This window comes from Xenopus tropicalis, chromosome 1 (assembly GCF_000004195.4).
Source record: "Xenopus tropicalis strain Nigerian chromosome 1, UCB_Xtro_10.0, whole genome shotgun sequence".
Taxonomy (NCBI): domain Eukaryota; kingdom Metazoa; phylum Chordata; class Amphibia; order Anura; family Pipidae; genus Xenopus; species Xenopus tropicalis.
This window is the reverse complement of record NC_030677.2, coordinates 54,028,035-54,100,123: the sequence shown is the minus strand read 5'-3', so window position 1 is coordinate 54,100,123 and position 72,089 is coordinate 54,028,035. Positions and strand designations below refer to the sequence as shown.

Below are 72,089 nucleotides of genomic sequence, written 5' to 3'. Positions count from 1 at the left end.
GGTATAAAAATCTTGTTATCCAAGAAAAAAAAAACCGTCACGGGCTTGTAATTTATCAGAGAGTGCAGTGGTAGAGGAAGCCTTCTTGATCTTAGAAATGAGATCACTCTGTAATAAAAAAAAGTTCTGTGGACGTAAGATGGTATCGGATGATTCAATCTTCTCCTCCTCAGAAAACATACGGGACAAGGCGTCAGCTTTCTTATTTTGGGATCCGGGTCTGTAAGTAATATGAAAATTAAAACGAGAGAAAAACAAAGCCCACCTAGCTTGATGAGGCCGAAGGCGTTTGGCGGTACGTATGTATTCTAGATTTCTATGGTCGGAAAAAATAATAATTGGGTGGGCTGCTCCTTCAAGAAGATGACGCCATTCTTCAAAAGCTGCTTTAATAGCTAATAATTCTCTATCGGAGACATCATAATTACGCTCAGAAGGAGTAAGTTTTTTAGAAAAGAAGGCAACTGGATGGAGAAAATTATTGTCAACATTCCTTTGAGAAAGAATAGCCCCAACAGCAGTTTCAGAAACGTCCACTTCAAGCACGAAGGGCAAAGTTGGATTTGAGTGTTTTAAAATGGGGGCCGAGATAAACAACTTCTTTAGATGATCAAACGCTGATTGAGCCTGGGTTGTCCATGAGAAGGGTCTGGAAGTACAAGTCAAGTCAGTGATAGGTGCAATGATCTTGGAGAAATTCTGTATAAACTTTCTGTAGAAATTGGCGAATCCGACGAAACTTTGGACTGCTTTTCGGGAAGAAGGGACAGGCCAATCAAGAATTACGGATACCTTTTTCTGATCCATTCGAACCCCCTCCGTGGAAATTACAAACCCTAAAAATTCAATGGAAGATTTGTGAAATTCACATTTTTCTAATTTGGCAAATAAACGATGGAGACGTAAACGTTCGAAGACCTTTTGCATATGGACTCGGTGTTCAGCTTCAGATGTGGAGAAAATCAGTATATCATCCAAATAAACAATAAGAAATAAGTCTAAATAATCTCTGAAGATATCGTTAATGAAATGTTGAAAAGTTGCAGGTGCGTTGCACAGTCTGAAAGGCATCACTAAATATTCGAAATGACCGTAGCGAGAACGAAAAGCTGTTTTCCATTCATCACCCTTCCGTATCCGGACCAGGTTATAAGCTCCACGCAGATCCAACTTGGAAAAAATACGGGCTCCCCGAAGATTTTGGAATAATTCTGGAACCAGAGGAAGTGGATAGCGGTTTTTAACTGTAATTTGGTTAAGATGTCTATAGTCAATACAGGGTCGTAGGGAATGGTCCTTCTTCTCCACAAAGAAGATGCCAGCTCCGGCGGGTGATGTAGTGGGACGAATAAAACCTTTTTCTAGATTTTCATCGATATAGGTCTTTAAAACCTTAAGTTCAGGCTCAGATAGCGGGTAAATTCGTCCGAAAGGAATAGGTGTTCCCGGTAGAAGATCAATGGGGCAGTCGTAGACCCGATGAGGTGGAAGAATATCCGCCCCCTTGGCGTCAAAAACGTCAATAAAGTCTTGCAAATAATGTGGAATGGAACTTAGCTGGGAATCCTGTAAGGAGCAAAAGGCTGTGGGCAGAATCTTGGGGAGAAAGAAAGAACAATGAGTACTGCAATGTTCAGAGGAAAAGTTCATAGCACCAGTGCCCCAGTTTATTGTGGGATTATGTAACTTTAACCAGGGAAAACCAAGGATCAAATGAAATAAAGGAGCGGCAACCACATCAAAAGATAAAGTCTCTATATGCTTAGAGTCTAAAGTCACAGAAAGTGGGACGGTTTCAATCATCACTGGCCCAGACGAAATCTGCGAACCATCAGCTGTTCTCACAAAAAGAGGTTGTAGTTTCGGACGTGTAGGGATATTATATTTCTTTACAAAGGACGCATCCACGAAGCAGCTACAAGCTCCAGAGTCAATGACGACCCAATTCTTTAGGGCACCTTGGGACCACTGTAAGGAAATGGGTGTGATTAACAGAGGGATTTCCTTATGCATGGTAGAAGAGGAAAAGGGGGAAGGCTGTTTAGGTGGCTTACCCGTGGGTCGGGTAGGACAATCTTTCAGAAAATGTCCTGAGAGGCCACAGTAGAGGCACAGATTATGTTGTCGCCTTCGAGACCTTTCCTCAGGTGTAATGGCTGGTCTTATTAGGCCGATTTGCATGGGTTCAGGAGCCTCAGCAGGAGTTGAAGGTGTGACAGGCCGTGGAACAAAAGTAGCTTTAGGCAGAACCCAGGAGGGTGAAGGAAAAAAAGTCTTTTCAGCACGCCTCTCCCTCAGCCGTCGGTCAATCTGAATAACTAAGTCAATAAGACTTTCCAAAGTTTCGGGAACTCCCACACGGGCCAGCTCGTCTTTTAAAGCATTACTCAAACCTAAACGAAATTGATGTTTGAGGGCCTTATCGTTCCATTCAGTGTCGGTGGCGTAGGAGCGAAACTCAGAAACATAGTCCTCAACCGGACGCTTGCCTTGCTGAAGGGTACTAATCATGGCTTCTGCGGTTGCGGCCCTCTTAGGGTCATCGTAAAGCTGTGCCATGGTGCCAAAAAAAGCATTTGAGTCGTTCAGCAACGGGCTGCGAGACTCCAGTAACCGATGTGCCCAAGTCTTGGGCTCCCCAGAGAGCAGAGAGATCGCTACTCCCACTTTGGTTTGCTCGGAGGCGTACATCTGAGGTTTTAGGAGAAATAATAAACGACAGTCATTTAGAAATGCACGGAATTTCTTCCTATCCCCAGAAAATCGATCAGGCAGGGGCATCTTGGGTTCTGAAACCAACGGATAGGTGCGTGCGGGCTCTGGAGAAGCACGAGAAGGACTCGCAGGGACGGAATTTCAGCGCGTAATTGCTGATAGCCTCCTTGCAAATCTTGTACTGCTTGTGTGAGCGCCGTCAATTGTTGGGAAAGCATATCAAGAGAAGAAGAGGCTGTAGGATCATCAGGCTCCATGGCGAAGTGATACTATCAGGTATCATGGTAGTCTGACGATATTAGCCTCTCCTGCGCTTCCCACTGGACCCGAACACTGGATATGAGGACAGTAACTGGTCCAGCTGAAGAATAGCAGTAGTGCCGTACAAATGGGTACACAAGTTCAGTCACTAGAAAAACTGCTATAAGGCACTAAACTGAAGAGTAGTCGTAGCCGGGCCGAGGTCAAAACCAGAAATCAGAGTCCGAAACGTCGAGCCAAGGGATAATCGAAAGAGAAACCAGGGATAAGCCGAATCAGGAACAAGTAAAGCAATCAGAGAAACAGGAACGCTTGGTGAACAAATTGCAGGCAAAAAGATCACTTCGCACCGTTTGCAGGCCTCAGCGTCCTTAAATTAGCTTTGCGCATGCGCGCGTCAGTCGCGGCGCGCGCACGTCGAGGACCGCGGCGCGCACGCGGCGTCGGTCGCGGCACGCGCACGAAAGCGGCGTACGCATAGTCGCGCGCCCATGCGCGCACCTCTGCGGACGTGAGCGCGACGCTCCTCCGGTCGCGCATCTGACCCGGCGCATGGCCTGCGCCGTGACAGACGCGCCCCGGTGTGGCGCGCCGCAGCACGGAGGTGCTGACACCCTTATACTCTTGCTCCATGAGGCCATTAGAGAATAGTGTCAGGGTTATAGATCAAGGTGCTACACTACAATACACTGTTGTTTCACTATGTACAAATATCATTTTGAGTCTTTCAAATATTTAGAAAATGACTAGTATTGTGCAATGTACATGCTTAGTTACATGCTTAGTGACTAATTCTGTTTTGTGTATTTATGGAGTCAGAGTTTACTAGATATACTACCTGTTATCCAGAATGCTCAGGACCTGGTGTTTTCTGTGTAAGGGATCTTTCTTTAATTTGGATCTCCATACCTTAATCATAATAATTTAAACCCAAATAGATTGTTTTTTCCCAATAAGGGTTTATTATATCTTATGATCAAGTATAAAGTACTGTTTTATTATTACAAAGAAAAATGAAATCATTTTTTAAAATTTGAATTATTTAATTAAATTGGAGTCAGTGGGAGTCTATGGAAGATGGCCTTCCTGTAATTTGGAACTGTCTGGATAATAATGGATTTTCTGTTATCAGGTCCTATACCTGATAACTATGTAACTGTTGTCACTGCATAGTACTTACAACATACAGTAACTGAAATCAAGGGCAAAACATTTACATGGCACTCACTGAGCAGTTTACAGAACATTTCTTAAAATATCAAATACATCAATAAAGAATACAGTAATATAGTCCCAGGCTCATTGTTTGCACAATCAGATCAGTTATTTATTTAGGTATTTGGGTAGTGCAATGTGTTAAACTTGTAATTACCAGATATCTTCAGAGCTGTGCATTGGAGCCTAGCAGGAGCTGCTATATTTATGCCAGGAGATGTGACAGATATTCTTTATTATTTATTTTTTATTTATACTTGAGTTGTTTGATAGATGTCACTGCAATGACAGAAGACTTCAAATAATTCCGATTACATCCATAACCTGGAGTAAAACCTGACACATGACATTCACATTCAGGAATAACATCTAAGTAAACAACCAAAGTACTTGCAGTGCAGATGTTGGATGGCAGTCTGGGGTCATTCTAACTGGGACCAATGCCCAGCTCAGGAGACACTTATCCCAACAATCATGCAGGGAGGTGCCAGCCTATGAAAAATATGGTCCTCCAGGTACATGGAGGTAAATAGTAAGGACCACCATATGGGGATTAAGTGGTAAGAGCTGGAAATATAGATGAAATACATTGCATTACAACAAAGGGAATACAATCTATCGGAGTGATGACCACATCAATAAACCAAAGTGTTCCTTCATCCGACAAGAAAATCAAGGCTGTCTGATGAACATCTGCCCAATTTTTATTCAGATATTGGTCAGCTAGGCCTGTCAAAGGGCCCCATACACAAGCAGGTAAGCTGCAGAATCGCTCTGATCGCCTAAATCTGTCCATGTATGGCCACCTAAAGCAAGGAAATGTTTCCATCCCTGCATCCCCATTGCATCAGTGAAGTTACTTGGTGCAGACTACTCATGAGTCTTCTAACCCTGTAACACAAAATAGAAGGCATTTATTGCCTGAAATAAAGTCAAACTTCAATAAATGATGTGCTTTTATGGGTTCAGTCTCCGCCTTTGCAGTTTTACAGTGTTCCCAGCGTTATGTTGATGAGCTATGATAAAATGACTGTACAGCAAGCTGATTTTCCATTAATATGTCTCCATGCTTTCAGTTTAAATAAATTATCTTCTAACATTCTTATCTGCATCTTGTGATAATGGTGGGCCATGGCATATTTTCATTAATGACAGATTCTGTTTCAATTAATATACTTATTTAGTAATGGAGAATGTAACATCCATTCTTTTAATCAAATTTCAGGAATTGCATTCCATTTATATTTTAATATTATATTATATATTAAGTTATATATATATATATCATAGTGTTCGGTTGAAAACCCCAACAGACTGTTCTTCAACTTTGGTTTATTCTTCCGCCTCTTCTTCTTCTTCTTAGCGCCCCCCATTTTCTAAACGCTACTCCTCCTACAGTTTTAGGGGTAAAACACCCACACTTCTTCGCCCTATAGTAGAGCAGGTTGCTTGTGCTTTTGTGGCGCCGCTCCAAACACCCCAATTTTCCCATTTACTTTGAAAGGGAAGATTTTAAAACTGCTGCTACACTTACAGCTTTGAAGCTACACCCCCAAACTTGAGTAACATAATAATGGGGTCACTCCGAAGAAACAGCGACATTTGTTGGATGACCCCAAAGTGGGAGGGGCCACCAACAGCCAATCAGATTTTACCTATTGACTTTCAATGGGGAAATTCAACCTGCTGCCATTCTCAAAGTAATAACGCCAGGGTCCCCAAACTTTGCAGGGTTAGCCACCAGGTAACTGTGATTCAAGGTTAGAAAAAGTAGGCGGAGCCACCAACGGCCAATCAGATTTTACCTATTGACTTTCAATGGGGAAATTCAAGTCACTGGATGACACTGGGGCCAATCAAATTTCACCCATTGACTTTTATGGGGAAATTGAAACTGCTGCCAATCTTACAGCTTTGAGGCTACACTCCCCAAACTTGAATCACACAGTCATGGGGTCAGCCTGAATGAAAATATTATGATTGTTGAATGCCCAAAAGTGGGCGGAGCTGTGAACAGCTAATCAGATTTTACCTATTGACTTGGTCGAAATTCAACTTGCTGCCTTTCTCACAGTAATAACACCGGGATTCCCAAACTTTGCAGGGTTAGGCACCAGGTAACTGTGATTCAAGGTCAGAAAAAGTAGGCAGAGCCACCAACAGCCAATCAGTTAGTAGTGTATTTTAGTTTATTTTAATTAGAACCAGCGACTGACTATCTGGGAATGGAACATAAACTATGCATATCATGCATTGGACCATGGTCCTAAATCTTCTATGCCTACTGCATACTTTATTAGCAAAATGCTCAGTTATGAACAATCAGGAGAGAAAAAAGCAAAAAAAAACTTTTTATTTTTTTTAAAGTCACTACGGATAGATAGAATCTAATAAAGCAACTTCTTTACACTAAATCCATTTAGTGTTGTACTATATATTTGACTCTTCATTTTAACATTGTCCTTCATGTAAAGTCACAGATAACTGAGTGTTTCTACTTTTGTACATACATTGTTTCTTAAAAAAACCTTTTGTAACAGCGAGCTGGTGGCTGTCTTTGCTACAGTGTAAAACTGCTTGAAGGCATTTCTAGGAAAAAGATCAATAATCTGCCAAGCAGCTAAACATTGCCTGTTAGGCTATAAAAGTTCTGAAAGTCCTTTGTTTAATGTATTCTCTAGGGCATCTAATGTACAAGGTTTGAAAAACACAATTCTAATTGTGAGTATGATAACTCAAGAGCTAAACATGTGTCAGTAGGAAGTCCCAGAATGTTTCTTTTAGTAGGGCATAGATGGACATATTCACGGTAACTTTGTAGGAGGCCTTCAGGTGGTAGCTTGCCAGCAGATTACATGAGTGCAGTCAATAGGCCTTGTGCCTATTGTTTAAATACCATCAGTATGTCATGGCAACAACAGGCATATTTATTATGGAGCTAAAGCATTATTATGCTATGGCATGAAGGTATGCATCCACTACAGCATAAATACTTAATGTAACTAGATGCCAGGCCTTGCTCTTCTTCTTTTTGTTCCCTTTTCAAAGTATCTAACTTGTATGAACCAAACAGGGAGTACAGGCATGGGACCTGTTATCCAGAATGCTCAGGACCTGAGGTATTTCTGTAATTTGGATCTCCATACCTCAAATCTACTACAAAATCATTTAAACATCAAATAAACCCAAAGAGATTGTTTTTGCTCCAATAAGGATTCATTATATCTTAGTTGGGATCAAGTACAAGTTACAGTATTAATATTTCAGACAAAACGGAAATAATATTAAAAAACTTTAGTTATTTCATTCAAATGGGAGACGGCCTTTCTGATATTCAGAACTTCCTGAATAATGGGTTTCGGATAATTTCCCTCTTTAACTCAAGAAACAACAAAAAACATAGATTTATTGTGACTAAAACAATAGGAAAAAAGTATGTTCAGCACAAGCCATATTCTTTGCATTCATGAAAAACCTTAATCTTAGGAATAATATTTACCATATATCTCTTTGGAGCTTTTCATTCATCCAAGGCATGACTTGACATACAGGTAGACGTTGAAAGCAAGTCAATAATCAATAATATTGTTTATTATTTCCTGAAGCTTTTGACTAATGCTAACAGTGTCATGGTAGGAAGGAAGAGGAAAGCATTGGGATAATAAAGTTATGTGGGAGAAAACTACAGTACATAAAAGCCCATGGACTTAAATATGGGTGTGTGATCTGTTCGGGATAATTGTTTCTGGCCTTTAGGGGCCATTTAAATGAAGGTTTTTTTTAAGGAGCCCTCCGTGCAATAGTCCCTGCAGAAAGTCCATCAAGTTCAACCTTTCCAAGTAAACCCAGTTTTGCTAATAAATGCTGTGTTTCTCAAATATTTGTGTATCGGCCTTTGAGCCATAGTTTCAAGACTATCTAGGACAGCAATTAAATATTAACCCACAAATCTGACCTTAACTGACCTTCAAGCTGGGTTATCAATGTATCTAATGGATATCATCAACTGGTTGCTATGGCCCACTTGTAAGTTTGCCCTTAACAGCAAATGTAAAAAGCTAAAATCTTTGGGAGTAACATGTTGTTAGGCAAGCTCAGTGATTCTAGTTTCATACCTTGTACCCTAAATTATTCGTGCTGCTCATTTTCAAACAACACACCAGCGCTGGGTAATTCTTGCGCATTGGTACTGCCGTTACCTTGCTTCTTCCAGACAGACCCTTTGGCAATTCTGGAGGGTCATTTTACCTTTCCTTACCCTTTAATTTTTGTAGTCAACTACATATAACATATTTGTGCATTTCACCAAATAATCCCGGAAATAATATAGATGTCAAGAAACAATACTGGCTGCACCAGAAGCAAAGGGCTACTATAAAACATAATAAACATTGCCCTATATGATTTAATTTCAGTTCCTAAGCTAAAAAAAGAAACAAAATCCTGAAATGTCATATTTTATTAAACAAATAAGTAAAAACCCAAATCACTATTATTAACTGACATTCAAAAGGGATGTCATAAAAAAAGAAATCTCATTGTATGGATTTGCTTGTCACAATATATCAACAAAACAGTTTGAAATATATAAATAGAAATGGAACTTTTATGTACTATACTTTCTTATTAACATCCCCAATGTATTACCATTCGAGAACTATAATATTTTCCTGATTGATTCTAAAATAAATAGGTTTGGTAGGAGATATTTTTTGAAATGTTGAAATGATATATGGGCAGGGTAAACAGAAAGGGCAAACAGACATTCCTGAAGCCAGTCTGGCAGAAAATGTTAAGAAGTTTGCACACAAGGTCCAGTGAGTAATAAAAACTCAATGGCTCCTTTACTCAAAGTGGGGTCCTGTGTCTTTGCCTTTTAATTTACTTTCTTCATCTTTATATGTGTTTTTATTTATTAGCTGTTGCATTATCTTCTTTCTTCTATATTCTAGCCTGCAACTAGAAATGCTATCTGGTTTTTGGGGGCAGTGAGCCAGGAATCATGCTTTCAGTATACAGTGTGACCCCCTTGTGCAGCAATAACTGCAACAAAACATTTGCGGTAAATGCCTACACATCTCGTAGGAAATTTAGCCCATTCCTCCATACAGAACAACTTCAGCTCTTGGATGTTGGTGGGTTTCCTCACATAAACTGCTCACTTTCAGGTCTTTCACAACATTTCAATTAGATTAAGGTCAGGACTTTGCCATTCAAAAACATTCACGTTATTCTTCTTTAACCATTCTTTGGTAGAACAACTTGATATATTCTCCAGTATAGAATTCCATAGATGATGGTAAGCAGTCCAGGCCCGGATGCAGTAAAACAGGTCCAAACCAGAACACTGCCACCGCCATGTTTCACAGATCGGATAAGGTTCTTAGTCTGCTTTTCTTTCTCTAAATATAACGCTCCTTATTTAAGCCAAAAAGTCCTATTTTGGCTTCATCCATCCACAAAATACTCTTCCAGTATCTCTCTGGTTTGTCCACATGCAAACAGCAAACTGTAGATGGGCAGCGATATGTTTGGGGGAGAACAGTGGCTTTCATTTGTTACCCTGTCATACACATCATTTCTGTTCAGGATTCTCCTGATGGTGGACTCCCTATTTGGACTCCCTATTTGACTCCCTATTTTGGTTAGAGCATGGGGTATATGGCACTCCCCTTTCCCAGGATGGGCCTTTGCAAGGTGGCAAGTATTTTTAATGGAAGGTGTTGTATAACTACACCTCTCACTGCCAAGTGTAAATGTGTAAAATAAATTGAGGACGCCAGGAGCTCTTGCAAAAAAAGTACTGACGGTTTACTTGTCCCAGACAAATGATGATGTTATTGTGCAGAGTTCAGATGATATACTCACAGCACAGGTGTTAAAGCAAGACAGTCTCAATAGAAGATAAAGTAGAACAGTACTGCACCACTGTGGAAAATTTAGGCAAGGTAGTCTTTTATCCTTAGGATGACCTTATTGGACCGGAACCCAATCTGCCAGCGGTGGTTCAGGGAAAAGAAACAAGCCTGACATCTGTAGCTTAACTGTGGCCCCTACAATAAGGCTGCAGATCCTGTAGAGGAGCCTAATCCTGTAACCTCCTAGTTGGAGCCAGAAACTGCCCTTACTAAATAAGTCTGACTGTCTCATGTTTCTAAATGTGCTATAACAGGAGATTTCCTATTCTTGCTCCCTGACTTCTCTAGGGGTATTGGTTCCCTAAGGATTTACTTGCTTTTGCATGTGCAGATATGTTATTGGATCATTATTTTTTCAATAAATACACAACCAAATATAATAATTTTTGTTTCACTAGGTTTTCTTCATCGATTTTTCAGACTTCAACTTTGGACTTTGAAAATCAAGTGATGTTTTTGGTCACATTCATATAAAAATACAGACGATTTTAAAAGGTTCATACACTTTCAAGAACCACTGTATATAAAACAAGATACAAAAGAATAAAATGCCTTTTTTCAAAAGTTATTCAAGTAGAAAAAAGTCCAAATAGTTACTTGCAAAACATAGGCGACTAGTATTTTGTTCACAGGAAGTAATAAGGAGTGCCATGTGATGGGTGCTTCAGACAAATCACTGACACATTAAATCAAATAAATTTCATATAAACGTTCTTTTAGAAGAAAATAGGCCCCTTCTTTTTTTCATGCAAAATGTAATCAAACCCAATTAGGCCCTTTAGTTTAGTTTCTTAACAGGTTTAGTATCTACTAGGGATGCACTGAATCCTGGATTTGGTTCGGGATTCGGTTTCGGCCGAATCCACGGTCGCGGGTGAACTGCATCTAAATCCTAATTAGCATAAATTAACATATGCTAATTAGCATTTGGAAAGGGTTAAATGGTAGGGGGAAATTCAGATTCGGTTCCGGATTCGGCAGAATCCGTCAGGGTGGGTTCAGGGGTTCGGCTGAACCCAAAAAAGTGGGTTTGGTATATCCCTAGTATCTACACCATCTTTGCAAAACAGTATAATATGTTTTGGAAACTATTGCACAGAGATTCTTGCCTTTTTTTTCAACTCAAATAAATAGGATTTATTAATATGCTGGCTGATTTTTCAGTTTTCAGTATGTGTATAATAGTTTTTAGGCTATAGAAATTGAACTGCCATATTTTATATTTAGAGGCTGCAGTACTTGCAGACTGTAGACTGCAATTTCAGGGTGACAGGTGCCCTTTATTAGTCCCAAATCCAATGCTGATGTAATGGATAAATCATTTATCATGTGAGTCTTGGCATAATCCCTGATTCCCTCTCCCAGCTGTTTAATCTCATGGTTTATTAAGTGGTAGAGTTCTGCCTATGAGGATCCAGACAGAAGCTCATATCTAGCTGGCAATAGAATGAATCTTTCTGTTTGTTGATCCGTGGCTTTTATTTGTTGCAGAAGAGACACGTTTTTCGCAGAAAGTGACAGGTTCTTTAAGAAGATAGGCAGGAGGCTTGTTTGATTAGTGGCTATAAATAAATATATTATGTGTAAAATGAGTACTGTAGGGGGCACATTTACTAATCCACGAATTCGAATCCCGAACGGCAAAAATTCGGATTGGAAACGAAGATTTCTGAACTCTTTAGTTGCCGTCGCACCTTTTTCGTATTTTTCACGACTTTTCGTCGCAAATTTTTCGTATTGAACGATCGTAAACGCCGGGAAAACCTTTCTGACTTTGATCCTTCAGTGCATGTCTGCATGGGCTCGATCAGTGCACTTGCACACAAAAGAACGTTCGTTGTGCAACTAACGTTCTTTCGTTCAATGCGAAAATTTCGGTAGGTTGGCGAAAAGTGACAGCGACGAAAAAGTCGCAAAAATACCGATCATTACGAAAAAAACGCATTCGGACGCATTTGTGGATTAGTAAATGTGCCCCCATGTGTCTACTATTTTAAATCTCATTAAAGCACTCTAGTTAGAGACACCAATACTATGTGGCTGTGCCACTCATAATATGAGGCCATTGGCAGCCCCCAAACCTTCTCTTTATGTGCAGGTGTTTGATGTCACACAAATGGGCCTAATCTGTAATCTGGGACACGTGGGGGATATATGTGGGGTAAAAACCTTAACTAACAAGGTATTTTTGCCTGAAATCCTACGTGAGTTCCTTAACTCATGTGGAGTTTTCTTTATGAGTGCTGGAGCCGAAAGGTTCGAGCAATAGTGATAAGTAGTGATGAGCCTTTTGCCTCACTGAAAATATTTGCAAAGTGGAAAAAAAGGGGTAATGGATTGAAGCCAATGGGCATTTTTTAGAGGCAACTTTTTCTTTTGCCGTTTTTTTGTGTGTCCCAGAATGGAAAAGTCCCAGTATCTCTATTAGCTTGAACCTCTGGTAGGTAAAACAATTTTTTGCCCATAGGCAAAATAAAAGAATACTGAAAAAGATATGCCATTATAAGCCTGGTGAGAGTAAACACTCCATGTCAATATTGTATACCAAAAAATCTAATTTGTATTGATCTAGCCCAGGCACCTAAAGGGACAGTGCGCCCCATTGTTCAACTTGAGTCCAATGAATAGGGCTTGTGCTAAACATACTTTGTACCTGTTATTTTAAATATGAACAAAACTATGATTTTTTGTATTTCTTAAGCTACTGGGAATCTTGCAAGGAACAAACCTGGAATAGCTTCAGTTTTCCTGTTTGCCATGTTTAGCTAAAGAAAAATGACAAACCATAGATTTTTCATGATTAAAACAACTGGCAAAAGGTATGTTCAGCCCAAACCCTATTCATTAATAACTTTAATAACTCTAATAGTGAATAACTCATGTATAACTCATGTTGAACAAGGGGATATACTGCTCCTTTAAGTATCAAGGGAAAAAAAAATCTTGAAATAATATTTAATTTCAGTATTCAGTCTTGTTAATGTAAATTCACAAAACATCTCGTATCATTTTTTAGTGAGGCATAATTATAGTCCTATGGGAGATGCAGTTCTTTAAAATCCAATTAGAGAATGACTGAGTTGACCTAAGAAGTAAAAGGCAGAAATACACGATTTCCTTTCCTGGACGTGTTCTTGGTAATAATCTCTTCTCTTTATACAGTTTCTACAATTAGACTGGAATACTAATAACTATAATAATCCACTTAGTTTTGTATATTATACCCTTTTGTTCTGTACACAATAGGAAGCAGAAACATTGAAATTTTCATGATGAACCTAAACACATATTGATTCATACAGGCCACTGCACTATTAAACTTCCACAATTGAATACTTTAAAAAATAAAACTAAATAATGCTCGTAGTTACAAATCTCCAGACAAATCATTTGAAATGCGCTATTAATTATTACATGCTCCATTTAATAAACATTTTAAGCGTAGTGTCTAAATCTTTATGAGGCTAGGTATTAAAATATGAAGAATGCAGGGTTAATGTCACAATATTTGTTAATGTGCATTTGATGTAGTGTTACAGTATAATGGAACATTCAGCTTTTTGCTGCCCCTTAGGGTTCTGTAATGTACATGTTAAGCTCTCTCTCTCTCTCACTCACTCTCTTTAGCTCTCCATAAACATTTTAAAACATATTAAAATTAAAAACCCTGGTACTGCACCAAAACCTTGATACTAATAATGGTAGTAAATGCCATGAGCATTCATGCACTGCTGTTTGCATTTTACCTGTAAAAAGGTGCAAGCTCCACCAGGTCATTATATTGCCGCACACTGGATCATAATTTAATTTTAAATTAAATATGTTATTTCCCAACGTAGCCATAATGCCAGTGTAAAGGTCTGAAGATAGGTGCCCTTTATTTAGGCAGTCCCCTAAGCTTTTTTCCAGTTAAATAAGCCCTAAGGAGGGGAAGCTGTTTCCCTGTCCTGGAATAAAGAATTGTCCTTGCAGTTCAGTAAAAGACCAGGGGATGCCAGTGTTTTATTCTATAAAAGGGGAAGCCTCTTTTTTTGAGTTACACCATACTGGTGGGTGCAGGTTAGGGTCTTGGCAAAGATAGGTTCAGTAGGTGAAGGTAGTTTGTGGGTAATTTGGTATTTCTTCTCTCCAGAAGTGAGAGATAGGATCAAGTTAGCTAGTGAGCAGCCTATAGCTCCCCACCACCTAGAATTAGAAGGATTAAAGTTTATAGAATAAACCACCCATAGAGTAGGAATTTAAGCATACAGACTTAGGGACTACTGTAACTCACCTAGGTTCCACTTTAAGGTCCAAAAACTCGGGGTCAGACACTTATGAGTTGACTAAATCCACTGTTCAATGATTGATCCCTGATGGATAAAGCACTGGCTGTGTCCTGTGTATGTGTGCGACTGCTAAATATTTGTACTGTACAACTCTATCCTCCTGGAGGTTGTGCTACACTCTATAAAGAGTTTACCAGTTATTTTAAGAAACTCTGGTACCCAATTTATTTGATCAACCTGAGGGTTATAGTTCTGTGATACCCTTCCTCCAGTAAGGGAGAGCCCACTCCAAGAGATTAAAGGGCAGATTTATGCTCGATCATTTCAGCTTCTAGGTGGTAAACGTTTTCTTATTTAAGAAAGCACACTCTGGGAAAAATACCTCAACTAACAAGTTTTTTCCCAAATCCCTACATGAGTTCCTTAACTCCCCTCGGTTTCCTTTATACTTGCTTGAGCCAAAAGTTCCTAAACTCAGGTGGGGTTTTACCGAAAAGCTTGAGCAAATCATAAATCCCAAAAGTCGCAGGCTTATTGAGTTGTGAGGTAAACACACACTTTTAGATATGTTTGAAGGCACAGATGTAGAAGCCATTGGTTTGTAAATATGGGAACCTTATCAGAAAATGTATTATGCTGATAAATGCCCCATGTGTGTAATCACTATTCAGTCTTTTTATCATATCAAAAGGGTCAATTAGCTGGGTAGGCGGGAATCATATATTTTCAGGTTTCTGGTGATAAAGGTGTTAATGACTTCTTTGCAGTCTATAAGAAAAGGCTAATTATGGAGATGTACATCTGTACAGGAGAAGGTCTGTCACAGCTCTGACAGCTTGTATAGAATAATAGGCTAATTACTAATGTGCAAGTTTGAGCAAAGGTTCTAATCTCTGCCATGCAAACCTTTATAAATGAGCTGCAGAGTAACTAATATATGTGTTCCACAAAGAAAGGTAAAGTAATCATTTGTAGGTCTTTACCAATAATAGTAAAGTCATTTCCAGAAGTATCTTAATCCTTATTATGTTGTAAGGTGTTTGTTATTTTATCCACTATGTACATGTGTGCATAAATATACAGGTCCTTTTCAAAAAATTAGCATATTGTGATAAAGTTCATTATTTTCTGTAATGTACTGATAAACATTAGACTTTCATATATTTTAGATTCATTACACACAACTGAAGTAGTTCAAGCCTTTTCTTGTTTTAATATTGATGATTGTGGCATACAGCTCATGAAAACCCAAAATTCCTATCTCAAAAAATTAGCATATCATGAAAAGGTTCTCTAAACGAGCTATTAACCTAATCATCTGAATCAACAAATTAACTCTAAAAACCTGCAAAAGATTCCTGAGGCTTTTAAAAACTCCCAGCCTGGTTCATTACTCAAAACCGCAATCATGGGTAAGACTGCCGACCTGACTGCTGCCCAGAAGGCCATCATTGACACCCTCAAGCAAGAGGGTAAGACACAGAAAGAAATTTCTGAACAAATAGGCTGTTCCCAGAGTGCTGTATCAAGGCACCTCAGTGGGAAGTCTGTGGGAAGGAAAAAGTGTGGCAGAAAACGCTGCACAACGAGAAGAGGTGACTGGGCCCTGAGGAAGATTGTGGAGAAGGACCGATTCCTGACCTTGGGGGACCTGCGGAAGCAGTGGACTGAGTCTGGAGTAGAAACATCCAGAGCCACCGTGTACAGGCGCGTGCAGGAAATGGGCTACAGGTGCTGCATTCCCCAGGTCAAGCCACTTTTGAACCAGAAACAGCGGCAGAAGCGCCTGACCTGGGCTACAGAGAAGCAGCACTGGACTGTTGCTCAGTGGTCCAAAGTATGTCATTCGGAAATCAAGGTGCCAGAGTCTGGAGGAAGACTGGGGAGAGGGAAATGCCAAAATGCCTGAAGTCCAGTGTCAAGTACCCACAGTCAGTGATGGTCTGGGGTGCCATGTCAGCTGCTGGTGTTGGTCCACTGTGTTTTATCAAGGGCAGGGTCAATGCAGCTAGCTATCATCTGCTGAAAAGCTTTATGGAGATGAAGATTTCATTTTTCAGCATGACCTGGCACCTGCTCACAGTGCCAAAACCCCTGGTAAATGGTTTACTGACCATGGTATTACTGTGCTCAATTGGCCTGCCAACTCTCCTGACCTGAACCCCATAGAGAATCTGTGGGATATTGTGAAGAGAAAGTTGAGAGACACAAGACCCAACACTCTGGATGAGCTTAAGGCCGCTATTGAAGCATCCTGGGCCTCCATAACACCTGAGCAGTGCCACAGGCTGATTGCCTCCATGCCACGCCACATTGAAGCAGTCATTTCTGCAAAAGGATTCCCGACCAAGTATTGAGTGCATAACTGAACATAATTATTTGAAGGTTGACTTTTTTTGTATTAAAAACACTTTTCTTTTATTGGGCGGATGAAATATGCTAATTTTTTGAGATAGGAATTTTGGGTTTTCATGAGCTGTATGCCACAATCATCAATATTAAAACAAGAAAAGGCTTGAACTACTTCAGTTGTGTGTAATAAATCTAAAATATATGAAAGTCTAATGTTTATCAGTACATTACAGAAAATAATGAACTTTATCACAATATGCTAATTTTTTGAAAAGGACCTGTATACCTGTATAGTCACACAGATGCTCGCATGTGATAGATAAGAATGTCAGGGTACAGAAGAATAGAGATCCGCAATCATTGGACTTAAAATAAAAGTTTATTTCCATTGCTATGGAGCACATTCTCACACTTTGCTGATGTGATGTGATGTGATGTGGCAGGAAACCCTTTAATCTGCAAATATTACTATGTTTCTGACCTTTTTATAGGCACTGCTATATGTGTGTTTTCCTAATTACACACGTACATGTGGTACATATTCCAGCAAACTCATTATTAGTGTTGGCTTACACATTCCCCCTTTTATTCTCACTTATAATGAAACACAAATCTGGCTTGGCCTAGTGTTCTTCAAGATTACTGAACATATTCACATTACATCAGAGTGACTGTATTTCTAGTGACTTTCAAGTAAACTCATCAAACCTATTATACGCACATGGCCATTGGCTCATATTGTGGTTTACTAGTTACAAGGCTAAAAAAATCTTTTAGTTTTTAGTTTCACACATTGAATGCATTCTGTACCCATTTAACTTACAGTATATGTGGATATTAGTTATTTGGGCACAGAATGCATTCAATGTGTGATGAGTTTTACATACATTGAACTTGCTGCAAACGAGACTGAGCAAGTCACATGACAAATTACATCACTAGGCACTATTTATAAGGATGCCAAGGAAGTGATGTCACACATATCATGCACACTTCCAGAAGTGATGTCAAAATCGTGTCTGAAGCTGAAAAATTGTACCTGCAAATGCGGAAATGAATCAAATGACATCAACAAGTGCTTACTACCCATGGGCGCCAAAAAATTCACTGCAAGAATTTGTGAAACTTCAGAAAAATGGTGAGAACGCTGCTGGGGGAAGGGGGGATGGGAGAACGGGGGGGGGGGGGGGGAGCCACCAAATCACCAAATTCAGGGGGTTGACAGCTCTGATGTTGTCAGTTAAAATCAGTGCTCAGTACCTAGTGATGTAATTTCTATAACATGACTCTTAGAGGCATTATAATAAATACTATACCCACTATATGTGGATATAAGAAGTCCATGACCAGCACTCAGCCTTCGGGCTTGTGTCTATGTATGGTCTTGTAACACCTTGGTGACTTATAATATCAGGGGCAGGCCAAGCCATCAGCCAACAGGCCTCCTGCTGCCACCCCCCTGCTTGCGTCTGCGTGCATGCACAATAACATTGTTGCGGCGTGCAAGGTGAGGCAATGGACCACAAGAGACCGCAGAGTAAGGGAAGGCAGAAGAGGTACCTACCTAGCGCCCCCCATTGTTGAGCCCTAGGCAGGTGTCTCTACTGCCTGCCCCTAATTCAGCCCCATATAATATCCCTATATTTTGAAACTAGGGGTTACATTACACCCTATATATCTGTGCATATATATCTCTATATAGATATATATACATATTTCTTTTTAAAACTTTCTTGCTAACAGCCTTCTGTTAAAGCATGAAAAGGATAGATGGATTGCACTGTCCTTGTGGCTTATATGGCTCAAAGCACTTTACAGGCATTTAAAAGCACAAGAAACAGGAGCACCAGTAGATTAATTGCCTTTTCCAGCAGTGGCATGATAACAAAGCAGGGGCAGAGCACTTACCCCTTTAGGCAGACCATAAATATGACCATAGTAGAAAGTTTCAGTGAATAATACTGAATCAAACTAAATCGTATGGTCCAATGGGAACGTCATAAAATATTATGAATGTTGGAATTCATTTTAGATTAAAAAAAGGCTTCTGTTGCTGTGTAATCTTAAAAAAATGCTTGTTTGCAGCATAGCTAGGAATACATATATTTTGTAATGCTATTTACAGTTCTCAACTCTCCATTTTATATTTAATGGCTGAAAATGTGCAGCATAATGCTGTATAAAAACTGAGAATGAGCCTTTGCATGTTATTACTTTATCTTCCAAAAATGCACAATCTGCAGAGCTATAAAAAAACTGCCAACGGCTCCAAATACGGTAACCCGATCAACTGTGTAAAGCAGTTTTGCCTTTGTGAACTTGACAGAACAATTCATTAAAAAGCATACTGTATTTACCCAGCCCTCCGGCCGACTGACTTCATCACTTACCTGCCAGGAAAGATTCTCAGCAAAAAGGTACGATAACAAAACCTGGACCACAATATGGGGACTCATGTACGTCCGCAGATGCAGTGATGTGAGAAACTTGTGATTTTCCCTGCAATGAGTTGCACGTAACACCACTTTCATTAGAGATTCTTCATCTTCATCAAAGCGCACTCCTTGCACCTCTGTATAGTTGTATTTGACACTGGTCAGTCCTTCCTGCCTTCTGTTCAGAGCTGGGGTGCTGCTGCACCTACTGACGCAGGGGAACCCTAAAAGCTACAGCCCCAACTTAACCAGGGGGTTCCCTTTGTGCAATAGGTGCAGCACACTTATGCCTAAAGAATTGGGCAAAGATGTCAGACAGAATTTTCGGCACACAAGCACCGAAAATTATGTGAGACAGACTTCCACGCAACTGTGTCCAATTTGAAACAAAATGCGTGAGAAATTGTGCTAATTTTGCTGAATGGGATGCAATAGTGCCAGTCACAGTGCAACTGCATCAAGCGCAACTCCTGCTTGCAGATGCAATGATGTTTGCACTCAGGGAAAACACTGCATTGTGGGAAAAAAACATGGCGAGTGTGCTTGAAATTACACTTTACTCACTGTGACTGCAGACATAAATGAGCCCTAATATTTTGCATAACAAAAACCTTCTATCTCTTCTATCACATTGATAAAATGTTCGTACCTTTTCGTCAATTTATCATAATATGCTGAAAGATATGCAGCTACATTTACAATGTTTTCTAAAAATTATGTTGAAAATGAATATTTACAATTTAATTTTCTTCTCAAACAGGAGTAGAGGTATAGCATCTCTTTTCTGATACCTTGGTATCCTAAAAGCTTGTCCTTGATGGAAACTAAGCTGCATGAATCCATAGCAAAACAATCCTATTAACAAGTTTGGGTAGATATCCTGCCCCCAAAGATGCCCCAGTAGCTCCCCATCTTCTTTTCTGCTGATTCCCTGCACATGCTCTGTGCTGCTGTCACTTACTGAGCTTAGGGACCCACTCACAATATACTGTATATACAGAACTGCTAGCAGAAGAGAATCTTTAGGTTGGTGCATTAAGTTCTGTATATAAAGTTTTTAAATCCATTTTCATTTTTAGGGTTTATTTCTCTTTTATTGTTTACATCTTTTTTAGTAGACTTAAGATCCAAGTTAGAAATAGACTCGTTATCTAGAAAACCACAGGCCGTACGTATTGGTCCTATGCCCGTACAGGTATGGGACCTGTTAACCTAAATGCTCAGGACTTGGGGTTTTCCGGATAAGGGGTCTCCAATATGCCTCCAATATGGATTCATGCAGCTTAGTTACAATTAAGTGCAAGCTACTGTGTTATTATAAAAAAGGAAATATATTATAAAAAGGAAATCATTTGAAAATATTAGAATTGTTTGAAATTGTTTGAGGTTATGAAAGATGGCCTTTCCGTATTTCAGAGTCCTCTGGATAATGGGTTTCAGGATAATGGGGCTCATAATCGTATAACAATTTTTAATTTCTCTTCTTACTGTATATGCTTTGAAATCTTTCCTGAATTACTGTATACTGAATAAGGGACATTCTGACAAACACAGTGAACAGGCAGTTTCCCAAACTGAACATAACTCTTTTTGCATTATAATCTAAATTTTATGCTAGAAATTTAGCTTTTTATTTATTTGTGATACGCTTATCTAGTATGTAGGATGGGTTCAGCTGTTAGCACCTATCTGCGAGTATAAATGCAAAGTAACAAAAACTGACTTTATTAGTCTGTAAAGTTTATATCAAATGTAGAATTCACAGGTTGAACATTCACCCCTATGCTTGAATCAGAGCTCTTCTACCCTGGCCACAGTGTCGGCTTGGGTGCAGGCATATGGAGCATTTTGACTATGCATTTGCGCTGAAATACTGATTTCCGGAGCACTGATTCGATTGTAGTGGCAGATTTGCAGTCCTGTGTCTGCCACATGTGGCATAAGCCTAAAAGAAGGGTGTTTTTGGGCTGAGTAGTTATGGTGGTCTCTAGATTTCACTAGGATGTGACGTGGCAGAAATAGTTGAATTAATTTTAAATGGGGACACTCCACCCAAAAACAACTTAAGATTTTTGAAAAGTTAACATAATTTCAATCAACTTTGTAGTTTCATCAATTGAAAAAAATGACTGTAACAAGTTTTGGTTCAGAAGCCAGAGTTCCCCTTTAATCTGGAAATGTCAAGTAAACCTATTGAGCTATACTTACAGAGCACATTATCACTGTACCCCTCAGGCTGTATTGCTATTTGCTACTTTATTGCCAGTAAACATATAAATAATGTATGGAATGATAGATATGGGTTATAGTAATTAGATCCTAAATATGTTATGATAATAATACAGAATAATGTATAAGCTATGGTTAATTAGCTCCCTTATACACTAATAATGTCATCATCTGAGGTTTAGACTGGCAATTTTATTGCGATATTATGACAAATGTGAATGCGCTAATGGACTTTAATGAGAATATGATCATGATGCTATTAATTAGGATTTCTAAGGCATGGGCCTCTGACATTGCATCATGAGTAGGGCGCATTACTTATATTCATCATTTCTTGCTTTGAAAGGGAGTAAAAGCAAAGGCCACAATTATTTCATACAAAGATAGAAAAGGAAATTTAAAGAAAATTCAATCTGTTAATTACAGTATATAAATAAGGAAAAGAGACCAACCTACAACCTATCGTGGGGCTCATTTATCTACATAGGTGCTAAATTGCACAAGAGTTGTTGCCAATAGCAACCAGCAATTAGACATGAGTATTGGGGATCTTACATGGGCATTTTAAAATTTTTTTTTTTAGAAAAGCATGTTAAATGTGTAAAAATGCATACAGTGCGCTTATTTGCCTGTTTTAAATGCACATATGTTCATTTCTGTCAGTTCCAAATGCAACTCCTCTATTCTATTGTCTCCTGAACGCGTCAAAAGTGTTGCGTCTAAAAAAACAAGAAAAAAAATGAATAGAATAAAGCAAAAAAGAGCAACTCTGAACACTCATAAGTACACCCAGACAGAATATAAAGGAATCAGTTAGCTGGTGCGTTTAGGTGCACTCAAACCCGCGTCTCAAATGTGCTTCAAATGCACAAAACGGGTCTGTGTGTAATAAGCTGTAGAAAATAAAAGCACAGACTTGATTGGCTTCTATGGGAAACTTTACTGGTCCAGTTCAGGACTGGTTTGATGCAATAGTAAATACATGCATATTAATGTAATTTGTACTTGTAACTACAAATTATGTAGCCATTTACTGACACCCTGGACTTAGTGCACTTAGTGGCACAAAAGCATGCACCCTTAGGCAAATAGCTTCTACCTATCCCTAGTATGGGCTCTCTTGCCCCCACTGCCGCTTGGCCCACCTTTGCAGTGAGCAAGAAGCAAGGTGCAAGTTGCAACACGATAGGCACAAGGGAACACTGGTGTGATGCCTACAAAGATTTACAATAAGATGTACTTTGACTGCTTTTAGTAAATGAGGCTCTTTGCCATGTTTTCATGTCTTAATGGCAAAGGGAAACAGACCAACCTTTGCATGTTACAAAAAGTGGAATTTTGTGTAGTTATTTTCAGGACTGTATATTTACAAAAAATTGCCATGTATCATTTTAAAAGCTTCTGAATTGTACAGTTTGGGCTCTGAAGATTTATAGCTTTGGCATATAACAGACATCACCCCAACAAATTCTAACAGAAATTTAACATGAATGATATTAACATCAGTTTGATAGGGATTATGGAGATCTGGATGCATCCAACCCTGTTCCCAGACTTTTAAAGGACATGTAAAGCCTACATTTGCCTACAATGTATATCAGTTGGGCACATCTCCCCCACCCAAATGGCATCATATATACTGCATATATCCCCTCCTTTTGCCATCACCATCACATTTTCCTAAAGCAAATAGCAGCTTTCACCCGGTGGCCATTTTTCCTGATACATTTTTCAGTTACATTTAAATCTGCAAACAGCGCACACAGACCCTTATTCAGCATTCATTAGACCAAGAATTCAGGCCTCACACAGGCAGAACTGTCTCTGATAAAAGTTCTGCTTTGTTTGAGCTAAGCTCAGGAGAGGAGGTTAGGAGAAAAAAATTGAAGCAGACAGCTAGAGCTGAGTTTCTATAAAAACCAGCAATGCCATCTCTTCATTGGCTGCTAGACTGGGGGGCGTGTTTAGTAATCTGAGCTTAGAACAACTCAGCATGTTCACAAGCCAGAAGTCAAAGCAAATTCCCGAGGGTGGGGGGAGTGGGTTACAGGAGGAGAAGGAAATCTAAGTGATTAAGGAGATGCTGCAGCCTTACTATTAACCTCTGGACAACCAGAGAGCCAGGTATTGAAAGATTTCAAAGAGGCTGTTCACGGATTACATTTTTGTGTGTGGGGTTTACATGTCCTTTAAATAAATCAAAGACATTCATGGAAAAGAGTTAATTCAAATTTTAAAATAAAAAAAAAAAAAGAGAGAGAAATGTTTTAGTACATCTGCTCCTATGTGTTACACTATATTAATCATATGGTAAGTGTTGCTTCCACTAAACACACCAAGGCAATTTAGCCAAACTATGCAGAAAGTGAGGAGATGAGGAATCACTGTATGAAAAAAAGAAGTGCGTTTCGCTCGGCAGCTTTTATTGGTGTCATGCTTTTATTCTGACTAGTGGTGCAGTTTGCAGCTCTGTACAATTGTGCTAAGCAAGCTAGAGCCTTGCAGGATCAGATTTTTAAACCTCCCATGATAGCAGTTTTGGTCTGATTAAATTGTCTTCTGACCTGTAGAATATGATCTAAGAGGATTGCTCATTGATGGGGCTGCTGATAAAGGAGCACAAAGCTAAACTGTTTGCTACCTTCATACAACAGAGCAAGAAGCAGCCAAAGGGAAAATACCTTACTGCAGCATGGTTATCCCTCTATGCAGCTGTAAAGACTCCCTGCAGACAATGTGCACACTATCTCTATTTCTTTGAAGGTGTTAATGGTTTTGTTGGCCTTTCAAGTAAACACAGTGCACAGGAATTGTATTAAAAATACTGTAAATATGATCCCTTATTGCATCTAGATTGTCTACAGGGCAGGGACCTCCAAGTTGACCCTTACAATCAAACATTAATATAGCAAGGTGGGTTTGAATAAATCTCTCAATAGCTATAAAGGCCTCTCTGACTGCTTTACTGAGTTGCACTGAATAAATACTGCAGTTGTGGACTCACTGTGCATGACTCTACTCTTTTGTAAAGACACAACTTCTGGTACACAGGCCATTGCTGCAAATCCAGCATCCGGTGCACAGCCCAACACTAAGGAGGCAATGAAGCCTCTGCCTACCTTAATAGGCCACAAGGCACAGGTACATGCACCTTGCCGCTGTAGGCACTTCCACTTGCTCATCATTCATGAGGGGTATGCACATAGTGGTGGTCCAAAGAGTTTTGTCAGATAATACCAGTAGCCACAAAACCATGTCAAGGTTACTTGTGGGTAATAAAACATGTTAATATGCACAGTCTATGCCTTTGTAATAAATATATAGAGTGTATGGCCTTTGAAGATATACACTTTAATACTGTCTTTTATCCAGAGACTTTACATTTTTAATCAAAAATTTAAATTGGTAATGAAATAAACTCCCTTAATTGGAGTCTGCAGTACTGCAAACAGAATTCCCTAGATCTTATGAAATCCCAGGGAGACTTCTAGAAAATCCAGCTAGAAGGGCTAAAATGACTGCATTACATTACTTTACAATCAGTGCAACTTTGCAACCTGCATTTAATTTTGTCGCTGATTTTTAAAATGATTTGATTACCTTAATATATCTTGGAAAACCACAATATAAGTGCCTTAAAGATGCTTTTAAAGACACAGCTAAAAGAGTTTAGATACTGCTTTTAACTTCAATAGTGGATTCATTTGAATTTCTGAATTCAGTGAGTGTGTGTTTGAAATTAGCGAAGGTCTCTGTGCTCCAAAATGGAGTCCTGCCCTGATGAATAATACACTGCTTGTGTTTGGCCGCAATGTATTCATGTTGGGTATTTTTCCTTAATATTTCAGCCAAGTGTATCTGCTACGCTGTGGATCATATTCTGTTCTGTGCCTACAGAATTTTAGTGGCATATCAGCACTTAGGGCCAGAAAAAGAGAAGAATGGCGTTTATTTGTGGATATCGGCTTGTGAGCGCCCTGTGGGTTTATTGAAGGGCGGATTCCATTTTAGCCTATAGAACTTCATTTCAAACATATTTATGCCAGTATTAAGGTTTTTACAAACCCTTGGCCATAAAATCCCCACATTTCATGTTTACTCTTTAACTTGCTCATCCCTTAAAGTTGCATCCCTATTAAAACCAAACATGGTCTCTACGTAAGGAATATCAGATACTGTAGCTGTGCTTGGAAAAACAATGCCCTCTGTTCCAAACAAATAAGCACCACATTTACAAAAGTATGTTTAATAATTTGTGGCTCACTTTCATGTTAAAGTCAGAGAAACTTGCTCATATAAAAAAAATCAATAAAACAATTAGTGGTTAATTCTATAAATAAGTGTCACACCAGAAACCATGAAATATGCCTTTCGTTAGAAATAGTTATCACAATTCTGGCAAATTAATAGTGTATGAGAACCTGCAGAAAGCACTTCATGTTGGCCAACTGTTTGCTCTTGTGAAGTTATGGAATACCCGCTGAATATTTATGATGCAAACGTACACATAAAGAAAGGCATAAAGAAAATAAATTGCACAGTATGCTGAAGTGCAGTTAAACCTTTAGAAATATGCTTCAATGCCTTTTTCTGTAGAAATGCAGGTGTTTAGGCTAAGAGGACAAATAAAATGCAGTTTTTAAATAGTACTCAGCTATTTCAAAGAGACAAAATAGTATTCAAGCAGTAGCAAAAGCACAGTTTTTAGGAGATATCTCTGCAAGAAATGCTATAGAGTTATTGCACCCTAAAAGAAAATTTGGGTGACATGATGTTGAATTAATTTAAGATCACATTTTATAAAAGTCTTGCGTGTAACTCCAAAAGGAACAAGCACAACATGCATGATAATTTCATGTTAGGAAAGGCTGATCTAACAATATATGATATAAAAGAGTTCACATTTTTTATCATCTACTTGAGGGAATGGTTTTGCCGGGAGGACTCCAAGGAGGTGGGGGGTCCTCTTCTAATAGAATCCGAAGCCGTCTGTGTTTATTTTCAATCCTTTCTCTTCTTTCCTTTCTCTCCTATGAAATCATCAATATAACATATAACGTTACATAGACTAATGTGGTTCGGAAACAGAAATAGTTAGCAGATGGCCCATGTGCAGAAATGTAAGGGATCCATCTACAGTGGTACCTTCCTACTGTTAGCTGTCTTCCATCCTTCCTCCTGCACCCATGCTACATAGGGAGCCTCCAAGACACAGGGATCATTAACAGTGATTTTTTAGTTTTGGTAATATATTTTTTTTATCATATAGCATCCCCAGGACTGTCCTGCCAAGACTAGACAGAAAGTGGCGCATTGCTATGCTACTACTCTCTACACCTAAACTAATTAGTTGAATTAAATAAAAATTTAATTAAAACATAGAGAATGTGTCCTTAGTGTGGCTCTTAATTAACATATTAACATATATAGGTATTTTGTCCCCCCACCATCAGAAATGCCAGAAAACATTTATGGTGTACCTTATACACAAGGTTTACTTATAAGCTCAGAAATTATTTCAAAGTTTTATATCTTTTTTGGTTGCCCTCTTGTTAGTTGGAATATACCACACATGCTTTTGAGTATACGGAGCTCTGAGAAGCAGCTTTGGGGGCAAAGCCATACACTGTCAAAAGGTTTCTCATGCTTCCAGATTGGTACAATTTACTCTTATTTAAGAACTTTAACTGAAAGATCCAAGGTTTCAATTATCAACCTTAATGTGTTTTTTCTCACTACTCAAGATGTTCTTCTACAAACTCTGTTGTCTGTAATTATAATTCAATTCAGATATTAAAACAAAAGGTGTTAAACAAGAATGTAATGATCTACATTACAACTTATTCTTAAGCAGGTCCTTACCAGCCATTCTTCATACATTTCCAGTGCTTTCTTTTCTTGTTCCAGTTTTTCAGATTGTTTTTGTTCCTCCTTTAGTTTTTCAAACTTTTTTTCTTTTCGTTTTTCTTTCAATACGTGCATCTTTTGATCGTTCCTTGGTAAATATAAAGAGCAATTATGATTTTGCATTGTTAATTGCTTTACTTTGAAATTATTTAAAAAAAAAAGTCCTACACAAGTTTCTACACAAAAGTCATATCAGCCTTGGCACATGGAATGCCATTACGTTACGAGCTGGCAATAACAAGTTTACAACGTTTAATTGGAAAAATTAGTGTACAGTTTATTTAGCCTTAGGTTGCTGTACATAAGCTCAAAGGCACAAGGGCATAGTCTATTTTACAAGTTGCCTTTACAGAGATAGCTGGGAATCCACAAAATTGGATCCAATACAAAACTGGCATTAAATTGGAGTAAGTTTGCCTACACCGACAAATCATACAATGACAAATTCACAAACATCTTAATTCTAAATGTTGAAGTGAAACAATTATACCAATTTAACTCCTCGTTTCTCAATCTGACTTAAGCAAAACAGCATTAATTGCTTAAAAATCTTCAAATCTTTTTTCTAAAAGATTTTTGTAATTCTAGATGTTTTTTTATACTAATAAAAGTGGTGCCTAGCATAGCAGTTTAAAGTAATCTGAAATTCTTTTTTATGATACTGTTACTCTTTTAAAGAACATGTAAAATCTATTTCACTGTGGGTGCCAAAATATTAGGCACCCCCAGTGCTAATATATCCCACAGGCCGGTGCTCCTGTTTTGTCGTTCATTGGCATCTTGTCGTTCGTCTTGTCACCAAATCGTTCTTTAAAAAATCACGGGCGACAAATCTCCCCGTGTGCCAGAGCCCTTAGCAGAAAACTGCACCGGTCTGTGCTACTCTCCCATTTTACTTGCCTTCCTACTGGCGTCACCAGTATAAACCCGGCAATATCTATTCTACTGTGCATGGGCCAAACGCCAAAGGAACAAATATCTGAGGTAAGGAGACAATGCCCTGGAGCACTGGCCCAAGGAAAACCGTAACAATCTATTTCACCCCCTCCCCCCAGTGAAACACACTTTACATGTCTAATTCTAATTCCAATTTCAATTTATTCTAATTTTGTAAATTCCCCCAACATTCTCCATATACACCTAAAGAAGACAGTGATCTTTTAATGACCACTGTGGTTGCAAAAACATTGGTTTATTTTATGCCAGCACATAGCTACATTTGCTAATGCAGAACAATTTATCTTTGCACATGATAAGCTATGCACTATATACAACTGTGGAAGATAAGCATCACTTCTAAATGGATTTTCTTTAGGGCGCATGTTTTCCTCTTTTCCAGCAGTATAAAACTGATAAGACTTCATGTTTATGTGCATTTGTTTTATTCAATTTAAATCAGACTTTTTTTAAACAGTTACATTAGTCCCACACAGTCCAGGAAGCAGGAGCTGCATGTAAATTGAATCCCATATCTGACTGTCTGTATAAAAGTGTGTTTCCCTTTAAAAATCATTTGGGAAACAATATAGTCAACTAAATAATATACAACCCATCCGAAAGACTGGTGACACATTCTAAAACCAAGCCATAGATCCATATCCTAACCTATTTGTGAAGGATAGCAGGAGAGATAGAACAATGGGGTGCATTGCTGAGGTTATTCATTTATAAGAAGACAAAACCAGATATACCATGAATTGACGGCGGCTATATTATTTTTCTTCTTTTCCGAAATTTCTTTCTGTTCTTTATTTTTCTTTTCTTTGTCAGTCTGCTTTTCCGTCAGTGATTTTTCTTTCAACCGAACATCCTTATGTTCCTTCCATTTTTCAAACGCCTAAAGCATAAAGAAACGGATGTTAAATGAATAAAGATAACTGAAATTGCAATAATGCACAAAGGGAGCTATTTGCATTTTTTTTATATAACAGGATATCATAAATTACTGATCGTGATACTATCAAACATAGATGCTATGTTGAGTATTGTGGCTTTTGAAAAATCTCTCTCTGACACTTATTACAGTGTCCTAAAGAACAGATAATATATATACACACTAAGACACTAAGTTTGCCCAGGAGCAATAACCTATAGCAACCAATAAGAGTTAGTGCTTTTTATTGCACAACCCAATTAGACTTATAATCGCCTATAGAACAGATAGCTTTTTTGGTTTAACCCAATTCCATCAGAGAACTTCAGTGCAGCATGCAGAACCATGAATCGGTAACACAAAGGGGTCATTTGCAATCACATGTACAGTGTGAAAAGTGCACTTTAGAGTGCAATTACTATATATATACAAGTACAGGTGTATAAATAAAAACATATATACACATCATTGATATGCTGAGCTTAGCTTTCAGCACAGTGGTAAAATCAGTAAGGGAACTGAGGAATATGCAGAGCAGTACCTCATTGAGAAGCCCTTGCTTATTTGCTGAAACCTGAAGCTGCTGACAGAACGGCAGAAAAGTAAAGAGCACTGAGTGTGTTTACTTTAATTCTTTTGAGAACTTTTCATTACCATCAACACTACTGAGGCAAAAAACAATTGGAGGCAAGGCTTACAGACAAAGGCTGTTTTTTTTTTGTTTTTGAGGTGAAAGATGATTTCTATCATTCTGTCTCGAACAGAAATAAAACATGACTGTATCTAAGAAACAACTTTAAAAGGCTAGTATGCTTACAGTCTTTCAGATGAATAATACACAAATTATTTCCCACTCAAAAACACTTTCAAAGAAAAGATGAAAAGCATAAGCCAACTTTGCCGTCATATTTCTTATTTCAAAATAAACAGAGACTGGCTAATCAGCTGACAGTTAAACATACATCAAAGTAATACTATTGGGACACTGTTACGGAAACAAAGCTTATATATCTCTAACGCGAGAATATGGCTAGTGTCAGTGGTGGTATACAGAATGTGGTGAGCGTACTGACACCACACAATATTAAGGTACCAATGATGCTTGTACCTCATCATAATTAGATCCCTGCATGCAGTTTTTTGGGGTGCATTAAATCGTTAGGCCTAAATAGTTGACACAATCAGCTGAAGGTATGCTCTACTGAGGATATGCCTGTACTTTCACCTGCATTTGTAGGTATAATTCTTATACAACTTATTGCTTAATTTTTATTGTTGAGAACCACGTGTCTCATTATAAGAGAAGCTTAAAGGAAGAGTAACACCAGTAATTAACATATAGGGGCCCATTTATTTAAGTACAACAGGTCCGATTACAAAAAAAATCGTATTTTTTCTAAAGCTTAGAACTTTTGCGAATTTTGTACAATATTTTTGTTAAATTACGCAACTTTTTTTGTACTTTGCGACAATTTGTGCGACAAAATCATATTTGTCGCAACGAGTACAAATTTATACAAATCGTACTTTTAAAAATCCGAAATTTGGACTTTGATTAATCTCCCTCATAATGTACTATTGCTCTGCACTGGTAAAAGTTGTGTGTTTGCTACACAAACCCTACTACAGGGTATATAAATACCCTGCTGTATGGCCATGGGGGCAGCCATTTAACCTGGAAAAAAGGAGAAAAGGCACAGGATACATAGCAGATAACAGATAAAACACTGTTGTATGCTACAGGACTTATCTTTTATCTGCTATCTTACCTGTACTTTTTCTCCTTTTTTCCAGCTTGAATGGCTGCCCCCATGGCTACACAGCAGGGTCTTTATATAAACTATAGTAGTGTTTCTAAAGCCCACATTGTTCCTGAGGTATCTATATAGGTTAACAATTATAGGTATATAGGTTATCCTTGATTCTGCCCTGTCCTTCACTCCTCATATCCAATCACTTATCAAATCATGTCACTTTCACCTAAGAAATATCTCCAAAATACGATCATTTATCACCCATGATGCTGCCAAAATTCTTATTCACTCTCTTATAATATCTCGCCCGGACTACTGTAACTCCCTATTAATTGGCCTTCCCCTCCAAAGACTGTCCCCTCTCCAGTCCATAATGAATACTGCTGCCAGGCACATACACCTCTCCAACCGCTCCTCCTCTGCCATGCCACTCTGCCAATCCCTGCACTGGCTTCCCCTACCATCCAGGATAAAATTCAAACTCCTGACTCTTACATTCAAAGCAGTTCATAGCTCTGCCCCACCCTACATCTCTGAACTTATCTCTAGGTACCATCCAACCCGCTTGTTATGCTCCTCTACTGACCTGCTCCTCAACTCCTCTCTCATTCCCTCCTCACACGCTCGCATTCAAGACTTTGCAAGGGCTGCCCCCCTTCTCTGGAATTCGCTCCCACAAACTATCAGACTTTCTCCCAATCTCTCTGCCTTCAAGAGATCTCTAAAAACACATTTATTTAGAGAGGCTTACCCTAATCTAGTTTAGCAACACCCTGTGCCACACCTCTCACAACTCTGGTCATGCCCATTCCCACACCTTGTGTCTCAACCCTTTCTCCTTGTAGATTGTAAGCTCTTTTGGGCAGGGCCCTCTTCACCTCTTGTATCGGTTATTGATTGCTTTATATGTTACTCTGTATGTCCAATGTATGAAACTCACTTATTGTACAGCGCTGCGGAATATGTTGGCGCTTTATAAATAAATGTTAATAATAAATGTTAATAAAACAGACCAGCTGTACCAGTGCAGGGCAACAGTACATTATATTTTAATTACTTTAAAACACTCCTGTTTTGGAGTTACTGTTCCTTTAACTACAATTGTTCCACAACCTGCTTAATGTGAATTACTCAGTATTCTGCAAATGACTTCAATCTAGTAAGTTTACTTTAAGAGATGAACTTGGTAGTGTGGCAAGGGTGTTGGTTGATAAGAGTTCACTAGAACTATATCTTTGTATTGTGGTTTTTCTCTTGCAGTCCCTTTTAGATTCTGTTACTGTTAAGATATGGTAGATACCTTCCCCCTATTGTGTAAATAGCTTTCTCATGGATCAGTCCTAAATGTGTGAAATACAATATGTGTTTTTCAAAGCCATCATGTGTTCAGAAAGCAGAACAAGGCGACTCAATATGACAGTTCAGTGTATTAGATGACACACAGAGCAATCACAGCAAATAACATTATGCTTCAGATGCTTTTTAGCTAATCAGTTTTGGATTGCCCCCTACTTACATGCCATCAATGCAATCATGTCCTGACAATCTTTTAACTTGAATGGTAAAAAAATAGATATTAGGTCATAGGCTGAAACCTTTGCAATAAAGTATTACGAAACTAATTTTCAAAGCTTTAAATGGAATGCAACTCATTGATGATAATGTTAGGTAACTGCTTGTATTAAGGGGCAGATTTACTAAACCCCATAATTTCTAATTTTTTTTATTTTCAAATTCAACTAAACTCGTTTTCCCGAATGTCAAATATTTACTAAAAAAAGTCGAAAGGAAAGGTCGCTGCAAGAAAAGTCATAAAAAACGTGACTTTTTGGAATTATCGTCATAGAAATTGTCACTGTGACCATTTGAAAAAGATACCCTAAAGTGAAATCTCTAAAGTTACGAGACAAAAGAAAAGGGAAGAGACCTCTGCCATTGACTTCAACATGAACTCGGTAAGTTTAATGCGAATTAAACGCATAGTAAATCTCGGAAAAGTTGCAGCGTTTCTTCTCTGACTTTTTTTACTAAAAATTCGATTCGAGTTAAAAAAAAATCAATAGTTAGTTAATTGGGCTCCTTATTGTAGGACTTTATATATACATATATTTATGTAGGTTATGCCATATGGTAAGAAGCTGAAGCCGCAGCAAGATTGGGATGCAAGCAACAGAAATGCTAAAGAACAAGACCTAAAATATTTTTCTTATTTTCTATGGCTATTAACTCTAAAAAGAATTCTGGAATAAATATTTATAGTTGAACTATTATTTTCGATCCCTATAACCAGGAATAGTTATGTATGTGAGAAGATTTGTTTATCTTTACAACCATGTAAGCAATTAACAACTAGCCTCCAATTTCACCCTAGTTTTACTATTAGAGGATACCAATAACACTGAAATATATCATTACCTACTGTAAGAAGCTTGGTTTTATGGATTTTCAAAAAATACACAAAAAAAACTACAGCAAAAAAGCTAATTTCAGTTTCTGTATTAACAGCCTTGAATGTCCTTTTGACTTAGGGACAGGTTACCTTACATACTAACAATATTAATTTATGACGTCTCATCAACATTTATTCATTACACTTCATCAGCAAATACCAAAAGAATTACTTACTTTTACGCTTCAAATATTTCTGTGAATTATGCGTTAGTATTATTTCTATTCGATAATTACCTCAATGCGATGGAAATAACGCTGTGCAATAATCAGGATTTTTGCGCATGCGATATGAATAGTAACACATGTGAAATGACTTTGATGAATCGGTGAGTTTTATGAATTCTTATGGGAGGGGGGAGCAGGAAAGGGAAGAGAGGAGAGAACTGCAGACTCTGGCCCCAGGAATGAAGGATTTTTCTGAAAGGAAGTCAGATACCCTAAGAACATGTTTACAAAAAAGGAGACAAGAAATCCTGTGTTTCTTCTGATAGAGGACTGCAGCATTACTGTAAGTGCTTATGGCTGTATTTACATAGACCTTTCTGATAAAGCTTACTTAGCTTTTACCTTTCCTTCTCCTTTAACCAACAGACAATTTATATTATGCTAAGTGACCTATTAAATAATCTTACCAAACTGTAATATATATCAGTAAATATTGCCATTTTACATCATTTCCCTTTGCCACCATTTAATGATGGGCTGTGTGCTCACCTGACAGGAAATAATGCAGCTCTAATTGTAACAGGAAGTAGTATGGAAACAAAAGGAAGAACTCTGTCCATTAATTGGTTGATGTAGCCTTGCATGTATGTGTGCCTTGGCTTGTTTGTGTGCACTGTGAATCCTATGATCCCAGGAGGCGGCCCTTCCTAAAATGGCAATTTTCTATTTTGGAGTACCCAATAGCACATACTTCTTAAAAATGATATTTTTATGAAAATTATTCATTTAGATGAAGCAGGGTTTTACATATTTTTATAGAGGCCTATGTTGTTTGGGGTATAGTTTTCCTTTAAATTACATTTCGGAGATTTACAAGTCTTTTTACGGTCTTCCCATTTATTCTTAGATTCTCTCTCAGTTAAGTAGAGCAGCCTGTGACTGTTGACTGTAGGCATGACACTGCATGATTGCAAGGGTTTAGAGAATCATTAATCTCTGGAACTAATTGCAGACTTAAGGCCTAATTAGTGAATTAGACCTTTCAAAAAAATAAAACTAATAGGTCAACTGAAAGGGTGGCCAAAGGAAGGCATATGCAATATTTTATTTTTTTTATCTACTAAATAATGCAAATAAGAGTAAGTGTGCACTAAAATTTGCATAACTATGTTGTTTTTGTTTGTACCAGTCACAATAACTTCTTTTCATGTAGAAAATAAACATCTAAGTTAAAAAGGGAAGCCCAAATTTAAACACATCACACACATTTCAAAATGTACCTGTTTTGATTCGCGTTTTTTTTGTGCAATATCTTGAATTTCTTTCAACTTCTTTTCCTCTTCCTCTTTTAGTTTCATAACATGTTTTCGAATATCCTGTGATTTCTCAGATTTCCATGCCTCAAATGCTGCTTTTGCTTCCTCCTTCTTGGCAATTTCCTGCATGTGAGATATTTGCTTGGTGGTATCATAAAAGGCCATAATCAATTTCAAGTATATACTACTCACATTATGAGTGATCACTAAATGATCATATTTTACTCTCACCAGCTAAGGTAAGGCAGCTCTTCAAGTACTGTTTATCAATCAAGTATAAACTATGAATAGCTAATATTATACATAATATTGCATGATAACATATACAGGAATAAAATCATAGCCAAGGAAACAGTTTTTTCCATGCATTTCCATGTTTTTAAAAGAATGTCTTGGACACATACAACCAGTTAGGGTAAGACTTGGGACAAGAGCTTAATTTCCGCTCTAGATGTTTCTTAAAGCCCAGTCTGAAAGCCAATTAGAGTGAGATTTTAGAGGACCACTTATTTGCTGTCCTAGATATTCAGGGAACTCCAGCCCGAAGGTCAATTGCATGAAAATTTGAGATGACTTTTTTGCTATCGGAAAATATCAGATCACAATTATAACAATATTTCATATTTCTATATTTAGGTTATATGTAAAAAGGGAAACCAGGCAATGTATATCTGTAAATGAAACAATATACTGAAAAATGTCTGAAAACGTGCTCATATACAGGATAATGACTTAGTAAGTATTAGTTTGGTAATTGGCCACCCCATAGGCACTGACACCAAAGATATTACTCTCTTACGAAGGAAAAAACTATACAGCTCATTTGAAATAAAAAAACACCATAGGGTAAATAAATCTACTCTTTATCATTTGGCCACTTAAATAGGATTGTAGGTTTAATTAACTATTATTGGGCTGCAAGACTTGCCCAACTAACTACTCCCAGAACTCCTTGGATGGGTCCTCCCTTTAATGTGCTTCACCTAACAATATTTTAAAACACAATATTAAAAATCCCATTATAACATTTATACCTATGGTCAACCACAAAATCTAACACCCATAAACACCCAAACCAAAACAACTATATTTAAACCCAGACTCTAAAAGGAAGGCCTCCAATCTCCTGAAATGCAAAGGTGGATCTCCCACAACTTTAACACTATTTATGGCCTTTTAACTCCTCAAGGTCTGTAAACCTTAGTATTTTTACAGGGAGCCTATAAAATGTCAAAAGAATAGCATATACACACAACTACTGGTGGAACCCTTGAAGACCCATTGCTCATTTACCATCCTCTTGGTCTTAAGATTAGACCACACTACAGAAAATTTCCCCAAAAGAGTCAAACTACTACTTCATTGGTATATTACTCCATCAAAAAAAAAAACCATCATCCCATCATCAATTTCAACATGATTTTGTTGTTCTAGTAAAGAAGATCAAAGTAAATTTTGCTGGTAATGTGCAATAGTAAATGTTTTCTGAGAAGAGGTCTTCTATTTCACAAATTTTTTGCAGACTTGCTAATGTATTAGCGAAGCGAAATGGGACAGATTTGCTCATACTGTAACCTGGGATACCCTATGTCAAAAATAATACATATGAATTCTTAGCAGCTGCACACTGGGTTGTAGCCCTGAATTGGTTTCATCTCTATCAAAAAACAATATTTTTTCAAAATTCAACTATATACAAAGTATATATGATGGCATTATTTCATAATAAACTAAAAAAACATAATGAAGGATCATAAAGTTTCTGAATAAATAGATATACCAGAGGACCAGCAATGACTGCCAGGTATATCTAACATGCTCATAGAACCTACTTCCACAAAATAAAATATATAAAAATTGTGGCATCAATTTTACTTTATCTTTAACATACTGATTACATTTAAATTCCAAAAAGTTTAAAATACATGCAAAGATGTCTAACATGCAAAAGCTAATTTAATTTCTGTAAATAACTAATGGATTATCATCATTTGTTTGTTATTTATAATGATTAACAAAAAAAATCAAAGCTGTGACACAAAAAAAGTTTATACAGCATGTTAGGCTGGAAAGAAGACCTAACAAAATGCCCAGCAAAATTTTCCTTATTCACACACCTTCTTTCAAATATAAAAAAATATTTTGCATTTATAGCAGATTTTAAAAAAACAAAAAAACAAAACCAAATTAAAAAACTACACAACTCCTAAAAAAAAAGATATAACTGAGAAGTTCTTGTCAGACTTGCTAATTAGTTAGTGGCAGTAAAATATGGAACTGTCAGGCGCTAGAAGAGTTTACAGGGGAAAAAAATGTTGTTATAGAAGATAGATTAACCCCATATGTAATAAAAGCATTTACCCAGGTGCATAGCATAGGTGCATACCCATAGCATCCAATAAGAACTTTGCTTTGAAACAAGTGGCCAGTAAATGTTACCTGCTAATTAGTTGCTATGGGTTACTGCACCTGGGCAAACTTAGTTAGACTTGAGTGTCTGGGGCCCACTGGGGCAGCCACCTTGGGGGTCCCCACCCCAGTTTTGAATTTGTCAGCAAGGTTGAAGGGCCTACATTCCTGGCCTGGTTTGGCAGGGCCCACAAGGTGTCCTGTAGGTGCAATCCAACAGTGCCTTTAATTACATAACTCTTTTATTAAGTACAGAATGAAAAATGTCTCATAAATACACGTAGTCATAATTTTACATTTGACAATAATAAAGAATCTGACAGAGATACAAAAATTCATAATCTAGACTCCAGTAACTTTCTGCAACTTTTACTTGGATTGTAGTTTCACTAAATGACTGTAGTACAGTAACAAGACAGCATATGCTACACTGCAATCCACTGGCAAAAAAAGCTGAAACAACATACAATGACCTTACCTTTTGGTGCTTTTCCCTTTCTACTTCTACTTCAGACTTCTTCATTTTATGAAGCTCATGAAGAAACGTTTTTTTCTTTTGTAGCCAATTCTGAAATAAACACAGATATTATTGAACAAATGTTTTTATATTTTATTATGGCATATTTTGAGAGTCAACTCTTTCTATACAGGGCCATATGTAACTCCTGCATTGATCAGTATTTGAATGTTTAATGTATGCACCCCTTCTGTTGAACAACACCATAGAATATGCTATCTCTTTAAAAATATTTTACACTATTAATGAATACTGTTTGCAAAACTGCCATAGAGCCAGCACCTGCCAGCACTTCTGGTACAGGGTATCCAGCATTCTTTTAAAAGTACTGTGATCATAAGGGACGGTCTGTGTAAAGACCAGAGTCTGGTCCTAGCTTCAGGGCAGGGTGCAACAAGTGAAAAACATTTCGGCTTGTGCATGTTTTATGCAATATGCACAATGCCTCTCACATATGAATGATACCCCCATATCTTTAGTGTGTAAGCTGTCATCAAGTTTTTGTCTGAATTTTCTTGCTAAATCAATCCAGTAACATTTCTATTTATTTAAAAACATATATTTTTAGGTTTTTTGCTACAAACATAATGAACAAAGATTTAATAACTAAGAAATCAAAATAAATCACCAGATTAAAATTAATCCAATGCTGGAATATACTTTACAAAACGTCCATTTTTCATGCAGGAATACACACAAATAAAAAGACATTGATGGCGCTTACCTGATAAACAGTAGCTCGTAATGCATCTGCAGCTTCAATGTCACCTCCACCTTCCTTAACTGACTTATCCAACACAGTAAGGGTTCCTAGGTAGCGGGAGTTAGCAGATTTTGGGGACTTGGATGCATTAAACTTTGTAGAGTTCATAAGAGTTTGAAGAGAATTTAATGACCTGTTGCAAATTTACAAAAGCAATAAGAAAAAGTATCTTTGTTTGGTATAATAATCTACCTCCTAAAGGAAACTTATCCCAAATGCCATATTTGAAATACTGAATTAACTGCACTAGCAGTTAGTAGTAGTAATGATCCAGCTCTTTACACTTATCACAGGAACCCCTAATCTTGGATTATTTTAGAAGTGTCAGTGACGCTCACATGCTCAGTGGGCTCTGGGCATCTGTTGAGAAACTAATCTTAGGGGTCCTCACAAATTATCAAGCAGAAAATTAAGTTGGTCTGTCAAAGAAGCTGATGTACAGGGCTATTAAATTCTGTTGCTAATTACACTGGTTTTAGAGATGCCATTTACTAATAATTTGTAGTTATATTTACTAATCAGGATTATATTGTGACATTTATATTCCATATACACAGTATATTTTAAGTTGGTCCCTAAGCTCAGTAAGTGACAGCAGCACAGAGCATGTGCAGTGAATCAGCAGAAAAGAAGGTGGGGCATCTTTGGAGACACAGGTCCCTGCTAAAGGGCTGGGGTTGCTTTGGGCTGGTACAGAAGCCCAAACATTATGTGCAGCATTTCTAGCCTAGTTCTTTAGTATGCTTTAGTTCATTAATTAGTTGATGTGAATATAAAGTACTGAGACAAAATTGCCTGCGGAGTGGGTGACTTGCAGACTGAGTGGAGAATGAGGTATTCAAATGACAGGCAAAACATGTGGGGGCACCACTACTTGCCCTGACTGATAGAATGTCGACTTGTTATTATGCTCACATGAACTGATAATCGTCCCTGAATCCTTTATGAGTATTCAAATGCACCTCAGCAATCAAAGTGAATAATAATCCTTGGATTTATTAAGATTATATAAGTGTACTGGAGCAAAGCTTATTTGGTCAATCTAATAAGACTGCAGTAGTGTGTACTGATTTATATTTCTCCATTGACTAACATTGTGCTGTATATCAGACAGCATTTTTTTCAATAACCTGACAGGTTTTGCCTACGTGTTTTTAAGCAGCAGGGAGGTTTTTAACCATTTGGTGGATGTAATTATTATATTAGTTTTAACATTCATATATTGTAGCTATTTACTTCCTGAAAAGCAGGAATAAAAGATTTTAGCTATACAAAAAAATTAAAAATCATGGCATTTATAAAAGGGCTATAAAATAATATATTTATGATGCTTTTAATCCACAATCTGTTGTAAATAACCCAGTGAAGAGTTCTAGAAGCAACCCTCAGACATACAAGGCAACACAATTAAATGTTAATATTTAATGTTATGAGAGAAAAGTGACTACTTTCATACATATTTATGTAAAATCACTTTTAATAATAATAGACTATGGCATGGTAGAAGGTAAATTATTTCTACACTTTATATTACATAGTAAATAATATAAGAGAAAAAAAGAGATAGGGAAAAATATTCTTAAAGTCATTTTTCATCAAGATAACATCTGACTATTTTTAAGTAATACAAAAGGAAATAAATGTTCAGAATTATGCCCCACATAATATATAGTTGGTAATAAATCAACACTGCTCAGATTCACTGAGAACTAGGAATGCATATGATTACATTTAACTCATCCAATAGTTGGTCTGTTTTATAACCCTAGTGTTATTCACTTTAGGAAAAGTGGCTTAATGTTTAACAAATTAACAACTATCGACATACTGTGTGCAAGATATATATATATATATATATATATATATATATATATAGTCTTGCAAAGAATCGGCACTCACCAGTATCGGGCACAGGCTGGGTGCTGACAAAAATAATACATCAAACTCAACAGTAGAAAGCACTCACAGCTACAGCATCAATCAGGTCAGTGATTTATTTCAGCATACCATCTACGCGTTTCGATCACCACAGGATCGTCATCAGGATGATAGACAGGAAGTGAAGTGTCAGGTTAAAAACCCGAGTTTTTAACCTGACACTTCACTTCCTGTCTATCATCCTGATGACGATCCTGTGGTGATCGAAACGCGTAGATGGTATGCTGAAATAAATCACTGACCTGATTGATGCTGTAGCTGTGAGTGCTTTCTACTGTTGAGTTTGATATATATATATATATATATAAGGACAGAAATGTTTATCTAATAAATAAGTATATTTTGTTGTTAAAATTCCTGGTGTGCATCAGCATTTTGTATTACAATTCTGAACTGCACCCAGGTTGTAGCCTAGATGAGTGCATGCCTAAGCCTTTAAATACATGTACACAGTATATATATATATATATATATATATATATATATATAGAAGTATATATAATTCTATTTAAAGTATATATACTTATATATATACTTCTATTTAAATCGTTACAGCTCGTGTCACGAAAAAAACACCCTACTGTGTCATTCATTTAAATTATGTAACTGTTGCTGAATAATTCATTGGTATCTATTAACTACTAAGATAGTAAAGAGGAAGAGGACAACCAGTAACAAGCAGGACAGACAGAACAATAAATATAAACAGAATATAAACATTCTGGTCAAAACTGGCTTGATGGTAATCGATCATTAAAAAATCTATTTTTTGCCATTTAAAAGGATTTATATATCACTAAATTCCGTATTATTGCACAGCAAAAGGGTATTGGTCAAAAAATTAAAGAGCTGTTTATTTCAACAACATATCATGTGGCACGGCCTGGCTTGTTTTTTTGGATCCTTCTGGATTCTGGAGAATAGATTCCATACCCCCCAATAAAACTCACCCAAAAAAGAATCCACTAAGAAAACACTTTTTTTCTAGCATACAGGGGCTTCTTTGTAAATTTAAGGGGCAGATTTATCAAAGTGGGGACCACAGAAATAAATAGAGAGTAAAGGAATTACACTGTGGCGAGCTCAAATTTCACAATTTGCCCCATGGAAACAGATTTACTAAAACTATAATGTCTGCTTATTTATTTAAAAATTTGAATCTAAAATACATGATCAAACAAAACCATGAAAAAAACTTGAATGTACTAAATTAGTATTCTAATTATCATTTTCAGTGGGTCTGCAAACTCTCCAGAAAATTTTAAGTTCCTTTTGACTGTCATGTGAATGTGTAAGCTTTTAGATGCCAAAGTTTTACATTTGAGTCTTTTGAATTTTTTTCACTTAAAGAGATACTGGTATCTATAGGCTTCATAGGCGAGTAAGCGGGGGGAGGAGAGGAACTTGTCAGAGCAGAAGGATGTGTCAGGGCGGGAGGCTGGGTAAGTTTGCTACTCTGTCCCAGGCCCCTCTGAAGATTTTTTTGCAGGGGGGCCTGGGGCAGAATGGTTACGCCACTGAAAAATATCAAATAAACAAGATTTTGGCATAATGCAAAGCTTGACTTACTAATAGTGTCCACCAAATGGCACCTGCCTGCTTGCTGTGATTGAGCAATTTCAAAAATATAAAAAGATTTATACGATTTATACAGTGTTATTGAAGTTTATTTTGCTCAACTAACATTATAGAAGTAAATTTGGGATTAACACATTAAAACTCCTATGAGATTTTTAGAAGTGTAATTATCCGTGGGTGAAAGCTAGAGTTCACTATTTGATACAATTCTTTCCAGTTTGCAATTTACTTTCCAGTTTGCAATTTCAGCAATCTGATTGCCAGGGCCCAAATTACCCTAGCAACCATGCACTTATTATAATGAAAGACTGGAATACAAATAGGCATGGGCCTGAACAGAAAGATTAGTAATAAAAAGTATCAGTAACAATAAATATGTAGCCTTACAGAGCATTTGTTTATTAGATGGGGTCAGTGACCCTTATTTGAAAGCTGGAAATATTCAGAAGAAAAAATAAAGGGTATCCTAAAATGCATTTACAAATTGTCAGATTTTTTTTCGATTCAGATTTTTTTGTGCAAAAAAAAAGTCTAATTTTTTGAGATTTACTATGTGTCAAAAGGACATAAAATTCAAATCTGAAAATTTGCAAGCTAAAGCCTGCCGAGACCATGTAGAAGTCAATGGCAGATGTCCTTTCCCTATCTGTCATTGACTTCCCATCAAGTTTTAACTATTGAATTGTCGGATTTGGATTTTTAGCTATTTGCACGCATATTCAATCATGAAAAAGTTGCAACTTTATTTTTCTGCAACTTTTAGTGCTAAAAATCTAAATCAGAAAAAAAATCTGACAGTTAGTAAATGGCCCGCCTAGTGTTTCTATAATTATTGAAATAGTCATAGGTATTTAAATAGCTACCTTTTCAGCTTATTCAGCTCTTCAGCATTAAGGAATTCAATATGTTGTAATTGATACTTATTGACAAGAACTGCTGGATTTTTATTACTGTACAAAGGCTGCTACAAATTACAAACAGTGCCAAGAGTATTTGTGCTTTGTACTTGATACATAATTTTAAGCAAAAAGTGTCACTAAAGCATTCAAGCAGCAAATACCGGCATAATAGCTAGCTCTCAGGTTTTTATAGAAGTCTGGCAGTGGCACATTAAGCTCTATTAGTTCCTTCTTATTACTTAGGGTAAGTAAAATACATTTTTCATAGGGTTAAACCAGTTATGGATGCTGGAGAGGCATAGCAGGATCCGTGTCATGATATGTCATGCAATGTTTCAGCAGAAATTTCTGAATAAATAATAAACTCCATTTTACTAAAAGCTGCCAAACCTTTTTCATACATGAGAAAGCCTCTAACAAGGTTCTTTTTCCCTGAAACCCAGCATGAGTTCTGCCCCCACCCACCTCTTTGTTTGTGGCCTTGGCCCAGTTTTTTTTTTTAGTTCCAAACTGGGTGCTCAAGCGAGGAGTTTATAGTGATGTTTTGCTATAGCCCTGACTACTGAGATATAGTAGTTAAACTGCTGGTTTTTATTCACTATTGGAATAAGCTTCTAAAGCTCAGAAAACATAGTGGTTCAAGCAAAATAAAATGTCGACCAGTACATAAGATCCTGTGCATGGCAGCAGTTAGAAAATAAAATTCCACTGGATCCTTATTGTTTAAAATGACTGATGGGCTTTAGAATGGGAGAGCGTTTGAACAGAAACATGTATAAAATTATAATAAAAGGGGCAGAATAAAAAGGCAAATCATTAAGAAACACACAAATCTTTATAAAATTGAATATAAAATGTACTCTAAAATGTAATTTGGTCACATTGCTTTTGATGATTTTTTTAATTAACTTCCACTTAAAGTAACAGTCTATGCTTTCTACAAGTAAAACACCTGCAATATGATTGGTGTCTGATTAGATAAAAGAATATAAGGCTAATGCCACACAATCGTATTCTTAGCAAGCCTGAAAAACACTTGCCGAGAACACGCTTCCCCTACCTTGTGCTTGCACCCGAATAAATGAAATACGCTCGGGTGCAGGCACATGTAGCCAATATCCGCCAAAAAACACGAGACTTCGTATCTTCGGTGGATATCGGCTACATGTGCCTGCACCCGAGCATAATTCATTCATTGGAGTGAAAATACCCATCTATTGGCTATCATAATCATGCTGTTATTAATTGTCAATCAAAACCTCTTGCATCGACATTTTTGATAACTGCTTGACCTGAGATGGCACTGGCAGATTTAGTGTGGTCACCATGAGTTTATGGTGGTTTTTTTTCCACCTGCCTGCAAGCTACATTGCCTGCTAATTTATTTCATAAACACAGCAAGATTTTAGGGCATTACAGTTTCTCTGTCAAGAGACAGATGGGATAACTCAGATGGGAGATGATTGACTCAGATATACTTAATTTAGGAGATCTGCTCCAAAGAGCAGTTCATTAACCGATACCTAAATGGTAAGAATGCATAGGTGGCCCCTAATTTCCATGTTCTAAATTAGAAGACAAATGTAAATGTCATAATATAGATTGAAAAGATCTTAAAATGCTTCTAATAGTCCAATGTTACATTTTACTGTATAAAAAAAGAACAACTCCATAAGGAATTCAGTGCAAAGACAAATATATAGAAGCAAAACTCTTTGGTTTGTGTGAATATAAAAAAACATATAGAATATAGAGAAATGTATAAATGAAATTAATCAATAAAAAATGTCTTTGGTTTACTATTTGGGACATTTTCACAATGAAACAGTTGTTTAAACATGCTCCACAAAGCCCCAGATATCAGCATGTAAGTCAAGATCAGAAGCACTGAACTTAGTCATCAAGCTTTAATTTGTAAAAAAATTAGGGATTCCTAACAGCATCCCTTAAAATTAGACTGCTAAAGAAATTGCTATATGAATGAGCCGAAGTTAATTTGTTTAGAGAGTATCCATTACCTGCTTGATGGGCATCTAACTTTCTCTAAATGTTCTTCCTTTTTGCTTTCATTAATTTTGCTCTGCTAAAACAGAAAACATTAAACTTAAAAGTAATTTATCCGGTGTCAGACAGTAAAAATAACACTGATTTATCTATCTGAAAATTGATTTTGTTGTCCTTGTATTACAGACCAACATTGTAATAAGAATTTTAACTGCTAGCAAAATTCATATAGAAAGGAATAGTGAACTATAAATAAATGAAGCTGCAGTATGGTATTTCTGAATACAACTCCGATTTCACCAAAAGCGCCCCAATCCTTCAGTGGTCTATTTTCCTTGTCCTTGAGCAGTTCTGGACTGCAGCAGTGCACTTTCCGTACATTTATCACATATGATAATGCTCCTGCAACAAGTCACATTCAGTTATATATTCATGAAGTTTTTTCCCCTGTTTTGCCTTACTCAGGTTCTAGGTTAAAGGAGAAGGAAAGGTAAAAACTAAGTAAGCTTTGGCAGAAAGGTCTATGTAAATACAACCATCAGCACTCACCAAAAAGCTGCACTGAGTCCTCTATCAAAAGAAACACAGGATTTCTTGTCTTCTTTTGTGTAAACATGTTCTTTGGTATCAGACTTCCTCTCTCAGAAAATCTTTTCTTCCTGGGGACCAAGTCTGTCCTCTCTCCCTTCTCCCCCCTCCCATAAGAATTTATAAGAATTTACTCCCCCTCCCATCAGAATGTGTGATCTGAGTTACCAGCCCCTAGAGCTGCAGCAGGGAAGCTATGGAGACCAAGCTAAAATGGTAGCTGCTATTTTAAACAAACGGAGGGAACGTCTAGGGCTCTTTACTCAGGTATGGTAAAGCTTTCTGCAGAATAAATATAGCATTCTAGCTTGAACTAATGTGGCTAATCTATTGGCAGAAAATGCCAAACTGACTTTCCTTCTCCTTTAAGCACAAGACTATTTAATATAATGATGATTATATAATGATGTATTTCAGAAAAAAACAATATCATAATGTGAGAGCAAAAATGTTATGCTGAAAATATGCTAGTAGGTTGACTTTTACCTTGGTTTGTTGGTGTTTGTGTTCCGGTAAGATTTCTTTTGAATGTAACATGGGCTCATTTTTTAAGTCTACTTCATTTGTATACTGTAGATGATTGTTGTTCTCTTCTTGTAGGGACTTTTCATTTACAGAAGCCAGCATCATATCCAGAACTGAGGGAGATTTTCTTCCACTGTTGTGGTTGTGCAAAGAAGCATTTCCTCCTACTGGGAGAGCTAAAGGATAAACAGCAAAAATAAAAACCACAAAAAAGTCAGATGATATAGTAGCCTATTTATTCGATATATTATTATTATTATTATTCAGCCTCATTGAAGCAATTATGGAGCAAAGTGCTTGAACAATCTGTTACCCTTTAAAGAAATGTAAATTACTGTTACCCTATTTTAGATTTAACTTTTGGCTGTTTCTTGCATGAGGTGAGGCAAGGCATAAAGGGACATGAAAAGACCCACATGTTCATTAGTGAATGTATAGAACCGCACCAATTTGCAATGAACACATTTACAAACACCAATACCATGTGACTGCTATATGTGTGTAATAGCGTAAAATTAATCGATAGTTGCTGGGAAGTGCACCACTTTTTTTTTTTTAAATTTCAGGTACTGGTTGAACAATACACAATACACCAATCTTACCGGCATTTCTATGCAGTGCCTGTACCTAGCCCAAGCCTGCACAAGGAACACCTGTTTGAAAAAAGAGAAGGGAAAAAAAGAGAGGCACATGCTTGGGGCAGCTCTATCTATCAACTGGCAATCAGTTGTGACTAAAGCATTCCTTGTCTTTATGACTGCATGTTACTAAAAATGCACAACATAATTAATAATTCAATTAATAGTGTATGTTGGTAATGACAGAGAAATTTATTATACAGTATTAGTATACAGTACTGTTATTACAATATCATTAATATACTGTATAGTTATTCACTTTTAGGTTTTATAAAGTTCAAAGAGATATATCAGAGTCATACTGGCACTTAAAATATATAAAAAAGAAAGTGATACTGGCACTCAAAATACACTTTGAAAACAAAATTACCAAGAACATGGTTAAAACTCATCTTAGCAAAGAGGAAAAAAATTCCCCATGTATCAGTGAAGTAAAGGAAATGCCTAAGGCTTATGTAAATAAGGAAACAAATGCATATATAGAAAAAAACATTTTGGTGTTCAAATGTGACCTTTTCAAAGCATGTCCTGTCCTGATGCCCCCTGGTATGTATGGCCTTTAACTGAGGGTGAGACCACCCCCAACTGTATTTATTAAATGTACTTTTATTTTGTTCGGAAATTCATACATCCTGTTATCCTTAGCAGGTAAACAACTATTTTACATGCCGAGCGTTGGATGGCTTTGGAATTTGGCTTGAAGAATAGAACTTGTATAGATGATGGTTAGATGACTTAGAAAATGAACAGAGCAATTTAAATCAAAGATTCAGTCTTTTTAAAAATGACCTTAAGATGGAAAACAGACTTTCATCTAAAGCAGTCAAGCTATTCAGTCAGAAAAATGAATACATTCAAGGCACTATTTTCTGGTACAATTTTAAGAAGCAAATTACACACAGCAGGCAAAGGAAGTTCAGCACTACAATGCTTGCCAATCACTGAACCTTCTGCGTAATATCAAAAATGCACTTGCTCTGTTACAGACTTTGGTATGTTCAAATAGAAAAGTACATAGAGAGAGGGAAAGGAGTAGCAGGGAGGGAAAGACAGTACAGGTATGTGACCTGTTATCCAGGGGTTTTCCGGATAAGGGATCTTTCTGTAATTTGGATCTCCATAGCTTAAATCTACTAAAAAGTAATTTAAAGATTAAATAAACCCAATAGGATTGTTTTGCCTTCAATAAGTGTTACATTTTTCTTAGTTGGGATCAAGTACAGGAGACTGTTTAATTATTACAGAGAAAAAGGAAATCATTTTTAAAAAATAGAATGATTTGCTTATAATGGAGTCTACGGTTGATGGCCTTCCCGTATTTTGCAGCTTTCTGGATAACAGCTTTCCGGATAACGGGTCCCATACCTTTATTAATAACTGAGAAAGAGAGAAAGGAGTAGCAGGGAGGGAAAGACAGTACTGTTATCCACAAAACCTGTGCTACAAATATGCGGGTAAATGAGAAAATTGCCAAATGAATGGGGTGCTCGCACAAATGTCATCAGTTAAGAGAACTTTTTTTTTTAATGTATGTTTTCAATTAATAAACCATTTGTTCAACATCTGTCCAGTTTCAATATAAATTGTGTGGCTGTTAGGGTCCCATTGACTGTAGCAACTCCTTATATCATTCTGGCGAGATAGGCAGAAAAGGTAGGCAAATAATAAAAAAGTAGAATAAGCTGAATTACAAACAGTCATAGAGGAATATATACTTTATACTAAAAATTAAATCTAAGATGCACTGTACCTTTAACAGAAGTGAAATACATACAGATGCAAGTAGTAAAATGGATACAGCATTGAGCATACACTAATGCCGTTATTACATGCTCCTAGCATTTATTATTAGCGGAGAGCACCAAACACCTATCCAGCTTGCTTTAATGAAAAGGGCAGCCGTATGCACATTAACACTAGATAACCTTGGAATTAAATTACATGTGACAGTAGTTCCACAAGCAGATTGCATCAATAGCAAATACTGATTTGTACCAAATAATTTGGAGGCAAATGCCTTTTTTAACACAGCTTGCTGGAATGGAAGTGTTAGCATGCTAAAAAAGATTATGGGGGGGGGAAGCATCATTGCATTTTGCAAGCAGTTTGCCAAATGGACACTACTCTTGTGTCCATATTGGTCTGGCTCTGCTATTTACTACTTTTTCATTTCCCTACAGGTTTTACATTTTTATGTTTAGGGCAGAATATATTTTTTTTGTGTTTTTACACCAAAAGAAAAATGGCACAATGATTAGTAAATTGTGTGAAACATGCTGGAGGTCATTTAAAACCCTTTGGGGTGCACTTGCAAGAGCACTAAGGGGCACAAGTGTATGCCTTAGACATTATGCTTTGCACTGATTGCTGGATGAAAACAAAGTCAGGATGAGCAGCTTCAGCTCTGTCCTTACTACCTGCTTTTGGGAAGACAGTAAGGACAGGACCCCAGTGTGGACTGTGTATCCTGACACTCCTACCTTGTGACTCAGAATGACATGCAAGGTAGGGGTGCATGACTACATGCCTCTCTAGACCACCCCTTTTGAATCTAGCATGGATTAATGCAGACGGTGCTAGATTTAAGAAGCAATCCACATGTCTATGCATTCAGAAATGGAGTGCAGCCTATTGGAGTGGCTATTTGCACAATTCATAGGGAGAAAAGTGAAAAAAATGCCAGATTGTGGACTTTTTTGCACTTTGCACACTGCCTGCTGCATTGTAAATAACCCCTCTTTTCTTTTGAGGAACCACATAATAGTAGAAAATCACCTGCAATAAATGTATTCAAATATTAAGTGGTGCTCTTGCGCCATGGATATCTGCTTATGCATTAAAATTTAACAACAGGAGCGCCACTCATGAATATGATGGAATAGTATATACGCTTTTCAACATTTGTTCAAGGAATAGAGCTTGTCTTGACTTCTTAGTAGGACCAGGAAGTTGAGTTTAATTTTTTGCCCTGTTTAGTGCAAGAAGTAACAAAAACCTTTGACAGTGGCTATGTATCTCCTATTCAGCACAAGCCCCATTAATTTAACCAATGCAGTGTTGCAGTGAAGAAGGGGGTATACTTTTCATTGAAGGGATTTAGCCGATTTCATTACAAGCCAATGGCTCAATAAAATTGGTTAAATGTCATTCCTGGCATTACACAAGATGTTCATTTGTCAAAGACAGGAAACAAAAAATTATATGTTTTTGGGATGTTAGCAACTATAATATCAGTTATAACAGCTGCCTTTAATAAACTCAGGGATTATGCTTAGCAGGGCTAAAGATAAGAAATGTAGCAAATTAGAGTTGGTGACACCCCCTCCCAGAGCTGCTCTATGGCAGGACTGTCAAACTGAAGGCCCATGGGCCAGGTGTGGCCCTTCAAAGGGTTTTTATGGCCCCCGGTCTGCTCAATAACTCCATAGACTTCACTGCATGACATCATTATTTTATTTAGTTTAGACATCATTATTTAGTTAATTCTGGTGCTGAAACACAATGTATGAGAAATATTCATCCCACTACATGTTGAAGAGCATTGCTCCAGAATAACATGAGAAGGTGGAAAATGAAACTTAAAACTCCAATATTATAAAAATGGTAAAAAATAGCTGAAACCAACTGAACTATAAAAAGTGGTTAGAAGGTGAACAACCTCTTTAACAAGAGCTACACTGTTTTCTGTATGTACATCAGCAACATCTGTGCTTGATACAAGCTTTTTGTACTTTATTATAAGTATTGTGTACATTGAAAACTGGGTTATACTCTCAGTGCAAAGTATTGTCTTCTCTTCTGGCATTAACACTCAAAGTTAAGAATTCAGTAACAGCCACACCACAACTGAATATTACTGAAATAACTGAAAACAACCTCACATATGTAATAAAAGGCACTGAATTCGCACAGGTACATTAATCTATAGAAATCAATAATATGTTCCCTTTTAAATAGATGCTCAGTAAATACTTCCTGCTGATTGGTTGCTATAATCCTGAAGCAAACTCTGCACTTACTATTACATAACCCCAAATATATTTTGTGATCACTTCAAGACAGTAGAAAACCTATTATGTTAGCATTATAAGATACATACCTTTTACCTCAATCTGGGATTCTTCTGTGAAGAAACTTCTTTCACCATCAGACCTTGGGAGGGATTTATATAGTAAATCTGGTGAGGGTGACTTTGACAGCTTATATCCCTGTCAGAAAAAAGGTGGAAAACTTAGAATGGCTAAGTCCAGGGGGCCATAAACAAAGTTTTTCTACAGATACAGAGGAAAAAATAAATAAAAGAATGAGCCTAGCAGGGACAGCCTACTCCTGAAAATTCACAGAACAGCGAAAGCAATGTCAGATGCTGCCTCAGTCAGTCTAGTCTAGTCCTCTGCTGCATAAGAGTTACAACAGCAGCTAAAGTAACCACACACTTGCCACATATTTTATAACAAAATCTGGCAAATTTAAACAGCTCAACTCCATGGTTTCCAAAAAAAGTTGTGACACATTGTAAAATATAATGAGAATGGGATGATTACAGGTATCAAAATGAGCATTCATTTTTATGAGAAAACAATAACTTAATAAACGAATAATGTTTCGACATTTGCTATTTTGTCTGTGTATTAATTGCAATTAAATATAGGATATAAATGATTTGCAAATCATCCCCTTCTGTTTTTAATCACAGAATATTATTTACACAGCATCCTAAGTTTTTTGGAAACAGGGTTGTACTATGTGAAAACATGAAAATATTCAGGCGAAAATACAATAGAAAAAAATAACACACTGACAAAAAAGCAAACTGCAGAGACCATTGCTTGTATCATTTTGTTTTTCTATGTACAATAGCTCATGAAAATTCATAGAAAAAAAAGATTAACATTGCTTTTTTGGGGTTATGTAATTTCATGAAAATGCTATGAAAATGTTTCATCGGATAATGATAAATACATAAAAAACTATAGCATGTAGTAAAATATACAAATGATTTGAATTGAACACTTGTAAATACTAGCACGATCTATTTAACAAATAATGGTACATACAGAAATAGCCAGCACTCACAGGACCTTTAGTAATCAAACAAAAAGAAAGAAAAGGTTGACACAAAATATCCTTACATGGTGGTTTATTAATCCCAAAATAATGGTATTTAGCCAAAATATTTACATCAGCTTATTGGTCCATGAATGGTTACTGCCAACAGATATTTGGCAAAAATCGTCCAGATATCCATTAGGCAGATTTTAAAATCTAGTGGGGCAAGGAACGAATTGTGGCACAGATGTGTTCCTCTACCGATGGATTTCCACAAGCCCCCAATACAAAATAATCGTTTGTTTCTCTCTTTTTCTTTTATATGTGTTGGGGATCGGAGAGTCCTTTTCCCTCTTTCTGTCTGTGACATCATCCAGGCCAGTTACAAACAGGATAGCAATCTGATTGGCTGGGAGTCCCAGTGTAGCTCTGGGAAACAAGGAGAACCCAGAGAGAGATAGGGTTTGGAACCAAAACCACGGGGTGGGCCAGCAGAGGTTATAAATAAGCCCTGCTGCAGCAACCAGCAGAGTCAGATCTGGAGAGCAGAGTGAGAGGCAGCAAGGAGAGTAAAGGAGCTGCCTTGTAGTCTGACTTGTGAAAGGGCTCCACGTGCTCTGCATGGTAGAAGCACTGAGCCAGCCATTGAAAGAAAGAGTTCTGCTTTTGGATGCCTGTGAGTCCCCAGTGAGTGTTCCATCTGAGGGAAGGTATCGGAAGGCTCTAGTGTGGGGCCCCCAGTGTGAGGACAGGTGTTGATCGCGTGCCTGCTACATGGGAGCAACTACCTTATCCAAAGGACAGGGACTTTAAGGCAGGTGGCACTACCTTGGGTACTAAAGAGCTTATTGCCAGGGACTGAACTGAGCAAATCTACTTTGTGGAGTTTGGAACTGTGGTACCTTGAGAAACTGTTCCAGAAGGATAATAGACCACACGGGTTCCCTAGGGCAGGATTTCTGGTTATAATAAATACAGTTCATGCTTCATTTATCTTTATATAAATTTAATCTTTGTTTCTGCAAACCTGTGTGCGATTTATTTTCCTGGTGGAATTCCCCTGAGGTGTACTCCCCAGTGCCAATAGGACATGATATAGTAGTGGTTAAATTGGCCTTTGAGAGGACAGTAGCCACTAATAGATCCGATTTGTTACATCCAGAAGCAAGGAGCGGGGACAGGGTTTTGAATGTAAACACAGGTTTTGTACCACCTATGGACTTGGGGTTTTTGATATACAAAGGAGTATTTGTAGACGGTCTTATGTAATATTCTTGATGATAAACCTCCTTTGTTTTTTGGGGAGTGAGAAATCTGGTGTCCTGGGTCTCTAGGAGTTTATATTCCATGGGTGTTAGTGAACGGGGATCAGAGTGGTTACACTATAAAGGGAATTTTTAGAGTGGTAAAAGTAGGTGTAAGGCCTGTAGGGTGATTAATGTTTCTAATACCGTCACATGTACATATACAGGTTGTGTCTATGAGATTTAATTGTCAATCAAAATGTGTATCTGTAGTGTATCTGGCCTCATGTGAATGTGGGGCCCAATATGTCACCAACTCTATCACAAGAAATGGTACGTTGCATTGGTATTACTGTGTATCCATGAGCAGCGTACAAACATCATGCAATCTCCTTACAGAAGAAGCAAATTAACCTACAAGTAACTTATAGGTCAGCTTGTCTGTCATGGTCTGAATTTAAAAAATAAAAAAGCTGTCCAGGGCAGGACAGTGATTGAGTGAAATTTCTATTCCTATGTATACTAGGGTAGTTGTAGCACAAGTTTAAAGAAAAAAAAAGCTTAAATAAAATGTAGAATCCCTGGACAGCCCTTCAATTCCCCATTCCAAACCACACCAGTTTGCTCCCAAAAACAGCATGATCAGCTAGCCAACCTGGACCTGGCTTCAACTACCCATGCTTCCTGTCTGTATTCATGGCTAAGAAAATCTGCAAGGTGATGTATTTTGGAGCAAACTGGTGCTGTTTGGGATGGAGCGGGAGGAAAGGCTGTCCAGGGGTAGCTACTGGCATCCAACTCAATGGAAATCTTATAATGAGACAGCCCTAAAAAAACTGTACAGTAAGGAACAGATATTGCCCTTATGAATTACCTCTGGATTATCCCCTTCAGAAAACATTTGTAATTCTTTAGCAGAAAGTGTTTCATTTAGTCTTATAAAAGAAGAAGGAGCAGAAAAAGAGGCGTTTTTTTTGTCTTTTTCGTCATCTTGACCCGAAAGTCTGAAATCTGTGTGGCTGCTTTTTCTTAGAAGGTTTCGCTTCTGTGGTATTGGTCTGTTTGGTTCAATTGTTGCTGTCATCTCAGTATTTTCTGGAAAAAATCATAATCATCTGTTCATAACAACTATATATATATTGAGCAAAATTAAGCACAGAGTATGTAGAGAATTTTAACATAACTGCCTACTTTTGACAAACCATATGCCAGTTTCATTAATTCACAGTCATGCTATGACTATACTAAGCCTATCAGCCAAGTGAGTGGCGTACATACGGATCTCTGTATGAACCACTAGAGACTAGGCAGTCTCTTGTGTCAATGTCTTAATATGCCCAGGGAAGGAGTAGATTTGGTGCTGATGTTCAGCAAACTTCCAACTTAAATAGTGGGAAGCCTAGGAGTGATAATATGCTTGGTCACATCGCTATACTGCCTTATGTCAAACTAGCAATCTCACTTTGCTGCCTACAAAAAGTGCCTAACATGAGGCTCATCTGCTGAAAGGATTGCTCAAGTAGTTGGGTAACTAGGAAGAAAATACCTCTCTCTGCCGTAGCAGTGAAATACTGGCCTTGTTCTCATAATGCTAACAGGCAATTTATATGAATGATGAAGATTACACTAGAACCAAATCCTACTACGTTTATGCAAAGCAATTTCATTATAGTCACTAGTCTATGGTCCATAGCTCTCTTCTTTATCCACCCGCTGACAGACTATCCCTGGTATAAATGTAAATAACACACAGTTATATATTATTCTGAAGTATTCAAACTGTTATGATGAATTTAATAAGGAATTCTTCATGAGAGAAAGAACTCATGAAAAAAACTGGAAATTACTTGGGTGGACCATTGCTGCCATCTTGTGACGATACTGAATAATAAAATTAGGAAGGCATGAACGTATTCAACTTTAGGCTGCTGACTGGTACATAAGTAGTGGCTGAGTGACCAGGATTTTCTGAATAAATCATTTTATGTGTACAACTCTAAAGCAGCATTAAAGGAACAGATATACAGTAGTTACTAATGCAATTTACATCACATACTGCTATCACCAAGTCATATAAATGCTGTTACAGGCTTTTTATGACTTATTTTCTTCCCCATTTCTTCCCTATGACTTAACAGTGTGCCTGCTTCCTGGACACTCAGCTAGGTATCACTATTCAGCAGCAAAAGCCACAGACTGACCTCTGATCAAAGTCAACATTTTAGGGGATAACCCTTTAATTAGGAAAGAAGAGGAACCACATCCACATTGTACTGCAAAAGGGGAACTAGGATCCAAACAGTAGAAAATCTCTGTTCAACAGTACTTTGCACCTTGTTCAAAACAGATATTGATATTTAGCACAGCAGTCAGCTGTATCAGCAGGTGTTTTTTCCATTTAAGCTTTGAGCCCTCGGTATGACAAATGTAATAACCTTTGTTTCGTCTTTCACCTAAATCTTTCTAACTAATCAGCTACTTTGCTTCTTTAGCAACATCTAGACATTTAAGTTCAGTGAGCAATATCTCTAACAACATCAACAACCAGCTGTAAATATCTCAGAGGTGCCCAACCTTTAGCAGTTTTACACTATCATACTCTACAGAAAGATTACAGTCTACCTTTTGCGCACCCCTGCAATATCTTCATCTCTAGATCCATGAAGTTAAAGTTAGCTACATTTACATATACAGATGTTGAGCCCATTGCATACAACACATTGTAGTGTGCAAAGATAATTCTGTGAGCAAAAAAAACCAAACATTTTTCATAATTACTTTCCTTTTAAATGATATTACTTCTACTTTTATGTTATTGTAGGTATGCTATTTGTTTGTGACATGCTTCATCTAATGTTTGCTCAGCTTCAGGTGATAAAACTATTTTCAGTAGAAATATTTAGAGATATAGAAATAGCTGGCCTAATAGTGATGCAACTTTAGGTGACTTCAGAAAGCTAAAGCGACACATGGTTTTCCTACAATCGATTTACATTCTCACCAGTAGGAAAGCATTCAAGGAGATTTGTCGCCACTGTTAAAGGAGATTAATCGTGGGGCGACTAATTTCCTTGTGTGTCATTGGCCTTTAAAGAATAAGTCAAACCAAATGGTTTTCATCAATGTTTTAACTATACCTGTATTGCACTCTCCTGATCTTTCATTATCATGGGCAATTTTCATCACTTTAAGCTACAGTCATTTTTTTGGCAATATAATTTCACCCCCCCCCACCTAATCTTCCAACACACTTATACTGAACGGATTGTTGTGTACATACAAGAGGAACCAGTTGTTCGTACCCTGCCCGTACTTTGCACTCTGGGAACAGATCTTAGTGCTTCCCCCATTAATAGAAAGAAATTGTGATCATTCAATCCCAACCCCTACACCATAACATAGGAGTCATTTAAAAGGGCCAAATTAGAGAGCACTTTTAAAAGGGCCAAATTAGGGTGCACTGGTTGAGGCAACCTACAGCCTGACAGCTTGGGCTATGTGCAGAACACATCAGTAGCTCAGACTCAAGCCCTTGGTAAATTAGCACTAAAATGAGCGATTTAGCACCCCTTAGTGCTGATGTACCTGCATCCATGGCATAAGTAAATGAGCCCTAAAACAACAAATATACAATTGTATTGATATGTATGAAAAATGTTCTTACGTGAAATGTTTGATTTTATCCTCGGTTCCCTTGGCTTGGGAGTTGGCTTTATTTCTTTTTCATCTGTTCTTTCCTTGTCTTTATGTCCATCTTCTGACAGTAATGATTTTAGCAGTCCATCTGCAGAGTCCTTATTCTTTAAAATTCTTTTATTATCTAGTTCTTTTTCAACTTTCTCTAACTGGGTTTTACTCTTTAGAAATGATATCTTCCGGGGTTTATCTTCCTCTTCATCAGAGAAATCAAAATTATAAGGTGCCTTCTGAATTTTGGATTCAGTTGGATTTTCTTCTTTGAATGAATCATCTATGCTATCATCTATAGAGTAAAAAAATATGTTTTATTCATTAAACTCATGTTTAACAAAAGAGTATACTGCCCCTTTATATGTGAGCACATTTCTTTGCATATATTGGAATGTATAATGGCCGATGTGAATGTAAGATAATGTAAGGGTAAGACTTGTGCAGCTGTAAGATGAAGAGTGTGAAAATGCATTTGTATGTAAGCATGGGAATCAGAGAAAGGTGTATTTATAAAGTGCTAACATAATAGTCCTCATTTACAAACTGATGCAAATATTGCACCCTGTTGTAAACTCTACACAGAATGTGTCTGGCCTAATATGGGCATCAAAGGGAGGCATAAAGCACTGGGAAGCATTGCACACTTCACCTTGCACCTCAGTCACAATTAATAAGTGATCATGCTTAGTTGCACTAATATACAGCACAACATACTTGGCATGCCACAAATGCTTTATTTATGGTGTTTATACAGATGCAAACTTTGTGCCAGTATTTGCCAGTGATACTATAATCAAAGTTAGTAAATGAAGATCAGCGTGAAAGGATGGTGTAAATGCCTAAGTAAGACTGATTGCAAGTACAGGTAGAAGTTTTAGGAATAAGGTAACTTTCAGTTTGCTAAAAAAAATACAGATGAAATAAACCCAATAGAATTGTTTTGCCATCAATATGGATTCATGTAGCTTACATACAATTAGGTATTTTTTTTTATAGAAAAATTGTAATTTGCCTTAAATGGACTCTATGGTAAATGGTATTCCCGTAATTTGGAGCTTTCTGGAAAACAGGTTTATAGATAAGCAATTCCAATAACTGTATATGAAAGAAAGAAGTGAGTGTATGTGGGGCTGTAAGAGTGTAAGAGAGTTTGTTTATGTCTTTGGTTGTGTAAGCTCAGTCTTGTCAATGGCCATTGTACCCACCAATGTTTTCCAGTTAAAACCAGAATTAGTTATGGATTTAACTATAAGAGAGCACCAGAGTACTTAATGCAGGGGGCTCAAACTCAATTTACCTGGGGGCCGCAGGAGGCAATGTCAGGATGAGGCTGGGCCGCATAAGGGATTTCACAAAAAATTGGCTTTCAAGGGATAATGCAAGGCACGGCGGGCGGGAGCTGCTGATTGCGGAAATGACGTTATGCCATCATAACAGTTATTATGGGAAGACGTTCTGTGTGCACAATTAGCTGCTAAGGAGCTAATTGTGCACACAGAACGTCTTCCCATAATAACTGTTATGATGGCATAACGTAATTTCCGCAATCAGCAGCTCCCGCCCGCCGTGCCTTGCATTATCCCTTGAATCGCAATAAAAATCGCGATCCATTCATTGCTTTTGAGAAGGCGTTGGTGCGGGCCACAAAATATTGTACCGAGGGCCGCAAATGGCCCGCGGGCCGCGAGTTTGAGACCCCTGACTTAATGTAAATCTTTTGCTACTGTGAGTGGCATCGTAATTGTTTTTATAAATGGCCCAAAAATGTATTATATCAGTTAATTTGCCCCACTACAAAGACAACACTGTTTTATATAGTCATAGAATTTCTCAGTAAACCTTTTACAGAATTACTATCTTTTAGTGCAAACTGATTAATAAACACCCAGTTTAAGTAATATTTTATAATCCACCCATTCTACTGTTAAACATTTGTCTTTGGTGGCGGTAAATAAGGTTTCAGCTTGAGATAGCAAGGCCGCATAATAACTGTAATTAATCAGTGCATACCGTCACTGTCAAACTCCTCTGAGTATTCAGAATTTTCATGATCTTCTATTGCTTGCTGTCTTGAAACACGTGCATTGATTGCTCTTTTTAATTCATCCTGCAAGATAATAGCTTTCATTAAGAGGGAAAAAATAGTTTTCCTGTAGAACAATACCAGTGGGTTTTTTTGCCAGCCGAATTCTCCTTTTTGTCAAATGAACCAGTCAAAATGTGACTAAAATCTGTAGCTGGGGAGATTCAGTGGTAAATGTTCTGTGCTTCCTCTAAACCCATATTTCTTACAGAGATTATTCACCTTAAAATTAACATCTAGTATGATGTGGAGCAGCGGTCCTCAAACTACTGGCCGCGGGCTGGATCCGGCCCCCCAAGGGGAATTTACCCAACCCCCGACTGCATCCTCACCCCTGGCAGTGAAGAGAGAGGACACAGTGGGGAGCGGGACGGGGGAGCTAAGAGGGAGAACGCAGAGACAGAGGGCAGACCGGGGGGAACTGGCAAAGACATGAGTCAGCGGGAGTCTAACAAACGGAGCAGTAGTGGGCCACACAGTTTGACTACGGGAGGGGGGGTTGGCGTCGCCGGTCGTGGTGATAGCGGTCTGCCAATTCTCAGTATTGTCAATGGCATTTAGTATTTTCTGGCATTTAGTAGCTGTGGCAAGTAGCTGCATTTGTCTTCACCCTTAAAGGAACAGTAACACCAAAAAAATAAAGTGTATAAAAGTAATTACAATATAATGTACTGTTGCCCTGCACTGGTACAACTGGTGTGTTTGCCACAGAACCTCTACTACAGTTTATATAAGTAAGCTGCTGTGTAGCCATGGGGGCAGCCATTTAAAGGAGAAAAGGCACAGGCACAAATCAGATAACAGAAAATACCCCATTGTATTCTTTACAGATTATCTGTTATCTGCTAAGTAACCTGTGCCTTTTATCCCTTTTTCTAGCTTGAATGGCTGCCCCAATGGCTACAAAGCAGCTTATTTATATAAACTATAGAAGCATTTCTGTAGCAAACATACCTGTTTTACCAGAGCAGGGCAACAGTACATTATTTTTTAATTACTTTAAAGCACTTTCGTTTTTTGGTGTTCCTATTCCTTTAAGCTCTTTCTTACATACCTGGAAGGAAGTCCTTTTTGCTGTTTTAGGGCTTTTGGTGTATGCTAATGTAGTGCTAAATTCTTCATCCTCATCATCCATTGTTTTCATAAACAGCGAGAGAAACTTCCTTTGGGTGATGTTTCTTTCCTTTCACTTCTTTGTGCTGTCTTTCATCTAACCCGCTGTGGCCTGAAACAAAAACCAATTATGTACAACATACTGGTAAATTAAAGTCTGCAAAAATGCTGTGGAAGGCACTGGTGCTATATATAATAATAAAGTTCTATATAAGTTGTCCTGACCAGGATCACTGTAAGAGACATTAGGCCCAAGGCAAAGATCTTGTGGCTAGGTCCCCACTGCATCAAGAAATTTGTGATAGAACGACCCTCAAGCATGTGAACTTGCTGGACCAACAGCCTCGGGGTCATAAAAATGACAAAATGAGGACGCAACAAGAAAAGCAAAATGGAAAATCTCTATTTATTATAATATACCTGTTTCTGATGTGGTTAAATAGTGACATCAAGGTTACAAATTATTAAAATGATACAAATATATATAACAGAAAAACTTAAATCTCATTAGGGCAGGGATTAAGATAACATAATTTTGATTCAATTGGAGATCAGCTTTTCTTTAAGAGGTAGTTCACCATGAAATTAATATAGTGTGTGGGAAGAGTATGAGGCTGTGAAGCAGAACTGACCAGAGGGTGCTTTCCTTGTTTGGAGAGGCTAGTTAAAGCAGTATTCTGCATTTTTACATAGTAAAATAGCACACAGATTAATTCATATAAAATAAATGCAGTGCTAACTTGGTGCATAATGCACCAGAACATTGTATGAATGCATAGCCAAATGCAGAAGCATACATACACATTTACGGCAGGCATGTTGAAATACAATACTTAAGTTTACGCAGGAACCACACACAGGCTGATTCAGTTCAGATATGCTCATAAAGGCACCCAGAAACAAATTCACATCTCTCCCACCACCTTACTCCACGCACAAACCAGTTCCCAAACACCCTCGGCCTCTGTGTCTTCCCTAACACGCTGAGGTCTCAGTCTATATTTCTTTCCCAGCCCCCCCTTACTTTGTGCAAAAGAAAAAAGTTTCTTGAAAAACTACCTTTTCAATCATTTTTTTTCTTTTGCACCAAGTTCCTAAACATGGGGTACTCTTTCTCTACATATATATATACAGGTCCTTTTCAAAAAATTAGCATATTGTGATAAAGTTCATTATTTTCTGTAATGTACTGATAAACATTAGACTTTCATATATTTTAGATTCATTACACACAACTGAAGTAGTTCAAGCCTTTTCTTGTTTTAATATTGATGATTGTGGCATACAGCTCATGAAAACCCAAAATTCCTATCTAAAAAAATTAGCATATTTCATCCGCCCAATAAAAAAAAAGTGTTTTTAATACAAAAAAGTCAACCTTCAAATAATTATGTTCAGTTATGCACTCAATACTTGGTCGGGAATCCTTTTGCAGAAATGACTGCTTCAATGTGGCGTGGCATGGAGGCAATCAGCCTGTGGCACTGCTCAGGTGTTATGGAGGCCCAGGATGCTTCAATAGCGGCCTTAAGCTCATCCAGAGTGTTGGGTCTTGTGTCTCTCAACTTTCTCTTCACAATATCCCACAGATTCTCTATGGGGTTCAGGTCAGGAGAGTTGGCAGGCCAATTGAGCACAGTAATACCATGGTCAGTAAACCATTTACCAGTGGTTTTGGCACTGTGAGCAGGTGCCAGGTCGTGCTGAAAAATGAAATCTTCATCTCCATAAAGCTTTTCAGCAGATGGAAGCATGAAGTGCTCCAAAATCTCCTGATAGCTAGCTGCATTGACCCTGCCCTTGATAAAACACAGTGGACCAACACCAGCAGCTGACATGGCACCCCAGACCATCACTGACTGTGGGTACTTGACACTGGACTTCAGGCATTTTGGCATTTCCCTCTCCCCAGTCTTCCTCCAGACTCTGGCACCTTGATTTCTGAATGAAATACTTTGGACCACTGAGCAACAGTCCAGTGCTACTTCTCTGTAGCCCAGGTCAGGCGCTTCTGCCGCTGTTTCTGGTTCAAAAGTGGCTTGACCTGGGGAATGCAGCACCTGTAGCCCATTTCCTGCACACGCCTGTACACGGTGGCTCTAGATGTTTCTACTCCAGACTCAGTCCACTGCTTCCGCAGGTCCCCCAAGGTCAGGAATCGGTCCTTCTCCACAATCTTCCTCAGGGCCCAGTCACCTCTTCTCGTTGTGCAGCGTTTTCTGCCACACTTTTTCCTTCCCACAGACTTCCCACTGAGGTGCCTTGATACAGCACTCTGGGAACAGCCTATTTGTTCAGAAATTTCTTTCTGTGTCTTACCCTCTTGCTTGAGGGTGTCAATGATGGCCTTCTGGACAGCAGTCAGGTCGGCAGTCTTACCCATGATTGCGGTTTTGAGTAATGAACCAGGCTGGGAGTTTTTAAAAGCCTCAGGAATCTTTTGCAGGTTTTTAGAGTTAATTTGTTGATTCAGATGATTAGGTTAATAGCTCGTTTAGAGAACCTTTTCATGATATGCTAATTTTTTGAGATAGGAATTTTGGGTTTTCATGAGCTGTATGCCACAATCATCAATATTAAAACAAGAAAAGGCTTGAACTACTTCAGTTGTGTGTAATGAATCTAAAATATATGAAAGTCTAATGTTTATCAGTACATTACAGAAAATAATGAACTTTATCACAATATGCTAATTTTTTGAAAAGGACCTGTATATGTGCCTTCTATTTGCCCTCTCAAGCCTATGATTACTTCCCATGCCTGATGCCCACTCTCTAGTGTCACACTAGGATGACAAACGTTACACTGCCACCTGTGCAGAGTGCATGCAGGTTATTGTAGTTTTACTCATGGCACGATCGGCACTGAGGCAAGGCAAGAATCTTTCCTTAGGCAGCAGGGAGCGGCCAGTGAGAACCTTTTCTCAGGCAGCGGCCAGTTACCAGGGTTGCAGCTCCATCTGTGCTACCCAACCAATCCTTGCTCCCCAAGCCAATCCGTGCTCCCCATCCTCTCAGTTTCCAGGCACCAATGCTTAATATAATGCAGGTGGAATGACTTAACAGTCTCATCTTGCAAAACTTTGACCAGGTTAACAGAAAACAGGACATTATAGGGCAATCCAGAACCATGTTGTGGGTGACAAAAATCAGATCTCTCCAACATAAAGCAGGGCAGTTGGGAGGTATGTCACTGCAGAAATGAATTAAGACTAATGCACTAACCCCAGACATGACATACATATGGGCGTTTTGCACTACAGCTATCAGCAGCCCCAAGAGATCATGAGAGTTACAGTTTAAAGGGGACATATTCCTTGATTTTTTACTTAGCCTGTGATTATACATGTTAAAACATGTAGTTTAAAGGGGACATATACCTTAATTTTTTACTTTGCTTGTGATTATACATGCTAAACGTGTGTAAAAAAAGTTAGTGCCGTTTTGAACATACTTTTCAGATCCAGTTTTGCAAAATAAAAAAAAAACAAACCAAATCATCTCCAACACCTCCCTATTCCTTCATTCTCTGCTGAATGCTTGGTAGGAGAGTCCCCAGCACTTACTCTTCCAGCTGATCTTGTCCCTGATGTCCCCACCTTGCCAAATGATCAGATCGCATTGATGGGATGCAGGCCATGAGGATAGGGACCGTATCAAAGAGCTAATGCGTTTCTCTTCCCAAGGGGATTTCTAAACCTGTCTGATTTTTGGCCAAATATTGGTCAGTTAGGCACGTAGGAGGGCCCAGTACATGGGCAAATAAGTCAGTCTTTGTGCTCAATTTAAAGAGATGCGTTATTCCCCTAAAGCTGAAGTTCCAAGTCTCCATTAAAGCCACTGATGTATATGCTGGGGGGTTTCATATTCCCCACAGGATCTCCATAGAACAAGGACCCCCAATGATAAAGATATAAACGGATAAATGGCAACTAATATGGAGAACCAAGCCGTGCGTTGTGATCCAAAACAACTGGGATCCCAGACTTCTAGTGCCTTAGGGATGTGTACATTACGAATCTAAGGTGTGTGACCAACTTAGCCAGGGATTTTAAAATTGGTTGCCATGCAGTTTGGGTCCCATTTATGCCTTTTAATTATGTGGATTTTCTTCCTGCGAACATAATCATTAAAATGACTAGATAATTAAATGGGTCACGGAGCTGAATAGCCAGTGAAAAAACACTGAATTAAACAGTAGTAATTACCTCATCAATGCAAAGCCTCATTCCCTACAGATAATACTCAGCTCTCACTTACTACCCCCAAATAATTACCGAAGTCCATACTCACCGCTACCAGCAACCCTTCATTTCCCTCTCTTCCCCTCCCTACTTGCCCATGCTTGTCTTTCCCCACATTTATTCAGCACCCTTACCTTATTTTTATTCCTTTAGGCAATGTCGCCCTTACATAGCAGAGAGCTAGGGAAGCTGTACTGGTTGCTTGGAAACAACACAAAGAGACGTAGCTAAGCCCCGCCCATGGATACTAGCTGTTCCGGTCTCCCATGCAGGGAATGGAACGGAGAGGATTGGAAGGCTGGTATGGGCGTGGCCTCACGGCAAGGATTATACTAATCAAATTGCTGATAAGAAGCTGCTAGCAGTCAGACGCGGAGGGTTGTCCTCTATTAAATGAACTGACCCAGCAGTGGATTTTAATAAATAACAAAACAGTGTCAAATTATAAAAAACAAACGAAAACACTAGTGCGGGACCACAGTAACAAACTCTCAGGAGTGAGGCTGGGCGGGATTTATACGGACAAATATGACCTCGGTGTGGCAGGGAAGACGCACAGAGATAGTTTGGTAGCTGGTTGGTGCATGGAATTAGGGGGTGGGAGATATGTGCCTTTCATTTGCAGATCTGAACTGACTCAATGTGGCTTTATGTGTGTATCTGTGTGTGGTTCCTATGTACACTTAACTGTATGTGTGCCATAAATATGTGTATGTATGCTTCTGCACTTAGCTCTGGGACGGCACTTAATCCAGTCACATAACTACCATGCACAGCAGACCTCCCAAAGAGGGGTGGGCAGATAAAGGTATGCCACTGAATGAGTTAATAATCCAGTGATACAAAGTGCATGAGGCAGGTATGACTTGGGATGAGTGCAGCTCTCCGATTCCTATTTAATTGATGTAGGCTTTAGGAGTCTAATTTGCCCCTTGCTGCCTTTGTGTGCTGCCCCCCTCCCTTGCACTTTTGGCTCTTGAAATTACCAGGAGCGCTTTTTGCCACCCCTGGTAAATTGTGGGCTGCTGCCACCTTATTATTAACATTTATAAAGCGCCAACATATTCTGCAGTGCTGTGGCAGATTTATCAAAACACTAGTTCGAATCCCGAATGGGAAAAATTCGGATTGGAAACGAAAATGCTTACAAAAAATAGTATTAGTCACGATAATATCGTATTGGCGATCCAAAAGTCACAAAATTTTCGTACTGAACCACTGCAAACAGCGGCAGAGCCTTTCCGAATTTTTCGCGCGGCCGCGAAAAAATTGCCGAGAATATGCGAACGCTCCGAGCGTTCGGGTGTTTATAAATCTTCCCCAAAGTGTGGGAATAGGCAAGATCAGAGTTAAACAATGTGAGAGGTGTGGCACAGGGTATTGCTTTTAGCAGCACACTGAGGTTATGTTAAAGGAGAAGGAAAGGCTAAGTCACTTGGGGATGCCAAAATGTTAGGCACCCCCAAGTGACTTTAATCGCTTATCTTGAACTCCAGGCTGGTGCCCCTGTTAGGGGAAAACTGCACCAGCCCAGGGTACCTGTAGCGAGCGCTTACTGCTTTGTTTTGCCAGGACGCCATGACCGGCACATGCGCAGTAGAGTGAAAAGCCGACGAGAACAGGAAGGAGGAAGCGATGCAGCTACCCCGGGCTGGTGCTGTTCTCTCCGAACAGAGGCACCAGCCCGGGGTAAAAGGTAGGTGACATTTAAAGGTAGGTAACATTTTGTCACCCCCAAGTGACTTTGCCTTTCCTTCTCCTTTAAGCTAAATTAGGGTAAGCTTCTCTAAATAAATGTTTTTAGAGATCTTTTGAAGGCAGAAAGATTGGGAAACAGTCTGACAGATTGTGGGAGCGAATTCCAGAGAATGGATTGGCAGAGTGGCATGGCTGAGGAGGAGCAGTTGGAGAGGTGTATGAGCCTGGCAGCAGTATTCATTATGGACTTGAGAGGGGACAGTCTCTGAATGGGAAGGCCAATTATCAGAAAGTTACAGCAGTCCAGGCGAGATATGATGAGAGTGAAGAAAACCTGAAAGAGCAGCGCAGCAAAGCAGTGTACTTGTGTGCCATCTTCCGTTCAATTGAAAATGCTTTGGGTCTCTCCACCAATACGGACCCAGCTTGAGCATGCGGGGGCTAGCCAGAAATAAGCTTTAACTGAGCAAGGTCTGTGTCAGTGGTGAGAACTGAAACATTTTCAACAGAATTTCAATTTGAACAGAATATGGTGCCCAGGTACGCTGCTGCGCTGTGTTGCTCTGCTCTTTTAGGTTGGGGTTTTCTATAGGGCCAGTTTTTCGAGTTATTGGCTATGCTAGAAGGGATAGGTGAGGGGGGCGATGCAGGCCAGTTAAGGGGGCTTTTATACGTGGGGGGTGTAGGTCTCCTTTAATGATAGTTGACCTACAACTCTCTGCCTTTGGTTTCCATGTTAATATATAAAAACCCTGATATTGCAAGTCCAGGTAATGTAACCTAAATGATCTTGCGTCCTTTGGCAAGGTAGTCTGACCGTCAGTGTACAAGTTTGTAGTTTATCCTGGTGCCCATGTAGTTTATCCTATGTTGTCAAAGCATCTACAACCTACAGGAAGGAGGATGAAAAATCATTGATTCCCAATATAGACAGCTCTAAATTTAGAAAAAGCTGACTTACCTATTGCCAAGCACATCCAGTTCCATTAGTACCCCCACTTAGGAGGGACAGGGGCACGATTTCTCCTAGGAGATTCAGTGAACTGTTGCTTCTATCTATCTGTGACCAGCTTTGGGGGATGGAGACCCCTAGTACTTTAGACTATCTTTCTCTTGGAGCAAGAGAACATGTACTTATGAAGACTTAGGGGCACATTTACTTAGCACTTCTGAGATAAAGTCGGATTTTTTCTTACTTCTGGATAATTTTGTGATTTACAAGTGGGTTTTCACCAGAACTCGGTTCTTCCGTTATTATTCCCAGAAAAATTTGAGTTTGAGGAAATTAACTCTAGTAATTTGTGATGCAATAATGTTTAGTTAACTTTTTTTTGTAAAATGAAAATTTGACAGGTTTGCTTTGTCGAGTACCATTGAGTCCTATGGAGGCTTAGAATAGTAGAGGAATAGAATAGTCAGTGACAGCCTTAATCCCCTCATTGTTTTCAGTTTCATCCAGTTCAAGGGGAATTTAATCGTTGTTTTCAGTTTCACTCCTTTTAAAGGGAAGTTAATCCTATCATTGTTTTCAGTTTTACCTAGTTTCAATCATGGCATTTTATAAATACAGCAATGATCAAGTTTAATTCAGATTTATACCATGTTGACGTCATACGACTTTCAAGGCCAACAAAAAAAAAAAAAGAATTTTAGTAAAGGTGCCCCCTAATGTGTGTAACATCTTTTTTTTTTTTTACTTATTATTGGTCTACACACTTTGCATTTGAAAAAATGCTCAGTTCTTGTTTTTAAAGCCATTTTTTACAACAACTTGTGCTTTAGCATGGTGGAAGGGATGCCATCTCTACTACAAAAAAAACATGAGCATTTAAACTTGTGTCAATTGCAGTGCTCGCAGTGTTGCTTGAATTCTAGTTAAGTCACTGCATATTAATGGAAAACATGGCAATTTGTTTCTGTGACTGTAATTAATAACATATACACAAGCCTGTGCAGCTGGATAATGTGTATATTATATTCAAGAGATTACGGTTGACCTAAAAAACTAGTATTTGTATTCAATTTGTATACAAGTTTTCCAGATAAGTCTTAAGTCTACTAAAATATCTTTTAAACATTATTTTATACACAGAAATATTTAAAAAAAAAATTAGAATAATCTCCTTATAATATACAGTTTAGTCATTTCCCTATGTGACCATACTGTAAATTATATCCTTATAAATGGTGCTTTGTTATAATCAGTGATATACACTAAAACTTTTATTATAATAAATAAGTACCCCCTGTTGTAAAATATTGAGGATATTATAAGTCAATTTGGAGTTCCATGACCTGTAAAGAAGCACTCAGCTTTCAGCCTCATGCTTTTATCTGGTCATGGAACTTCTTGGTGACTTATAATATCCCTATATTTTACAATAGGGGGTACTTTATTTACTATATTTTTTTTTTAAAGATTTTCTTTATTGCATTTTTCAATTTTTAACAACAAAAAAAGTAAACAGGTAGAAAAGAGAAAAGTTTTATTTACTATATAATGGCGTCTATGAAAGATGGCCTTTCCGTAATTTGGAACTTTCTGGATAACAGGTTTCTGGATAACAGATACTATGCCTGTATAGACAAAATGAGTACGGTAAGCATACATAAGTGCACACCTCCTATCTGCAGGAACTGTAAAGCATTGCACTACATTTTAGTAAATTTCCACTAGATGGCAACTTTATTCCACAAATACTATACAGTAAATATCATTTGAGCTGTCAGCTGCTGACCATTATAGTATATAACAAACCCATAGATATATGAAATTCTCAGTGAATTCAGATATTCCATATTTGTGTATTTATTTTGATATAAATAATTAGTCTATTTTTTCCAATAAACTCATTAATGGGTGCAATTTCTTTCATCTGCATAAAAGCCACCCCTTAAGTGTTTATTAAGAGTTAAGAGTATTAAGGCACTGTTTTCGGAAATATATAGAACTAACCTGTTGATGTGCTTGACCAGTAAAGGCACTGTGAGGCATCTGAAAATGCTGAATGGTTTTAAAAGATTCATATTGTGCAGGAAAGATTTATAATTGCTTTCATACACACTTTGCAGCTAAGGCAAAAGGTTGCAAGATTGGCTTAAAAAATCAAAGCATGTTCAGTCTGTTTTGCTGAATTAGCTGAAAGTGTACATTTTGATGCAAGGGGGCCCTGGAAGGCGGTGGGAATTCCAGAATCCCTTGACAGACTGTGTCAATAGGCACTAGTGACTTGGACCAAAAAAATTCTCAACTAATACCCATTTTAACGCTACGACTGGAAGGAACCCCAGTATAAAACAAAGGATGGGAAAGTTGTGTGCATCACAACTGGTGAGGGAGCTGCCAAATTTGCACCAGTTTATATACAAATTGCAATGGATGCAATTACATTGGGACTGTGGAAAACATGTTGCTTTATGGGTATATGCATCATACCAAGCAAATGATGGTGTGTTTCAGTCTTATATATGATGCAATACAGTGGCTTAAATACATATTAAATAGTAATGATCACCCATAAGGGACGTTTTTGGGTACATCATTTAGACTCATTCAAATAGGGTTCATTGGTCTAGAGGGAATTAAAGTTGACTGAACAGTATAATATATAGTTAAAGAGAATAACGAGGAAAAATAATATATTTACATAATAAACGAAATTGTAATTCTAAACAACTTTCCAATATACATTAATTTCAGTTTTTAAGTTCTTGTGGTTCTAACTTAAAACAATGTGTTAGGGGCCAGCTGAATAACACACTTTTGAAGACTCATGCTAGGCTGACTCCTGCCTCTGTATTTAAGACAGAACCAGTAGTGTAGAAAGGGGCAGAAATACTTCTTTTAATAGAAATTACCATAGCAAATACCATTTAAAACGATTTACATGGATTTAATCAATGTATATTAGAAAGTTGATTATAATTACATTTTCTTTGATAAGGCAAACTATTACTTCCTTGCTTTCCCTTTAAGATAACAACCTGCTCTTAAGTTAAAGAAAAAAAAAAGCCAAAACCATTTTGTTTGCTACTTTTAAAAACCTCATATTAGAAGTGCAGATGTCTCTCAGCTCTCTCAGCTTTTTAGTTAGAGAATAAATTCAGTGACCTGGAACTTGAATTGGCTTTGACTTTGTCCTTGTTCAGCAGAATACCTGGGGGGTTTGGAGTTATATAAGGTTTTAAATCCTGTCATAAACCTTTTACCAAAATGGATAAGTTATAAAGAAATGTAACGAAGATGGCAAAATAGTGAAAATTCATTACTTTGGTATCAGGTTTCTTCTTGTATGTGTGAGCTGTGATGCCAATAGGGAGATGGTTATTGATTTATCAAGCATTATCTCCATAAATAAGTCTGGGAACTCAGTATTTCATCAAAGCTGTGCCCACCACAGGACTACAATTAATCCATAAAGACTTAAGAATTTATCATCTAGTAAATTTCAGTTAACCTAACCTATATTGGTATTACTTAAAGTAACAAAAAAACCTTACATCCATAGGTTTTTGATGGGTTTGACATCTTAGATCAGTTGTTCTTGTTTCTCAGAATACATATAAAATTGTCTGGAAGCTCAAATATAATTTTTTTCAATATTTATTACTTTCATGCTTCAATTGGTATATAGTCAATAAATAGACTATATACCAAATGATTAGTTAAGACTCGGGTGTCCAAACCCAGAGTCTGTCATTTAAGATCAAAAGACCAATCTCATATACGGCTTTCAATTCAGAGAAATCAATGTGCTCACCGAAATCCAATAGTGGTCCGGGTGCTCAAGGCCCCGAACCCGCAGCTGAAGGGAGAAATCACCAATATCAAAAAAATGGAACATCAAGCACTCCGGACTAAGAGAATCTGCTAAAAATCTCGGGCTTTATTTCTTCATTTTAAAAACAAAAATGCCTGACGCGTTTCGTGCGTTCACGCACTTAATAATAGGCCCTATAGGCAGATTCTCTTAGTCTGGAGTGCTTGATGTTCCATCTATTTTTTCACCCCCAAAGTCAGGAGTATATTTTATCTTACTACAAGATTGTTTGCCATATAAGCAAAACAGGGATTGTTTGTCCATATACTGCAGTATACTTCAAGCTGACTAACTACATCAAAGTCATCCTCTTTGGTCAGTCCTGAACTGACTTATCTGATTTATTAAGAATTCCACAACTTCAATATACATTTAACAAAGGGTCTGAGTTTTAGCTGCAACTTGCTTGCTTTCAAGGTTAAAACCCCCAAATTATTTTCTTTTTATTGGCCCATTGGGATCACCTGGCTGTAGCTGGGAAGGGTGGGAACATGGAGTGACTACTGCTTCTGTATAAACTATAGCAAAAAATGGAAAGTTGTGCTCAACCACTAAATTTTAAACCATTGGGGGGAAGGGGGGGGTTACAGTGAGGTTGTGACCACAAAATACATATAGACAACAATAAGAGATCCTATGCACTCACCCATTATCAATATAAATAGGACAATAACTTAGCAAAATAGATAATGGACTGAGAAAGAGAACCTAGTGTTTTAAAACTCACTGTCCTGAATATAAATATAATAATCCACAAATTTCACAGTGAAATAAACAAACATTTATTGGCTCGGATTTTTAACAAAACATAACAGAATAACAAAAACATACTATACCAAACAAAAAACAGGTGCTTCCCAATGCCTCATGGTACCCAAACTCCACCCTCCTAACATGTTATGCACCATTGGGTGCCTCATCAGAGGAGGCGTGGCATTCTTCCTTCACTTCCTTTATATACCCTCCACCTATAATCTATACAGCACACAGGGCTGCAATCAAACCCAATATTAAGCATATATTAAAGTAAAACTCAAAATATACACTCCACAGGGCCCTTAAAGAAACCCTGCATCCGGCATAGATAATAACAAATATAAAATATAAAACACACATATTTTTAAAACCAGAAAGTTAGAATAGAACCTCGCACTAAGGCTTATATATGGGTGCACTCGAATGTATTCAGAGACTGATTTTAATGGAGATAGAAAGCACACACTTAATCGAGGCACACCATCTAGTAAATATAAAACTTTGTTTTTATTAAACTTGGTTTAAAAAACTGATTAAAATAACATACAAGGGAAGAGATGGGGAAGGTTAAGATCAATGACCCTGTGCTTGTTAGGCTTAATAGTTACAATTCCAGTAGCCTGTTTAGGCTTGATACAGTTGCAATAACTACAACAGATTATCAGTATTCCCAAA

General features: G+C 37.8%; 1 protein-coding gene across 3 annotated transcripts; it reads right to left on the bottom strand.

Annotated features, from left to right (window-relative positions):
• Nucleotides 1-25,623: 25,623 nt before the first annotated feature.
• On the bottom strand, nucleotides 25,624-64,457 carry map9 (microtubule associated protein 9). Of its 3 annotated transcripts, none has more exons than XM_012955631.3 (14): nucleotides 64,275-64,457; nucleotides 59,839-60,009; nucleotides 58,712-58,808; nucleotides 56,676-56,993; nucleotides 53,886-54,106; nucleotides 50,818-50,926; nucleotides 46,042-46,256; nucleotides 44,982-45,043; nucleotides 38,510-38,681; nucleotides 37,747-37,836; nucleotides 34,824-34,982; nucleotides 28,992-29,137; nucleotides 27,256-27,388; nucleotides 25,624-26,423 (listed from the first exon to the last, which is right to left on the bottom strand). In XM_012955631.3, exons 2-14 carry the CDS (start codon nucleotides 59,926-59,928, stop codon nucleotides 26,304-26,306), a joined length of 1,932 nt encoding a protein of 643 aa, XP_012811085.1. In that variant the 5' UTR covers nucleotides 59,929-60,009; nucleotides 64,275-64,457; the 3' UTR covers nucleotides 25,624-26,303. The 3 variants fall into 3 exon arrangements, with proteins under 3 accessions (XP_012811085.1, XP_002933522.1, XP_004911211.1); XM_002933476.5 differs by having other exon boundaries at nucleotides 44,982-45,046; nucleotides 64,275-64,456; XM_004911154.4 differs by lacking the exon at nucleotides 64,275-64,457 and adding an exon at nucleotides 63,463-64,090 and having other exon boundaries at nucleotides 44,982-45,046.
• Nucleotides 64,458-72,089: the final 7,632 nt, after the last annotated feature.

Excerpts from the sequence above, each read along its gene's own strand:
- map9 (XM_002933476.5), bottom strand. The coding sequence starts at position 59,928 with ATGAAAACAATGGATGATGAGGATGAAGAATTTAGCACTACATTAGCA. Across the intron at positions 56,994-58,711 it reads AGAGGAGTTTGACAGTGACG|ATGATAGCATAGATGATTCA; the intron begins GTATGCACTGAT and ends TTTACTCTATAG. Across the intron at positions 26,424-27,255 it reads AAATGTATGAAGAATGGCTG|GAGAGAAAGGAAAGAAGAGA; the intron begins GTAAGGACCTGC and ends ATGATTTCATAG.